The following is a 60,948-nucleotide window of genomic DNA, read 5'->3' as shown; positions in this document are numbered from 1 at the left end:
AGTTTGTTTCCAGGTTTTGGCGGGCCTTTTGTGCTAGGATGGGTATTGATTTGTCTTTTTCTTCGGCGTTCCATCCTCAGACAAATGGTCAAACTGAGCGAACTAATCAAACCTTGGAGACCTATTTGAGATGCTTTGTGTCTGCTGATCAGGATGATTGGGTGACTTTCTTGCTGTTGGCCGAGTTTGCCCTTAATAATCGGGCCAGTTCGGCTACTTTGGTTTCGTCTTTCTTTTGTAATTTTGGTTTCCATCCTTGTTTTTCTTCAGGGCAGGTTGAGCCTTCTGATTGTCCTGGTGTAGATTCTGTGATGGACAGGTTGCAGCAGATTTGGACTCATGTGGTGGACAATTTGACGTTGTCCCAGGAAAAGGCTCAGCGTTTTGCTAACCGCCGTCGGTGTGTTGGTCCTCGGCTTCGTGTGGGGGATTTGGTCTGGTTGTCCTCTCGTCATGTTCCTATGAAGGTTTCTTCCCCTAAGTTCAAGCCTCGGTTTATTGGTCCTTATAAGATTTCTGAAATTATCAATCCTGTGTCTTTTCGTTTGGCCCTTCCAGCCTCTTTTGCCATGCACAATGTTTTTCATAGATCTTTGTTGCGGAGATATGTGGTGCCCGTTGTTCCATCTGTTGATCCTCCTGCCCCGGTGTTGGTTGAGGGGGAGTTGGAATATGTGGTTGAGAAAATTTTGGATTCTCGTTTTTCGAGGCGGAAGCTTCAGTATCTTGTCAAGTGGAAGGGTTATGGCCAGGAGGATAATTCTTGGGTTGTTGCCTCCAATGTTCATGCCGCCGATTTGGTTCGTGCTTTTCATTTGGCTCGTCCTGATCAGCCTGGGGCTCTGGTGAGGGTTCGGTGACCCCTCCTCAAGGGGGGGTACTGTTGTGAATTCCGCTCTTGGGCTCCCTCCGGTGGTTGTAAGTAGCATTTTTGTGAGTTCTGCTCTTGGGCTCCCTCCTGTGGTTTTGAGTGGTATGGCTGCTTCTTGGATTTAGCTTCAGCAGCTGTTTTCACTGATCGTCTTTCTGGCTCGCTATATTAGTCTGGCCTTATCCCTCATTCTATACCAGTTGTCAATTGTTCCTGCCTGGAGTCATTGCTCTTAGGATTTTCCGGACACTCTGACCAGTTCAGCAAAAGCTAAGTCCTTGCTTGTCTTTTTGCAGTTCACTTGTTGTGGACTTTGTTGTTCAGCACTTTCTATGTTTTGTTCATTTGTTCAGCTTATCAGTATGGATCTATTCAGCTAGGCTGGAAGCTTTGGGCAGCAGAGTTTGCCCTCCACACCTTTAGTCAGGTGTGGAGATTTTTGCATTCCTCTGCGGTGGACTTGTTCTAGTTTTTATTACTGACCGCACAGCGTTCTGTCCTGTACTATTTCTATCTAGCTAGAAGTGGCCTCCTGTGCTTAATCTTGTTTCATACTACGTATGTCATTTCCTTCTCCTGTCACAGTCATTACTTGTGGGGGGCTAATCTATCCTTTGGGGATTTTCTCTGAGGCAAGATAGTTTTCCTGCTTCTATCTTTAGGGGTAGTTAGCTCTTAGGCTGTGACGAGATGCCTAGGCAGAGTTAGGAGCATTCCACGGCTACTTCTAGTGTTGTGTCGAGCTTAGGGACTGCGGTCAGTATAGTTACCACCTGCTCAGAGCTAGTCGCATGTCGCTCCTTAATCACCAGACCATAACAGGGACCATATAGTGGTAGATACCAGTCCTTGAGAGTCGTTCACTTTTTGCATCTTTTCCATCTGTCCCAGACCGACATGACCACTTCTCCATCCATGACTCCGTTGCAGAGATTATAACAAAGACAGATATGACTGACTCACATTTCAGGCATCAAGCCCATCTATCCACAACCTGCACAAACTCCTTATCCTGCTGATACCCTGCCTCTGTATGTGTCCCTAATACTGCAGCTACTGTGTGGCACTGTGTACTCTCTAATTTTCCCACTGCTGAAGCCCTAGATCCCTTTTTCATTGCACTAATAATGTATGATATCAATAAAAATGCCCACAAACACTGTAAGATTCTTCCACAGTACCCTCCACACACATAGTATGATGAACCTATTGTACCCACTCCTCAACTCTCCAGGAAAAGTATAATCCCCCAACTGTGACCCCTATACAGCCTTCCATGCAGTATAATGGGCATACATGCAGTATATTGGTCCCACACTTCTCCACACTGTATAATAGCCCTCATAACACCCTCCATACAGTATGATGGACCCCATAAAAACCTTCACACTGTATAATTGCTTGCATACAGTATAATGCACTCCACAGTCCTCCGTATAGTATACGGCACCCCATAGTCCTCTGTATAGTATAATGCACTCCATAGTCCCTACATCATAATGCACTCCATAGTATATACAGCATAATGCATGCCATAGTCCTCTGTATAGTATAATGCACGCCATAGCCCATACAGTATAATGCATCCCATAGTCCATACAGTATAATGCAGCCCATAGTCCTCTGTATAGTATAATTCACCCCATAGTCCTCAGTATACTATAATGCATCTCATAGTCCTTACAGCATAGCATAATGCATCCCATAGTCCTCTGTATTGTATAATACGCCCCATAGTCCATATAGTATAATGTATCCCATAGTCATCTGTATAGTATAATGCACCCCATAGTCCATGCAGCATAATGCAGCCCACAGTCCTCTGTATAGTATAATGCAGCACATAGCCCTCTGTGAAATATAATGCACCTCATATTCATTTGTATAGTATAATGCACCCCATAGTTGATACAGCATAATGCACCCCATAGTCCTCTGTATAATATAATTCACCCCATAATCCATACAGTATAATGCACTCCATAGTTCATACAGCATAATACACAACATAGTCCTCTGTATAGTATAATGTACCCCACAGTCTATACAGTATAATGCACCCTATAGTCCTCTGTACACTATAATGCACCACATTGTCCTCTGTATAGTATAAAGGACCACATAGTCCATACAGTATAATGCATATTATAATCCTCTGTATAGTATAATGCGCCCCATAGTCCATACAGTATAAAGCATCCCATAATCCTCTGTATAGTATAATGCACCCCATAGTCCATACAGCATACTGCATCCCATAGTTCTCTGTATAGTATAATGCTCGCCATAGTCCATACAGTATAATGCATACCATAGTTCTCTGTATAGTATAATGCACCCCATAGTCCATACAGCATAATTCACCCCATAGTCCTCTGTATAGTATAATGCACCCCATAGTCCTCTGTATAGTATAATGCACCCCATAGTCATAATGCACTCCATAGTACATACAGCATAATGCATGCCATAGTCCTCTGTATAGTATAATGCACCCCATAGCCCATATAGTAAAATGCATCCCATAATCCATACAGTATAATGCACTCCATAGTTCATACAACATAATACACAACATAGTCCTCTGTATAGTATAATGTACCCCACAGTCTATACAGTATAATGCACCCTATCGTCCTCTGTACACTATAATGCACCACATAGTCCTCTGTATAGTATAATGCATGCCATAGTCCATACAGTATAATGCATTCCATAGTTCTCTGTATAGTATAATGCACCCCATAGTCCATACAGCATAATGCAGCCCATAGTCCTCTGTATAGCATAATGCACCCCATAGTCCATACAGCATAATTCACCCCATAGTCCTCTGTATAGTATAATGCACCCTATAGTCCATACAGGATAATGCATTCCATAGTCCTCTGTACAGTATAATTCACAGCCCATAGTTCATAAAGCACCACTGTATAGTATGCACAGCACGTAGTCCATGCAAAATAATGCACTCCATAGTCCATACAGCATAATGCATGCCATAACCCTTACATCATAATGCACCCCATAGGTCTCTGTACAGTATAATGCACTCCATAGTCCATACAGCATAATGCACCTCATAGTCCTTACAGCATAATGCATCCCATAGTCCTCTGTATAGTATAATGCACCCCATAGTCCATACAGCAGTGAAAACTCTGAATCACAGCATAGCTGGTGCCATGTAGTGACGTCATTGTGCCTGCTTTGCTGAAATGTCAGATGCTGAGGAAAATTGATGGAGGAGGAAGCGTCAACTGATGCTCCCTCCTTCATCTTTGCTTTCAACTGTAGCGGTATCTAGGATACAGACACAGTTGAAGTTGTGATGACGAGTGGTGGTCCTGATGATGGCACCGAAACCCCCCAGTTGGCTCTTGGGTCCTATAATGGCACTGCAGGGAAACTTTTAATGTATCGATGCGCTACTCATTCCAATGCAGTTAAAAGTAAAGTAGCTCCGAGTGGGCCCCTAAGAGCGCAAGGCATATACCATCAATCCCTCCCCAGTTATGCTACTGCTGAAACCAGATAGAAAGGGGGAAGTTGACTCAATCTTTGCATTGTGTGTCTGTGTGTGCCACACTAAGCATGGAGAATAGAAAGAGAAGAGAACTGTGACTGCAGAGACCCAAAGAAACTATACTCCCACAAAGTGACGCCACACCCGAATATTTCAAATATGACTTCTTTTATTAAACTTTATAAATAACTTGCTTAAAGTCAACTTCAATTTGTCAATTTTCTCTTTTGGCTTAATAATTAAGGTCGCAGCTTATAACCCGGCAACATTTTGCCAACCAAGCGGGTGTAGGGAGATTTACTGCCCTCCGGACTCCCGGCGCAGGTATCTTCACCAACCTCATAACCACCCATTCCGCTGCTGCGACTGAAAGAAGAAACAAAAACATAACTACTCAAACAAAAGGGAGGGAGGGAGGGAGACAGGTCCGGGTGCAAGTGAGGGGATCCGGAAGGGCAGGAAGCAAAGCGCCGCCTCTTTTGAAAAGGGCCCCGCCCCAAACCAAGCCCGGCCCCCCGGAGCTCGGCGACGTCACCCCGTGGGAGACCCGGTGAGAGCCATGCCGAGGCCCCGCAGTCAGGGGACATCGGCGATAGCCGTAGTGTCCCGCAGACTGCAGAGACCCAAAGAAACTATACTCCCACAAAGTGACACCACACCCGAATATTTCAAATATGACTTCTTTTATTAAACTTTATAAATAACTTGCTTAAAGTCAACTTCAATTTGTCAATTTTCTCTTTTGGCTTAATAATTAAGGTCGCAGCTTATAACCCGGCAACATTTTGCCAACCAAGCGGGTGTAGGGAGATTTACTGCCCTCCGGACTCCCGGCACAGGTATCTTCACCAACCTCATAACCACCCATTCCGCCATGGAGTAGCCCGTGACACGAGCTACGACCCACCCAACGAATGGAGCGCCTGAACTACGCCCTCTCTAAGCCCATCCAGGAAGATGTCCAGACCCGCATCATTGAGATGCACCCCATCTGGCAAGAGAAAACCGGAGTTATCTCCTTCTAACCGGTGGTGTCTCACCACCACACCGCTCTTGAATCTGATGAAGCGAGAAATTCTCTGGTTAAGCGTGCATCTGGATCTTTCCATGGCTCCCAGTTCCCTGGCACCTCGCCAAACCAATCTAGGGATCATCTCGGACCACACCAAATGCATTACAGGAAAGAAGCCTGGAAGTTTGTCCAGATCGGCTCTCATCAGGGTCAACAGCTCAGCGAGAGGAAAAGAGGCCAAATCATTCCCACCGGCGTGGATAACCACCACTGTAGGCGAGGATGCTACTCTTGCGATTCGCACAATCTCCGGCAGGACTTGTGACCATGTTAAACCTCTTGTTCCGCGCCAGATGACGTCCATTCCTGTAAGGCCAAGCGAACGACCTCCTGGGCATAATTCCGCACGCCGTGCTGCCCAGTATATATAAGAATGGCCCACCAGCCATATGCTGGGTCTCATACCATCTGAAACCAGAGACAAACAGTTGTTAGTAAATAAAAAACTCGAAACGGAAAGGACAAGAGGGAGATCAACAATAGGGAAGACACCTACGAAAAAGAAAAGCAACCTACTAGCGCAATCTAAGCAAAACTTATTGCAACACTAATTCCGGCCTGATATATCTAGTGAAACAGCGAGATCTCCATCTACCCACTCTCTGTATATCTGATTCAAACAGACCAGCCCTGGAGGCTTCTGTTGCTGCACCGATCCTAAATGAATGAGTACCGAATTCCGTTGCGGGCAAACTGAGAAACGTCAATGCCTGTCTAAGGATCGCTAGGAACTGACACGCAAACAGAGGGGAGCCGTTCTCATGGATGAATAATTGCAACCCGCTGCCCCTAATTTGCATGTAACTTCTAACCAATGATAGCGGGCAAATCGATCCCTTGATGGCAAAAAGGGGGAACCATACACCCCTGCCTTCCTGGTCGGTTTTGGATCTGCGCACCCTTACCCTCAGCCCGTCGTCACAGATCACCAGGTCTTCCAGCTGCAGGCCGCCTGCCCTGCAGCGGGACGAGGGGAGGATCTCGCTAACCCGCATAGCCCCGAAGAAAGCCAGGCTGAAAGCCGCTGAAATCAACGTAGCCTCGTAAGTGGAGTCGCAAACCGAGACCGATACCCTAACCAAATTGGACAGGAGAGTAAAAGAAATGGGCCTCCTTTGATCGCTGCGCGCACTGGCCCGCCGCCAGCCTTTTAAAACCTGTGTAATTAAAAAATGTTTGGTAGAATCCGGCCAACCGCGCAGCTTAAAATGAAACGCCACCCCCGCAATGCGATTGCGAGCCGCTGTTCCCGACACCCCCGAAGCCTGCAAGCGCGCCAAAAAGGCCAATGTAACCTGGAGTCTCAAACTATCAGAGCTACCTACCGGTTTTTCAGCTGCCACCAAACACCACTCATCCCATGCCTTACCGTATGCTTTCCATGTGGCAGGAGCTATGGAAGACCTTAACAATGGAATCAGCTCTCCAGGGCATCCCAAACTGAAAGCAGGCATCCCCGCATTTGCTGCTGTTCCCACGGCTGCTGACCATACCGCATCTGTGAATCAGAACAAAGTTTAACATCCATAAAACCGACCTTTTCCACACTGTGAGCGATCGCCTTTAACCATGTGTTGCTCTCCAAACATTTTAATACTGTGAACCCGATGACCTTTATGACCGGCAACGAGGATGATGATAGGAAATTAAGGGCATGCGTGGCCTTGTTCGATTTCAGCCTGAAACACACACGTTTGTTGGCCAAAAACTGGCCCCAAAGCTCCATGGCAACCGCTAGGGGAAGCAGTTCCAGGAGCACCAAATCCTGGGTCCAGGCTCTGGTTACCCACGATTCGGGCCATGTGTCCGCGCACGTCTGTTCCCTAAAACTGACGCTGAAACCCACCGCATCCACTTTACCGAGCCTGAGCCCTAAGCTATCACTGTCACATTCATTTTCCTGAAAGCATGTTCTCCCGTTGTAGGAAAAGAGAAAACGCTGCCATATAATCAGATCGCTGCGCAATTGCGCCGTGATCCTGATCCTGTGGTGGGGTTGTTTCGCACCTTTCGTAGCCAAAATTAACCTGCGAGAGAAGATTCTGCCCATTGGCATTACCTTACAGGCAAAATTCAGGGATCCCAGGAGGGATTGCATTTGCACTAGTGTAACCTTACCGACCGATAGACATCCCGCAATTAGTTCTTGCAGTTTTGATATCTTGTCTTGGGGCAACCTAAATTCCATAGCAACCGAGTCAATTTCGATTCCTAGGAACGTGATGACAGAGACGGGGCCGATGGTTTTCTCTGACGACAAGGGGACTCCAAAACAGGACATAACGTCCTTAAATTGGACCAGGGCATCGTGACACACCTCCGAATTAGCCGGACCTACAAATAAAAAGTCATCAAGGTAGTGCGTAATAGATGGCAAACGCGTAACCTTGCGAGCTACCCACTCTAGAAATGTACTAAACATTTCAAAGTAATGGCAAGAAATTGAGCATCCCATAGGCAGGCATGTATCGAAGTAGTACTTGTCCTCGAACATGGCTCCTAACAGGTGATAGCAGTCCGGGTGAACCGGAAGCAGCCGGAATGCAGACTCAATATCTGATTTGGCCATGAGGGCGCCTGGTCCTGCTTTTCTAACCATTTCCACAGCTCTGTCGAAAGGTATGTATGTTACCGTGGTGTCATCTTCGGGAATACCATCGTTCACCGATCTGCCTTTTGGGTATGACAGATGGTGAATAAGACGGTACTTACCCGACTCCTTCTTAGGGACAATGCCCAAAGGGGAAACCCGTAGGTTAAAAAAGGGGAGAGAATCAAACGGGCCTTGAAAGCGGCCTGCTCTAATCTCTTTATTCAACTTGTCGTGTAAAATGGCCGGGAGTTCCCTGGCCGATTTTAAGTTCTTTGACAACTGGGGTTTTCTTGAAAAAATAAAAGGAATGAAAAAACCGAACAAAAAACCAAAACTTAGCTGAGCTGCAGCCGGTTTATTGGGGTATCTGGACAACCATGGTTCCATGCTTTTTACGCTCACCGGTGTCAGATGGCTCACCCCCCGCGGATGACTTGTTACTGATCGATTTTTGAGGGGTTTTTGAGCATTTTGATGCAGAGTGAGGTCCCCCACAAGCAGAACATTCGTGCTTATACTTGCACAATCCGTAAAATTTGCAGTGGCCCTCGTTGAAGAGCCAAGAAGTGCCTGGCCTGCGTACGACTGCCGACCCAGCATTGCTGGCACTGCCGGCGGATGCCCCGGGAAAGGGCTGCATAGTCTTCTGGGCCATCATCAGCCGCAGCCATGAATCGGTGGCTTTTACCCCCCACCCCAAATGTGGATTGACAGCTAGCCTGCGGCGGAAATCCTCATCGTATTTCCACCAGGCTGAGCCACCATGGGACTTATATGAACTGTATATGCTGTCCATATAAGTGAAAAGCTCGGAGCATCGTTCTGGGTGTTTCTCTCCCATCACGCATCCTAGAACTGCGAAAGCCTGCAGCCAATTGTTGATAGTTTTGGCTACCTTCGGTTTTCTGTCATACACTCTCTCGCCTACTCGTCTCTCCTTATCCACCGAGTGTTGCTCTGTGGATACAAGGGACCAAATGTCTATGAATTCGTTCGCCCAAATTTGTTCCTTTACGGCAATATCTAGGTGTGACCCCAGGGGTGGGACGCCGCAAAAAAGGCCATCCTTGTAAATATCGGGGCGTGTGGGAGGTATTGTCTTAGGCTGCGTGGCGGGTTGCAACAGCTTGGGGTTTACGAAAATCCTGCCGCAGCCTGCGCTAAACGGGGCCGCATCTGCCATATTACCCGTAATTCCCCTATCAGCTCCCCAAGCACCAGTAAAGGCGTACTCACCGGGTTGTATACTGGGTTCTGAGCGACTCTGCTCCTGAGGTGCGTGGATAGTAGCACCTCGCTGCCCGATCCGTGAAGTGGACCTGCGTTCCGACGCATCGTGATGACGAGAACGACCAGATGAACTGCCCGAAGAGGATGGAGAGCGCCACCTTGACGCTCTAGACCGCCTGCTGCGACGGCTGGAACGGGACCTGTGGGAGCGTCTCCTGTATCATAACGTTCCCTGCGCCTTTTTCTATGACGGTGGCCATGCCCGGATGACGACGACGATGACGCGCTGCGCGCGGAGCGGTTACTCGCGCTCTGAACGCCGACCAAAGCCGAGGTGCCAGCACCCTGTATGGGGAGTCCCACACCGGTTGCCATCGGCGATATGCCTGCCGAGGCGTTCAGATGTTCCCCCACCCCAGACGCTAAGTGAGCTTGGGCTGTTTGACACCCAGCAGTAAGTTGGTGAGGTGTTGAAAAAATTACCGGGAATGACGGGAAAGGGGACTCAATTCTCACCCCTGTGTGTCCAAACCCTGTCTGCTGTCCCATTATGGGGGCAGAATGCTCCTGATGCTGGGCCGCTGCACCTAGCTCCTGTCCCTTCCCAGTATTATTCCCACTCCCCCCCAAAGGCTGTAGAGTAGGAGAGAACAAATCCTGTGACTCCCCCATCCCCTCGTTCTCCTGTGATGATGCAGACGCCGCTGAGCCCTGAAACCCCCCCATGCTAACAACTGCCCGAGACTCCTGTGCAGCTGGGGTGACTAAGTGCTGCTGCTGCTGAGCGTTCCCTCCCCAGGGGGTTAGTACCGACGTATGAGCGGAGCTGATCAACCCTTGTGTTCCCCCCTCCTGCCTCTGCCCGACCGCCGCCGTCGCGCTGTGCTGTCTGCCCACGTGAGAGGATGCGCGCGCGCTTGAGCCGCGCGCGCTCCTCTTTGAAATTACTGGCGGGCTCAGATGTGCCGGAGGCCGGGAGGCTCTGCCAGATCGCCGCCCGACCGACGGCACCGCCTGGCTCGCTGCAGGGAGGGAGCCGCTCGCGGCCAGTAGCGCCGCTAGCCAACCGCTACCCTCCCTGCCAATCTTCTCCCTCACCGCTTCCTGGAGCGGGTCCATTTTCCGGCAGCCCCAAGACAGGTCCGGGTGCAAGTGAGGGGATCCGGAAGGGCAGGAAGCAAAGCGCCGCCTCTTTTGAAAAGGGCCCCACCCCAAACCAAGCCCGGCCCCCCGGAGCTCGGCGACGTCACCCCGTGGGAGACCCGGTGAGAGCCATGCCGAGGCCCCGCAGTCAGGGGACATCGGCGATAGCCGTAGTGTCCCGCACATGGGTGGAAGGAGGGGCACTACAGCAGAGCTGACAGCACTGTGAAAAGTGAGTGTCTCCGTTTACAACAACAGAGAGGAGCCAGAAGACTGCAGCTTCGGATTTCTCCTACTCTTGCAATGTTTAGAAGCACTTCACTTTCATATTAAATGGTGTAAATTTCTTTTAGCAGTGCATGGGTTTATCTGCTCAGTTGAAAGCTCCTGGAAGCTTTCTTGCATTAAGGCTCTTAGCTGTGCACTGTTAGCCACTCCCATCTCCAATATAATCTGGGTTCAGCTAGCACTCATTGTCAGATATAGCTTATGCTGCATGGCTGGAGGTTGTTGGTTGCTATTGGTGAAGGCATTTGGTGGATTTATCTGCGACTGTTGCTATGTTTTGAGTGTTTGATATTTCCCGTTCTTCTCCTACTTTGGTTTAACCCACTCCCTGGTGTTTACCTTTGTTGTTTGTGTGTACCTTGTTAGTTTGGTTGCTGTATTACGGTACACTACTACTCCCCTCTTCTCTTCTTTGGGGAAGGGTACAGACTGAAGGTAGATTGAGGAGACAAGGCAAGGTATGTGGCCCCAGCGTCTTCACCATCAGAAGTAATCCAGGGACCAGGGTGAGCTAGGGTACCCGTAGTGTTGGAGACAAGGAAAGAGCCTCTGGTCCCGGGACACCCAACAACAGAGTCATGACATTAGCTCTGACCGAAACCATTTTTTTTATCCATTATGGATCCTATCACTGCTCTGACAGGGTAACTGCAGCAGCTCAGCCTGGAGGTGGCAGATCTACACACTGTAATTTTACAGCACCCTAACTCATCCGGTGTGAGGATCATGACTCCCAGGCAACCCTTAGTGGAGCCCAAGATTGCTTTGCCTGATAGGTTTTCTGGGGGGCTAGACAAGTTTGTTGTTTTCAGGGAGGCCTGTAAACTATACTTCAGGTTATGTCCTTGCATAACCGATGAGCAATGGGTGGGGATAATAATCTCTGTCCTTCATGGTGACCCCCAAGCATGAGCATTCTCTCTCCCGTCTGACTCCCAGTCGGTGGAGGAATTTTTTCTGGCGCTGGGTCATATATACAAAAATCCCAATCGCATCTCCCTGGCTGAGTCGACACTACATCCGCTTCAGCAGAGAGACTGGCTGGCGGAAGAATATAGCTCTGAGTTTCAGAGGTGGTCCACTGAGGCTAAGTGGAACGACCACTATGCTCCGTAGCCAGTTCTGTGAAGAGCTATCAGTAAAAGAGATGCCTTAGTCCTGTATGAAACTCCAGTGTCCCTTGAGGCGGCCATGTCTCTGGGTATCCAGGTGGATTGGCATCTTCACCAGAGACATAAAGAGACACCCGAATGTGTGGGAGGTCCAGGACCAACGGAAAGATGGTCTGAGTCATCTGAGGAACCTATGCAGTTGGGCGGGGCAACTCATTCTGGAAAGCAGAAGGTTGTTCGGCGCAAAGGGGAGTATGTTTTTACTGTGGTAGAAAGGGCCATTTCATGATCACATGTCCTTCCCTATATCACTGTAAACAGCCTGTGTTGCGGGGAGGTCACCAACCCGGATGTACATATCTGCCTGCTGAAATTCCTCTGGGCAAAAAAAGGTGGTTGTTTTGGCCTTTCTGGACAGTGGGGCGGGATTTAACTTGACTGACACTAGGTTCATCCAGGACCTGGGCCTCAAACCACATACACTGTTAAGACTTATACCCATAGTTTCCATTGACTTTGCACCCTTGAGACAGGGGTATTTTATTCAAGTCATCTGAGGCAGGAGCCATGCACGCAGAAGGTATTGACTGTTATGTGCTAGAGGGTCTGCCCTCTCCTGTGGTTCTTTGACTTCCTTCGCTCACTCTGCACAACCCTGTGGTAGATTGGCAGACTCTGGACATTGTAAAGATTAGTGAGTATTGTCAAGGACACTGCTTTGTCACCTGGCTTACAAGGGTGAATACCCAGTCTGTGAGTCTGTGCCTAAATACCTGTCTGACTTTGGGGATATGTTTTCGTAGCAGGGGTGACAAGAACTTCCGTCCCATCTGCCAAACAGCAGACTATATAATATTTCTGGTTCAGAGAGGCAGGCCATGAAGGACTATATCTCGGAGAGTTTGCCAAAGGGTCATATTAGACCATAATCAGGTTCCTCGCATCATGTTTTTCATATGCTTTAAGTATTTAATAGCCCTCTGTATCTGTACTGTTACATACTTAGGCTGATAACCGGTTCATGCAGCATTACATGATAACCCGATCCTTACACTATGGCTGGTCCGAACAACTAAAGCAATTGTTAGTACCATCCACCTCTTGTGTCTCCCTTTTTTCCTCATAGATTGTAAGTTTGCAAGCAGGGCCCTCACTCCTCTTGGTATCTGTTTTGATCTGTGTTTATTGTTATGCTGTAATGTCTATTGTCTGTACAAATCCCCTCTATAATGTAAAGTGCTGCAGAATATGTTGGTGCTATATAAATAAATGTATTATTATTATCTTCATCCCCCATTGATGCTGGGTTTTTCATTGTAAAGAAGACAGGGGGTTATGCCCATGCCTAGATTTCCGCAAACTCTGTCAGATCACGGTCCGGGATCCGTATCCGCGCCTTCTCATCCCTGACCATTTTAATCAGATTGTAGGAGCCAAATGGTTTTCTAAACTGAATCTCAGTTTGGCATATAATCTCATTTGTATTAAGGAGAGAAATTAGTGGAAAGTAGCTTTCAATATGCCTGAAGGCACTATGAGTACCTTGTGATGCTATTTGGGTTGACTAATGCTTGCCCGGCCTTTCAGCACTTTGTAAATTACATCTTTAGTCACTTGGTAGGCAGATTAGTGGTAATCTATCTTGATGACATATTAATTTATTCACTTGACCTTGGGTTTACAGATACTCAGAGACAAATTATTTGTTAAACCAGAGAAATGTATGTTCTCTGTTGAGGAGATCCCTTTTCTAGGCTGTTTTTTCGTCCACTGGTTTTCACATGGATCCAGCAAAAGTCCGGGCGGTACTGGAGTGGAATCCTCCTGAGAATTTGAAGGTGTTAAAAAGTTTTTGGGGTTTAGCCAACTGCTACCGTAAGTTCATCAAAAACGTTTTGGTAGTGGCCATACTTCTGACAGATATGACCAGGAAAGGGACAGACTTTTCCAAGCGGTCCAGTCCAGGCAGTGAGGAACTTGATACATTGAAGGAGTATTTTGCATCTGTGCCGATTCTCATACCGCCCAATGTCACACAGCCTTTTATTTTATTGTAGAAGCTGATGTGTCTGAAGTGGGGGTGGGGGCTGTATTGTGTCAGTTTGCGTCTCCTGGTAAATGGCGTCCATGTGCATACTTTTCTAAAAAACAACTGTCATCTGCGGAGAGAAATTATGACATTGCTAATAGAGAACTCTTGGCAATCAAGTGGGTCTTTGAAGAATGGCATAATTTTTTGGAGGGGGGGCAGCTCATCCAGTTATGGTAATCCCGGACCATAAGAAGTTCCTATATCTAGAGTCTGCAAAATATAGAATGCCTTGACAGGCAAGATGGTTATTGTTCTTCACCAGTTTTAACTTTTTTGTTACATTTAAGCCGGGGAACAAGAATATTAAGGTGAGGAACAAAAACATTATCTAGCTGTTTTCCTGGAGGTGGAGATAATTGTGAATTAGTACAACAAAAAAGAGTGGTTATTGCATTTATATGCTCAGATCTTGAGAAAGAGAATGTTGAGACTCAGGGAGATGCCCCTGCTGCCTGTCTGATAGGGAAACTGACTGTGCCTGTGAATCTCCGTCTGAGAGTTCTTAGTGAACATCATGATTCTGTCTTAGGGTACCGTCACACAGTGCCATTTCGATCGCTACGACGGTACGATTCGTGACGTTCCAGCGATATCGTTACGATATCGCTGTGTCTGACACGCAGCAGCGATCAGGGATCCTGCTGAGAATCGTACGTCGTAGCAGATCGTTTGGAACTTTCTTTCATCGCTGGATCTCCCGCTGTCATCGCTAGATCGGTGTGTGTGACACCGATCTAGCGATGCGATCTAGCGATGCGTTCGCTTGTAACCAGGGTAAACATCGGGTTACTAAGCGCAGGGCCGCGCTTAGTAACCCGATGTTTACCCTGGTTACCAGCGTAAATGTAAAAAAAAACAAACAGTACATACTTACATTCCGGTGTCCGTCAGGTCCCTTGCCGTCTGCTTCCCGCACTCACTGACTGCCGGCCGTAAAGTGAAAGCAGAGCACAGCGGTGACGTCACCGCTGTGCTGTGCTTTCACTTTACGGCCGGCAGTCAGTGAGTGCGGGAAGCAGACGGCAAGGGACAGACACCGGAATGTAAGTATGTGCTGTTTGTTTTTTTTTACGCTGGTAACCAGGGTAAACATCGGGTTACTAAGCGCGGTCCTGCGCTTAGTAACCCGATGTTTACCCTGGTTACCCGGGGACCTCGGCATCGTTGGTCGCTGGAGAGCTGTCTGTGTGACAGCTCCCCAGCGACCACACTACGATTTACCTACGATCACGGCCAGGTCGTATCGCTGGTTGTGATCGTAGGTAAATCGTATAGTGTGACGGTACCCTTAGTCGGACATCCCGGTAATAAAGTTACCACAAATTTTCTTACTCTTTGGTTTTGGTGGTCAGGGGTACATCAGGTTGTTCGGGAGTATGTAGCCCCCTGTAGTGTCTGTGCGCGTTCTAAAAACCTCTCCTATTCGTCCATCTGGATCTCTCCAACCATTGGTGATTCCTAGTAGACCTTGGACTCATTTATCTTGTGATTTCATCACTGATCTACCCAAGTCGACAGGTACTACTGTCATTTTGGTGGTGGCGGACAGATTCAGTAAAATGTCACATTTTATTGCAGTACCCGCTTTACCTAACGCCAAGACCTTGGCCCAAATTTTCATCAGTGAGATTGTAAAATTACATGGAATCCCTACCGATATTGTTTCTGACCAGGGGGTGCAGTTTATTTCCAAATTTTGCAGGACATTTTGCACTCATTTGATGATCCACCTGTCGTTCTCTTCAGCATTTCATATGACATGACAGCATTTCACATTCACAAAACATGACACCCACAGACCACTCCATCAAAATCTGATTTCCAAAACATCACTACTTCTTTTCTAAGCCCTGTAATGCACCGAAACAGTAGTGTACCCCACATATAAGGTATCTGTGTACTCAGGAGAAATTGCAAAAATAAACTGAGTTCCATTTTCTCCTGTTACCCTTGCAAAAATTCAAAATTTCAAGCTAAGTGAACATTTTGTGGGAAAAATGTGATTTTTTTTTATTGCCACAGGTCTATGTCATAAATTTCTGAAAAGCACCAGTGGATTTCAAGGTGCTCACCATACATCTGGATACATTCCTTGAGGGGTCTAGGTTCCAAAATGGGGTCACATGTTAGGTCTTTCCACTGTTTAGACACATCAAGGGCTCTCCAAACGCAACATGGTGTCTGTTAATTATTCCAGCAAATTTAACATTCAAAAGTCAAATAGCTCTCCTTCCCTTTCGAGCCCTGCCCAAACAGCGGTTTGCACTTCCAGTAGTCCTTCATGCAGAACAATGCACTCCATAGTCCATATTCCTCCATACAGTATAATGCAAGTCCCATATAGTATAATGCACTGCCCATAGTCCAATAGAGTATATTGCAGCCACCCCAGAGAGCATAATTTAGCCTCCTCATAAAATATAATGCATCCCCCCATAAAATATAATGTAGCCACCCGTAGAATATAATTCACATCCCCTAGAATATAATGTAGCCCCCTCATAGGGTATAATGCAGTACCCTCATATAGCATAATGCAGGCCCCATAGAATATAATGTAGCCCCCTCATAGGGTACAATGCAGGCCACTCATAGGTTACAGTGCAGCCCCTCATGGGATATAATGCAGCCCACCCCATAGAATATAATGCAACCCCCATAGAATATAATGTAGCCCCCTCATAGGGTATAATGTAGCCCCCTCATAGGGTATAATATAGCCCCCTCATAGGGTATAATGTAGCCCCTCCATAGAATATAATGTAGCCCCCATAGAATATTATGCAGCCCCTTCATATAGCATAATGCAGCCCCATAGAAAATAATGTAGTCCCCTCATAAAACATAATGCAATCCTCCACAGAATATAATGCAGCCCCTTCATAGGGTACAATGTAGCTCCCTCATAGGATACAATGTAGCCCCCTCATAGGGTACAGTGCAGCCCCCCCTATAAGGTATAATGCAGCCCACTCATTGGATATAATGTAGCCCCCTTATAGGGTATAATGTAGCCCCCTCATAGGGTATAATGTATCCCCCAAAGAAAATAATAATCGGGGTGCTGGGGTTAGTGTTATGGTTAGGGTTGGGATTAGGGTTAGAGGTGTGTTGGGGTCAAGTTCCTTAGGAGGTCTAATTTCCAAAATGGTGTCACTTGTGGGGGGTTTCCACTGTTTAGGTACATCAGGGGGTCTCCAAAAGCGACATGACATCACCATTGGTTCCAGAAAATTTTGCGTTCAAAAAGTCAAACAGTGCTCCCTCCCTTCTGAGCCCTGCCATGCACCCAAACAGTGGCTTTCCCCCACATACGGGGTATCGGCATACTCAAGAAATTGCACAACAAATTTTGTAGTCCATTTTTCTCCTGATACCCTTGTGAAAATAAAAAAAATTGTTCCAAAGTAAATTTTTTGTAAAAAAAGTAAAATGTTCATTTTTTCCTTCCACATTGCTTTAGCTCTCGTGAAGCACCTGACGGGTTAATAAACTTCTTGAATTTGGTTTTGTGCACCTTGAGGGGTCGAGTTTTTGGAATGGTGTAACTTTTGGGTATTTTCTGTTATATTGACCCCCAAAGTTACTTCAAATGTGAAGGGGTCCCTAAAGAAAATGGTTTTGTAAATTTTGTTGGAAAAATGAGAAATCGTTGGTCAATTTTTGACCCTTATAATGTCTTAACAAAAAAAAATTATGTTTCCAAAATTGTGCTGATGTAAAGTAGACATGTAGGAAATGTTATTTATTCACTATTTTGTGTGACACCACTCTCTAACTTAGGCTTCTTTTACACTTACCGGGTTTTTTGCGGCCCATTATTGCAGGCCTTTTTTGCAGGCCATATCGCTGCAATTTTCACGGTCTGTCACAATAACGGACTGCAAAAACTTGCAGATGGCTGTTTTTCTGGTTTCCAATGCTATGGAAAAAGTATTGTAAAAAAAATGGTGTTCTGTACAACCGGAAGTCACGGTACACAGCAAAACAAGCTTTCTTTGTTTTTGTGGCCCCGTTGATGGGGTCCGCATCCATAAGCCGTGAAAAAGATCAAGCAGGCTACAGAGTACGGCGCTCCGTGGAATTATTGCAGCCCAGTTTTGCAGGCCCCATAGGAATCTATTGGGGCCACAAAAACGGGACGCAAAACCACAGTAAGTGTAAAAGAAGCCTTAAAGGCACAAAAAATGAAAAGTTTTCAAAATTTTTGCCAAATTTCCATTATTTTCAGAAATAAACGCAAGTTAATTCGAAGAAATTTTACCACTAACATGAAGTACAATATGTCATGAAAAAACATTCTCAGAATCAGTCGGATACGTTTAAGCATTCTAGAGCTAAAGCTTCATAAAGTGACAGTGGTCAGAATTGCAAAAATTGGCTTGGTCATTAAGTACCAAATTGGCTCTGTCACTAAGGGGTTAAAGCTGTATCCAAATCTTAGTGGTAAAAACTTGGCAATACAGGGCCCCATAGTGGTGTAGTGGTGTACCGCTATTAGCAGCATGCCACTAGCTGGGTCCCCTGGGAAAGTGGGGGTCCTAGGCAGCTGTTTTCTCCTCACATACAGAGGAGAAGTGTCAGCAGCTGAGGAGCAGGGACTGACACGTACTAATGGTGCCCTGTGTAGACGTCTCTGGATGCCTCATTTCTTTAGGAATAAGGGGTCTCCAAATCTGTCCTGCACTCCAGCAAGTAGTATGTGAATTAGACAGGTGACCTCTGTGTCTGTGCTCGCTCCACTGTAGTTTATGGGAGTTATTAAATTTTGAAAATAACATGCAAAAAATCAGAACTAAAGGAGCTTTTTCCTTTAAAATCAATTGGAAACGTATTCAAAGATTATTTGATGCATTTTTTTATTGTGGATTTAGGAGCAAAATGTATTTCAAAATCTTCATCAAAACAATCGGTGTGAACGTACCAATCGGGTGATGATTCTTGGAGGTGAGAGTCCTGTAAGCAGAATTTGTGCCTTTCAGACATTTCTAGTATATACTTTCAATTTGCCATAAATGTCATAGGTTATACCCTGTTAAATTTTAGTGCGGCCCCCAATTGGTTCAGTATGACCAAGAAAGGTTGTACACCCCTGCTCTAAAAGATTAACCCTGCAAGTTGCAACATCTGCTATTTGCTCAAGTCAGGTTTCAGCATAAGCCTGCAGCTATTGTATATGCCAACAGTTTATCTTAAGGCACAAAGCAAAGGTGTATTTAGTTTTCCGTCAATGTGATTAAAAGTGTGAGAGACATGTGAACATGTGAAAAAAGAGGGATTTTCTTCCTCTGTTTGTTGACTTGTGACTGAGCATCAAGCGTCCTGGTCTAATGAGCATACACTGAAGCTGGAGCTATGGTCTCTGTTCCTTGGCTGAGGTCCTGCTGCCTGGACTCACAGACCCTTGTATATATCTTGCTCTTTGGACTACTGGCGATTGTAATCTATACAAAGCTAAGAGACAAAGATGTATTCTTCAATCCTCAGGGAAGAGCGGTGCTCATCACAGGCTGTGACTCGGGCTTTGGAAACCTGCTGGCTCTCCGGCTGCTCGATATGGGATTTATGGTCTTTGCTACTTGTCTTTTTCCAGATGGAGACGGAGCTCAGGCTCTGATAAACCATTCATCCCCTGGGCAGGTGAAAGTCATCAGGCTAGATGTGACCAGTGATGAAGAGGTGGAGAAGGTGAAACAATACGTGAAGGAAAATCTCCCTGACAAAGGTAAGAAGGTTATTAGTAAATATTTATTAAAGAAATATATAAAGTAAAAAGCTGGGTTTTTCGTAGTACTTGTGGGGCTGCTATTTGCAGATTAAATGTGCTCTCTGACACATCTGTTTTTGCTCATCTACTGTTACTCTGTGAATCCTTTTAAAAAAAACGATAAAAGCTGTACTTTTAAAACATTTTGAAACTTTTTTTTTCATTTTTCATGTCATTGTGTTAAAGTAATGTCAGAAATCTTGAAGTTTCCTCTTGCCACTTAACCTCCCAGTTGTGTAGTTCAGCAATTATTAAGCAGGAGATTTGACATTCTTTGTAATCATATTAACAATGTGGAGTTATACTCTTACATTGATTACAGCAAATTGCTACAGATTTGTGATGTGGTTTTTGGGATGACTGTATTATGGTCTTCGCTCCATGCCACCCTGTGCACCCAGCTTATCAGAGCTGCCACCAGGAATTTCAGGGCCCCATGCTGGCAACATTTTAGGGCCCCCTTGAGACCCCACCTAGGCTCCACCTCTGCTCTGCCTCCACCTCTCAAACCTTCCTCAGTCCCACCGCCCACTCTTGGAAAAACTCCACTTCTGAACCACATCATCACCAATCACACATTAAAAGTTTCCATCGAACACCATGCCACATACATAGCCAGCAGCTTCTGTTTTGGCCAAAATATTTTATAAGCCACCACCACGACAAGGTAGACTCTTTTGGCAGGGTCCTACTCTAACCTATTAAACCTTTGTTAAAATATCCAATACTCTTTTTAGGTATATTTTTACTTATGTTTCTTTAAGAGAATGTGTCACATACATTTTTTTTTAAATGAACAATAATACCACATGCAAGGGACAAACACCGTCACACCTGTTCTGAAAGGCAATTCAGTATCACAATGGACATGGAGGTCAGAGCACATACAGTGATCTGACAATAACCCAAAATAATAGAACGAGCTCTGAGACGTGGGAACTCTGCAGACCGCAATCCCTGATCCTCTCCAAACACAACTAGAGGCAGCCGTGGATTGCGCCTAACGCTACCTATGCAACTCGGCACAGCCTGAGAAACTAACTAGCCTGAAGATAGAAAAAATAAGCCTACCTTGCCTCAGAGAAATACCCCAAAGGAAAAGGCAGCCCCCCACATATAATGACTGTGAGTAAGATGAAAAGACAAACGTAGGGATGAAATAGATTCAGCAAAGTGAGGCCCGATATTCTAGACAGAACGAGGATAGGAAAGATTACTTTGCGGTCTACACAAAACCCTAAAGAAAACCACGCAAAGGTTCAAAAAGACCCTCCGTACCGAACTAACGGCACGGAGGTACACCCTTTGCGTCCCAGAGCTTCCAGCAAAACAAATAGACAAGCTGGACAGAAAAAATAGCAACAAAAAGCAAAGAAGCACTTAGCTATGCAGAGCAGCAGGCCACAGGAATGATCCAGAGAAACACAAGTCCAACACTGGAACATTGACAGGAAGCATGAATCAAAGCATTAGGTGGGGTTAAGTAGAGAAGCACCTAACGACCTCACCAGATCACCTGAGGGAGGAAACTCAGAAGCAGCAGTACCAGTTTCCTCCACAAACGGAAGCTCCCAGAGAGAATCAGCCGAAGTACCACTTGTGACCACAGGAGGGAGCTCTGCCACAGAATTCACAACAGTACCCCCCCTTGAGGAGGGGTCACCGAACCCTCACCAGAGCCCCCAGGCCGACCAGGATGAGCCACATGAAAGGCACGAACAAGATCGGGAGCATGGACATCAGAGGCAAAAACCCAGGAATTATCCTCCTGAGCATAACCCTTCCATTTAACCAGATACTGGAGTTTCCGTCTTGAAATACGAGAATCCAAAATCTTCTCCACAATATACTCCAATTCCCCCTCCACCAAAACCGGGGAAGGAGGGTCAACAGATGGAACCATAGGTGCCACGTATATCCGCAACAATGACCTATGGAAGACGTTATGTATGAAAAAAGAATCTGGGAGGGTCAGACGAAAAGACACAGGATTAATAACCTCAGAAATCCTATAAGGACCAATGAAACGAGGTTTAAACTTCGGAGAGGAAACCTTCATAGGAATATGACGAGAAGATAACCAAACCAGATCCCCAACACGAAGTCGGGGACCCACACGGCGTCTGCGATTAGCGAAACGTTGAGCCTTCTCCTGGGTCAAGGTCAAATTGTCCACTACATGAGTCCAAATCTGCTGCAACCTGTCCACCACAGTATCCACACCAGGACAGTCCGAAGACTCAACCTGTCCTGAAGAGAAACGAGGATGGAACCCAGAATTGCAGAAAAATGGCGAAACCAAGGTAGCCGAGCTGGCCCGATTATTAAGGGCGAACTCAGCCAAAGGCAAAAAGGACACCCAGTCATCATGATCGGCAGAAACAAAGCATCTCAGATAGGTTTCCAAGGTCTGATTGGTTCGTTCGGTCTGGCCATTAGTCTGAGGATGAAAAGCCGAGGAAAAAGACAAGTCAATGCCCATCCTACCACAAAAGGCTCGCCAAAACCTCGAAACAAACTGGGAACCTCTGTCAGAAACGATATTCTCTGGAATGCCATGCAAACGAACCACATGCTGGAAGAACAATGGCACCAAATCAGAGGAGGAAGGCAACTTGGACAAGGGTACCAGATGGACCATCTTAGAAAAGCGATCACAGACCACCCAAATGACTGACATCTTTTGAGAGACGGGAAGATCTGAAATAAAATCCATAGAGATATGTGTCCAAGGTCTCTTCGGGACCGGCAAGGGCAAAATCAACCCACTGGCACGAGAACAGCAGGGCTTAGCCCGAGCACAAATCCCACAGGACTGCACAAAAGAACGCACATCCCGCGACAGAGACGGCCACCAAAAGGATCTAGCCACTAACTCTCTGGTACCAAAGATTCCAGGATGACCAGCCAACACCGAACAATGAACCTCAGAGATCACTTTATTTGTCCACCTATCCGGGACAAACAGTTTCTCTGCTGGACAACGATCAGGTTTATTAGCCTGAAATTTTTGCAGCACCCACCGCAAATCAGGGGAGATGGCAGACACAATTACTCCTTCCTTGAGGATACCCGCCGGCTCAGATAAACCCGGAGAGTCGGGCACAAAACTCCTAGACAGAGCATCCGCCTTCACATTTTTAGAGCCCGGAAGGTACGAAATCACAAAGTCAAAACGGGCGAAAAACAGCGACCAACGAACCTGTCTAGGATTCAAACGCTTAGCAGACTCGAGATAAGTCAGGTTCTTATGATCAGTCAATACCACCACGCGATGCTTAGCTCCTTCAAGCCAATGACGCCACTCCTCGAATGCCCACTTCATGGCCAGCAACTCTCGGTTGCCCACATCATAATTCTGCTCAGCAGGCGAAAACTTCCTGGAAAAAAAAGCGCATGGTTTCATCACTGAACAATCAGAACCTCTCTGCGACAAAACAGCCCCTGCTCCAATCTCAGAAGCATCAACCTCGACCTGGAACGGAAGAGAAACATCAGGTTGACACAACACAGGGGCAGAAGAAAAACGACGCTTCAACTCTTAAAAAGCTTCCACAGCAGCAGAAGACCAATTGACCAAATCAGCACCCTTCTTGGTCAAATCGGTCAATGGTTTGGCAATACTAGAAAAATTGCAGATGAAGCGACGATAAAAATTAGCAAAGCCCAGGAATTTTTGCAGACTTTTCAGAGATGTCGGCTGAGTCCAATCATGGATGGCTTGGACCTTAACAGGATCCATCTCGATAGTAGAAGGGGAAAAGATGAACCCCAAAAATGAAACCTTCTGCACACCAAAGAGACACTTTGATCCCTTCACAATCAAAGAGTTAGCACGCAGGACCTGAAAAACCGTTCTGACCTGTTTCACATGAGACTCCCAATCATCCGAGAAGATCAAAATGTCATCCAAGTACACAATCAGGAATTTATCCAGGTACTCTCGGAAGATGTCATGCATAAAGGACTGAAACACTGATGGAGCATTGGCAAGTCCGAATGGCATCACTAGATACTCAAAATGACCCTCGGGCGTATTAAATGCAGTTTTCCATTCATCGCCTCGCCTGATTCGCACCAGATTATACGCACCACGAAGATCAATCTTGGTGAACCAACTAGCCCCCTTAATCCGAGCAAACAAATCAGATAACAAAGGCAAGGGGTACTGAAATTTAACAGTGATCTTATTAAGAAGGCGATAATCTATACAAGGTCTCAGCGAACCATCCTTTTTGGCTACAAAAAAGAACCCTGCTCCTAATGGCGACGATGACGGGCGAATATGCCCCTTCTCCAGGGATTCCTTCACATAACTGTGCATAGCGGTGTGCTCAGGCACGGATAAATTAAACAGTCGACCTTTTGGGAATTTACCACCAGGAATCAAATTGATAGCACAATCACAATCCCTATGCGGAGGTAGGGCATCGGACTTGGGCTCATCAAATACATCCCGGTAATCAGACAAGAACTCTGGAACCTCAGAAGGGGTGGATGACGAAATTGACAAAAATGGAACATCACCATGTACCCCCTGACAACCCCAGCTGGACACCGACATGGATTTCCAATCCAATACCGGATTATGGGCTGGTAGCCATGGCAACCCCAACACGACCACATCATGCAGATTATGCAACACCAGAAAGCGAATATCCTCCTGATGTGCAGGAGCCATGCACATGGTCAGCTGGGTCCAGTATTGAGGCTTATTCTTGGCCAAAGGCATAGCATCAATACCTCTCAATGGAATAGGACACTGCAAGGGCTCCAAGAAAAACCCACAACGCTTATCATATTCCAAGTCCATCAAATTCAGAGCAGCGCCTGAATCCACAAACGCCATGACAGAATATGATGACAAAGAGCAGATCAAGGTAACGGACAGAAGAAATTTTGACTGTACCGTACCAATGGTGGCAGACCTAGCGAACCGCTTAGTGCGCTTAGGACAATCAGAGATAGCATGAGTGGAATCACCACAGTAGAAACACAGCCCATTCAGACGTCTGTGTTCTTGCCGTTCAACTCTGGTCAAAGTCCTATCGCACTGCATAGGCTCAGGTTTAAGCTCAGGTAATACCGCCAAATGGTGCACAGATTTACGCTCACGCAAGCGTCGACCGATCTGAATAGCCAAAGACATAGACTCATTCAAACCAGCAGGCATAGGAAATCCCACCATGACATCCTTAAGGGCTTCAGAGAGACCCTTTCTGAACAAAGCTGCCAGCGCAGATTCATTCCATTGAGTGAGCACTGACCATTTTCTAAATTTCTGGCAATATACCTCTATCTCATCCTGACCCTGACCAAGAGCCAGCAAATTCTTTTCTGCCTGATCCACTGAATTAGGCTCATCATACAGCAATCCGAGCGCCAGGAAAAACGCATTGATATTACTCAATGCAGGATCTCCTGGCGCAAGAGAAAATGCCCAGTCCTGAGGGTCGCCGCGCAAAAAAGAAATAATAATCAAAACCTGTTGAACTGGATCCCCAGAGGAACGAGGTTTCAAGGCCAGAAATAACTTCCAATTATTTTTGAAACTCAGAAACTTAGTTCTATCTCCAAAAAACAAATCAGGAATAGGAATTCTTGGTTCTAACATAGATTTCTGATCAATAGTGTCTTGAATCTTTTGTACTCTTGCCGAGAGCTGATCCACAAATGAAGACAGACTTCTAATGTCCATCGCTACACCTGTGTACTGAACCACCCAAATGTCTAGGGGAAAAAAAAGACAAAACACAAAGCCAAGAAAAAAAAATGGTCTCAGAACTTCTTTTTTCCCTCTATTGAGAATCATTAGTACTTTTGGCTTCCTGTACTGTTCTGAAAGGCAATTCAGTATCCCAATGGACATGGAGGTCAGAGCACATACAGTGATCTGACAATAACCCAAAATAATAGAACGAGCTCTGAGACGTGGGAACTCTGCAGACCGCAATCCCTGATCCTCTCCAAACACAACTAGAGGCAGCCGTGGATTGCGCCTAACGCTACCTATGCAACTCGGCACAGCCTGAGAAACTAACTAGCCTGAAGATGGAAAAAATAAGCCTACCTTGCCTCAGAGAAATACCCCAAAGGAAAAGGCAGCCCCCCACATATAATGACTGTGAGTAAGATGAAAAGACAAACGTAGGGATGAAATAGATTCAGCAAAGTGAGGCCCGATATTCTAGACAGAACGAGGATAGGAAAGATTACTTTGCGGTCTACACAAAACCCTAAAGAAAACCACGCAAAGGGGCAAAAAGACCCTCCGTACCGAACTAACGGCACGGAGGTACACCCTTTGCGTCCCAGAGCTTCCAGCAAAACAAATAGACAAGCTGGACAGAAAAAATAGCAACAAAAAGCAAAGAAGCACTTAGCTATGCAGAGCAGCAGGCCACAGGAATGATCCAGAGAAACACAAGTCCAACACTGGAACATTGACAGGAAGCATGAATCAAAGCATTAGGTGGGGTTAAGTAGAGAAGCACCTAACGACCTCACCAGATCACCTGAGGGAGGAAACTCAGAAGCAGCAGTACCAGTTTCCTCCACAAACGGAAGCTCCCAGAGAGAATCAGCCGAAGTACCACTTGTGACCACAGGAGGGAGCTCTGCCACAGAATTCACAACACACACCATGGCCAGACAACATATTACCAAAACATAGTGACTGAATAATATCACATACAAGGAATAATTACCACCACAACATGTGCAGAGCACATATTACCACCACAAAGTGACTAATTGATACTATATACAAGGAACAAATACAGCCACACCATGACCAGAACACATATTACCATCACATAGTGACCAAATAATACCACATACAAGGAACAAATACTGCAACTCCATGACCAGTGACATTATACACAGGAGCTCTTTATAAAATATACAGTGTATACTGTCAGTGTACAGGTAACACACTAACTCACTGGTGACGTCTCTAGTTGAAGTCCTTAATCTTCATTCAGCATAGACCACCATCACTTCTTCCAGCCAGGACTCATCACTCCAGAAAATAGCACAGTTATCTACAGCACATTCCCCAACTTCTACACTACGCCAGATGAAGAAAAAAGTGACCGTGTTGCCCTGCACGGTAACGGGACCTCTACTCCCCCACACTGAAAACAGTATTGTCAAAAATAAAATACGTCACAGCAGTAATAATATCCCTTAATCAGCCCCTACAATAACAATGTTCCATATCCTGCTCCGGTATCTACTCCATTCTGGGTCCCACATGTCTCATTCCTGGCCCCTTGTTTCCTCCCATTGTACCCCCCACGTATTCTCCTATCCTGCCCCATGTCTCCCCATCCTGCCCCAATGTCTTTCCATACTGCCCTGTGTCTCTCCATACTGCCCCGTGTCTCTCCATACTACCCCAGTGTCTCTCCATACTGCCTCATTGCCTCTCCATACTGCCCCAGTGTTTCTAAATACTGCCCCCATGTCTCTCCATACTTCCCCAGGGTGTCTCCATACTGCCCCCATGTTTCCCTATTTTGCTGCTATAGTGCAGCTTTGCAAAAAAAAAAGTATCTCCTTACCTGGCCGAAGTCCAGTGGTGTCCTCTCCCCTAGTCATCTGGCGTGGATGCGCCGGCGTATGGCAGTGACATCATACGCCGGCGATGTGCATGCTGACGTTGGCTGCAGGCCTGTGATTGGCTGGCAGCTGTTAACTGATGCTGTGTTGGAATCACTTCCAGCACGGCAATATAGATTTTAACTGAATGTGCGTCCGAGGATTAACATTCAGTCCTTGAACCGGCAGTTCAGGGCCTGTTGAGCAGAAGAGAGGGGCCCCCTCTGCTCACCGGGCCCCATACGCCAGGGCAGTAATTTTCTAGGTAAATTTGCACACTGTTGTTGAAGTAACTCGGCAGGTTGTTCCAAATATCTTGGAGAACTAAAAACAGATCTTCTGTGGATGTCACCTCTGCAAATCCTCTGTATCTTCATGTAATACCAAAGAGACTCGATGATGCTTTGGGCATCACATTTTTAAAAAAGATAGAAAAACTGAAGCAAATTCAGTGAAGAGCTACCAGGATGGTGCAAAGTATGTCCTACAAGGAACGGTTAAAGGATCTGGGAATGTTTAGCTTGCAAAAAAAGAAGGCTACGAGGAGACTTAATAGCTGTTTACAAATATCTGAAGGGTTGTCACAGAGTAGAGGGATCATCATTATTCTCATCTGCACATGGAAACGCGAGAAGCAACGGAACAAAACTGAAAGGGAGAAGATAGAGATTAGACATCAGAAAAAACTTTTTGACAATGAGGATGGTCAATGAGTAGAACAGGCTGCCACGAGAGGTGGTGAGTTCTCCTTCAACGGAAGTCTTCAAACAGAGGCTGGGCAGACATCTGATTGAAAGGGTTTAGTGAATATTGCACTAAGCAGGGGGTTGGACACGATGACCCAGGAGGTCCCTTCCAACTCTACCATTGTATGATTCTATGCTGGGATCTGTGGTTGCCATATCATTACTTCCAGGACTCTTATTTTTTCTCTATGCTGAAGATAGTTCTTAATGGCATTGGTTGTATGTTTGGTGTTGTCCTACTGCAGAATAAATTTGAAGCCAATCAGACGCCTCCCTGGTGGTATTGCTTCATTGCTGCCCGCAGACACTCATTAATGTACCACTCTCCTGATCTTCAGTGAACAAACTGTCGTCTGTTGCAGATATTCAAAATTTTTACTCATCAGTCCAGAGCACCAGCTGCCTTGCGTCTATATCAAAAGTGTGGGTTCGTGGATGCAATTTTTCCTCTAAACAGTAGACTGGTGTAGTTGGCTTCCACTAGTTGTTACCAATTCTAAACTACTGACACTGCTGGACATCTGATTTCAAAGTGAAGTAAGCATGATGTGTCTTCCATCTGCTGAACTAAGTTTACTTGGGTGATAAACAGCATTTATGGCCCTCAACGTGTCCCATCTCTCAGTGCTTCTTCAAAAGAGCTTGAATAGCGCATCTTGAAACCATAGTCTGATTTGACCTCATTGCCTGGAAAAGACTTTGCTGATGCAGTATAATTACCTTGTGTGTGTGTGCTGTGTTCAGTCTTGCCATGGTTTTATAATCTGTGACATTAAAAGTAGAACAAACATTTGGAAGTAATGATATGGCCCCACAGAGCCCTGAACACAACATCGAGTCTGTCTGGGATTATACAAAGAGACAGAAGGATTTGCACAACCTACATCCAAGGAAGATCTGTGGTTAGTTCAACTAGATGTTTGGAACAAACTTCCCTGACGAATTTATTCAAAAAAATTCTGCAAGAGTAACTAGTAGAATTGATGGACGGTCACACAATATTGATTTGATATAAGATTTTTCTTTTGTTCATTCACTTTGCATTTTGTGAATTGCTACAAATAAACTATTGCATGGAGTCTGTCTGCAGGTTTTTGCTATATAATCTGAGAACAGTATGAAGCAGTGATTAAAACACTAAATTCCGTGATATGTTACTTATTAGGCTGTGTTCCCGTTATGGCATACTGCACATTTCTGCTGCAGATCTCCAGCAGTGGAATTGCAGCAGCTATAAATACTGCTGCAGATTTAGTTGTGGATGTGGTATGCTTATCCTCGTATTTCCCCTCATGCATTACAAGGGGTGCATGGTGTTGCAGAATTGTCATTCAGTTGATAAAGACGCAAATTTTAAAGGTTACAAGCTAAAAAAAAATGTGTTTCTCCTGTAAATACAGTTATCCATTACACTGATTTCAAATCTGCAAAGCTGGTAAATTTATCCTGCATATATTCTCTCCAGCAAACTCCTGGCTCGTCCAGACCCCTGAGTAACCTTGTTGTTCAGGTAAGCCCCCAAACCCATGGGGCTTGCATCTGTGGTAACTACTTGGGATACTTTGGTCACCCAAGGGACCCATTTAGTTAGATTGCTCATCTCTTTCTGTCAACTCATGGAATGAATAGTTGCCGAAGATAGAGTCATACGACCTTCCAAGTGACCCCTAAGAGAGACTTGGTTTTTTAAAATGTCCCACTGGAGGCCCCTGGTGTGTATATGGGCCCACTGAACTGCTGGCAGACAAGAGGTTAGGGAACGTAACAGGGACATGACCTTTCTTAAAGTCATGGATGGGTATTGTGATGGCCTCAACACCTGGCTCGCAATTTTTCACCTTTTTTCTCTGGGAGGGGACACTTTTGTTTCTGGGAATCCAATGTAAGTCCTAGGAACTCCTGCGTAGTCTTTGGCTCAATCCTTGATTTTTTTTAGGTTCAATAGGCAGCCTAGGTTTACCAAAGAATTCATTTCCCTGTCTAGTTGTGTTTTGCAATGTTGGACCTGTCCAAGTAAGGGACGATCAAAATGTCCTGTTCCCTCAGGTGAGCCATTGCCTCTACCACCAATTTGGTAAACACCCAAGGGGCTACTGACAAGCCGAAGGGAAGGGCCTTGTCTTGAAAGAATTTTGTTTCCCCTTTTATGGAGAACGCTACTCTGAGGAACCTTTGAGAGTGTTTGTGATTAGGAACATGGTAATATACATCGCTGAGGTCCAAAACCATCATCAAGCAGTTGGGAAACAATATTTTGATGTCTGACTTTATTGATTCCATCTTGAACGTTTGTGTTGTTACATACTCGTTCAATTTTTTTTGAGCATAGTTTTAACTTATTTTTCAGGTCTCCTGGCCAGCATTTATGTCAAAGTGCTCTACGGGCTGCATTCGAGAGAGCTGCAAACTTGGCCTCTAGCCTAACCGAGTCGGCTGATGAATCTGCCAAAAAAGCTGCTGCCTCCTATATTAAAGGAATGGACTCGAGCCAATCAAATCATGAGGGATCTAGAGGTCCAGGTTGCTGCTATAGCGGGCCTAAAACTACCACCTGATGTTTCCCATGCGCCTTTAAGAAGGGCATATGCCTTCTTATCTATTATTTTTTTAAGGCTCTCAAGTCCGCAAAGGGGAGGGCAAATTTTTTGGTGGCCTTTGCTCCCGCAACGTCTAGTTTTGGGGCCTTATCCCAGGAGGTCGATGCTAGAACATCGAAGGGATATTTCCTTTTTAATGATGCTATAGAAGATTTTTTTATATCTGGTTTCTCCCATTTTTTTAAAATCAGGGCTTGTATGTTTTCGTTCAGAGGAAATGATCTCCGTTTTCTCTGCGCCAATCCTCCAAACATTATATCCTGTACCGTTTTTTTCTGGAGGAAGGTCTATCCCCCCCCCCATAGGGGATCTCACCGCCTTAACCAGGCTTTCTACCTCTTCCAAATGGAAACAGTGGCACCCCTCCTACTTTGCTGTTTGAGGATGAGGAAGCATCTGAAGAATCCAAATTTTTCTCCTTGGAGCTAGAGGATTCAGATTGGGGGTGCTTGCTGGCCTTCTGTTCCCTGACTGTATCCTCTTGTGTGAGGGATCTAAGGGATCTACTTTCAACCTCCGACTTAATCATTGTTCTCAATTCGGAGGCGAAGTCTGAGGTTTCCTCACTTAACACCTGTTCTACAGGTAACTCTTCGTTACACATAGGGCAGTTTCTGTGTTTGGTTTTTACCACACTCTGTCCTCCCTGAATAATAAAAAAAAAAATGGGATGAAAAGGTGGATAGAAGTCCAAAGGGATATTCAGATGAAAAAGTGGCTTTATTCAACGCGTTTCGGAGTACTATGACTACTTCATCAGGAAATGACAAAAGTATATATAACGAGTTGAATAAAGCCACTTTTTCATCTGAATATCCATTTGGATTTCTATCTTTCAAACAGTGCGGAGTTAATCCAACTTTTTATCGCTTTTTTTTTTTTACTCTGGCTGGTCACTAAGAAACCGGTGGATCTGCAGCAGCTAATATTTCTATGAGCCTGTGTTTGGACTCTATCTGGTGAGTAAAATCTGACTAGAGGTATCTCTTAATGCCCAGATAAGACCCTATTGTGCTTTTACTTTCCATCCAGCTTTTTATTGCTCCCTGAATAATGAAATAGAAAAGGTGACCCCAATTATAAGGTGAACTTTCACGAAGATCACTCACCAATCAGACGCAGCTGCGGGTACCAGTTTTAGAGGATAGAGGAGCAATAGGGTCTATTGAAGGGCTTTTTGAGGACGGAGACTTGTCCACTGTGCCGGATCTTCTGTTGTGCTGAGTGGAATGGCTGCTGGAGCATCCACTCCGCTTGCTTGCAGAATGATGTTGTCTGTTCTTAGGCTGGTGCTGTTGCCTCTGGTGCTGTTGCTCCGGTGGCTTCTGCTGCGGTTCGCTATCCTCCATTCTACCGGGGACTGCTGGCTGCAGGGAGCATCTCACCCCAATCCCTCTATACTACTTCCCGTTTCACCCTAGTTCCTCCTTGTCATGTGACCTCCCCAGCCACGTCATCAGAGGATGACTTTTGGCATGTCCCCGTGCATGTGCAGCGCCCCAGAGATCTGGTCGTTGCAGTATGACACTCTGCCACTAAGGGGAGTGATGGTACGTCTGATGGCACTGAAGGAATTCTACTGACCAGGTATCACCAGCACACATTACACTTCACACTCCGGCCACTAGGGGGAGAAAAAGGCTTTATTTATTGCCCCACTCCTCACACTGGTAAAACTAGGGGTTGGATAGGAAGTTAGTCAGAAGCTGACTGGGTTGGATTCAGGCAACATCCCGTGGCAGGGGGTGCTGCAGGGAGAAGACACAGGGGGGGTCCCTGTCAGGCGTGGGAACCTGGCAGGTGCCTAGCGAATAGAGCAGAACGTTACGGAACCGCGCCTGCACACCCCGCGGCGGTATCCTAAGAGAGAGACACGAAGAGAAGGATATTGTGGAACAGTGAGAAACGAGATCAAGCACAAAGGAAAACCAGTAGGAGTCGTGCCGTGAGACTGAGGCAACATCCTACTGAGGCGCGTAGCTGGTGGCCGGAACACCGCGGGAGTAACTGACTCTAGGCCTTACTTCGAACTCCGCAGGACAGTTAATTATAGGTTGGCTGTCTACCTTAAATTTCCTACGAAGACATAGGGGGCAACACGTGGAGAGGGGCATCTCTAGGGTCCCGGAAGAGCTCCGAGCCTTCCCGTCATACGGGTGCGTCCTAGCCATAACATACCTGGGGGACGAGAAACTAGTAACATCTGGAACAAGAGAGAGAGAATTAGAAAGAACGAACAAGAACAGCAGTTGTGAGGACTATTCCGAATGCTCAGCAGGGTAGCACTACAACACACAGGCGCTAGTGGTAGGCAACGATTTCCACCTGCAAAGGGAACTCTGGATGTGCCCATCGGACCGGCCGGTCTCAGAAAGCCCTGTTAATCGTGGATTGAGGATCCTGAAGTCTTCAGTAAAGAGGAAAAGAGACTGCAACCCTGTGTCGTTATTGACTGCACCTCACACCATCACCATCCACCACACTGAGAAGCCCTGGTGACATACTTCACCTGTGGGAAGCTATACCATCCAGCTGCCATTCCATCACCCCAGCGGACCCCACAGCAGCGTCGGTCACCCTGACCGAACACCACAGGTGGCGTCACGAATCCCTGATAGACTGTACCACCTTTATTGGATGCCCCTTAGCAGGGTCGTGGACCGGGTCTAGCCACCGAACCAGAGAGGCCCGGTACCGAGAACTCGTGGCCCTGGGCCTGGGGGCGATCCACATGCGCTGACCGGATGCCCTGCACTGGAGTATGGTGCGGCGGCCGCGGTTCCCCCCTCCCCCACTCACCCTGCAAGACCTCTCAGACCCAGCAGTGGTGGCTTCAGGACACTGCACCATCCGCGGCAGGGGCCTCCCCTGCTGCCTGTACCGGTCTGGCCGGACCTGGACCATCTTCATCCTGAATCTTCATATGTTCAGGTACGCTATACTGAAGGTTACCGTCAGGGACAGGAAAACAACTGATTCAAGGGAGAGGTACTGTGCTTTTCATCTGTTGGTTTCCTGTCCCTGAAGGGTGGATCCCCTCTCTCCATGGTGCTGTCATGGGGGAAGGAGAAAATGTGTGTGAGGATGCTCCATGTTCTAAAAGAAACGTTTGTGAAGTTATGCACACTCTGTCTATTGTTCATAGTTCCCTCCAAGTTACTGTTCAGTAAAAAACTGTTTATAGTTGGCTGATGGTCTCCTTCATTGAATCTTTCAACACATGGTCCTGGCCAGCTGAAGTCACTGACATCAATAGGCCTGCAAGGGTGTAGACCCCCATAGACTAAGCCCACACACTCAGCCAGGACCCCCATCTTTATGTAGCATGCTGGTATGCAACATGAATATGGGGATGAAAGACAAGTACCTTACCCATGGCTGCTGCCCCGCTCCACGTTGCACTACTTTAATAACAGACAGATTTTTTTCTTTTCTTCCAGGCCTGTGGGGACTTGTGAACAATGCTGGTATAGCCACATACGGAATGGTTGAATGGCAAACAATAGATATATTCCAGAACGTTCTTGATGTCAACCTTTTGGGAAGTATTAGGACAACCCTGGCTTTTGCTCCACTTATCAGGAAAAGCAAAGGTGAGATCTGTACTATAAGATATCATAATGGATAGTGATTAGCATTTCTTATTACACCTAATCCTTACCCAGATCTTGCAACAGGGATGTGGTTGTAGCCAGAGGCCTTTAGTTGCTGAGCGTTTAGCTTCTCTGTGAATAGTCTACAAGTAAAGGTACCGTCACATTAAGCGATGCTGCAGCGATACAGACAACGATGCCGATTGCTGCAGCGTCGCTGTTTCGTCGTTGTGTGGTCGCTGGAGAGCTGTCACACAGACAGCTCTCCAGCGACCAACGATGCCGAAGTCCCAGGGTAACCAGGGTAAACATCGGGTTACTAAGCGCGGTGACGTCACCTCTGTGCTCTGCTTTACGGCCGGCCGGCGCTGACACAGTGCAGGGAAGCTGACGCCGGGGACGCGACAGACACCGGAATGTAAGTATGTAGTGTTTTTTTTTTTACATTTACAATGGTAACCAGGGTAAACATCGGGTTACTAAGCGCGGCCCTGCGCTTTGTAACCCGATGTTTACCCTGGTTACAAGTGAAGACATCGCTGGATCGGCGTCACACACGCCGATTCAGCGATGTCAGCGGGTGATCCAGCGACGAAATAAGGTGCTGGCCTTCTAGCTCCGACCAGCGATGTCACAGCAGGATCCTGATCGCTGCTGCGTGTCAAACACAACGATATCGCTATCCAGGACGCTGCAACGTCACGGATCGCTATCGTTATCGTTGTTAAGTTGTTCAGTGTGAAGGTACCTTAAAGAGTTGCACGTGTCTGTTTGTTCAGTGGGACATTCAAATACCCATAGTACGTCACAGTCAATGAAATAACGAATGACTATCTTTGCAGTGTATGTTATATTTCACCCACATAGTTATTATGACATACGTGGACTTTTGTCTTTTGTCACTTTCAAGTTATTTCAGTGATCATATGGGACTTTCTTTCTTTAAGGCCACGTTCACACGTTCAGTATATTACATCAGTATTTTTTTTTTGTTTCTTTTATTTAGTCCATGACGTTTATTATTTAGATTTAGATGTTTTCATTTTTAAAATTTATTTTCTGGTTATTTTCTAGTGAGTATTATCTTGCTATACCATGGTGCACATAGTGTAGGAGTCTGGAGGGGCCTTACACGGCCATCCAGTTGGTGCTTATGCTTAGCCTTCTTTGGCCTTTTAATTGTTTTTAAATGTGTTTTACTTTTTTTGTCTTGCTTATTTTGTATGTTAATAAAAATTTTTTTGCTTATTAATTTCAGGTGATCCTAGCCTGTTTACACACTTCTTTTCCTTCTTTTCTTTGATAGCATTTCTCAAGTGTGTGGCCAGTGATCCCAATTATACATTGTTTAGTTGTGCCCTCGGTCATTTTCCATTTATATCAATATTTGTAAAACAAAATCAGGAGTGGGTGATAAATCCAGAAGTGGTGACGTGTTTCTATTATACCGTACTTTTCCTAAGATTGTTCCACTCCTGGTTTTGGCTTATAAATACTAATGTGAAATGCTGATCAAATACTCAACGTGTGAACAACGTGGCCTAACAGAAATGTGCCATCAGTTTTGTCCATCTGTATGTAACAAGGTGGCATGGGGTGGTAGTTATGGGCGAGTTCATTAAGCAACAGTTAGTGAGCCCCCCGGCTCAATGATAAATAAAGTCCTGGTACTAATATACAGCTGGTTATCTCAGTTCCACGTTCACTTCTCCTTCCCAGGGCGGTGAAGAGACAGACAATGACACGTCCAATGCTTTTTATGACGAAAACATTTACGTGCAGAATGTAGGTCTTCAGGCACAGGTTACAAGAAGGTTTAGCAGTATCAGTATCTTCAGGCACAGGTTATAAAGGTACCGTCACACTAGACGATATCGCTAGCGATCCGTGACGTTGCAGCGTCCTGGCTAGCGATATCGTCCAGTGTGACACGCAGCAGCGATCAGGCCTCTGCTGTGATGTCGCTGGTCGGGGAAGAAAGGCCAGAACTTTATTTCGTCGCTGGCTCTCCCGCTGACATCGCTGAATCGGTGTGTGTGACACCGATTCAGCGATGTCTTTGCTGGTAACCAGGGTAAACATCGGGTTACTAAGCGCAGGGCCGCGCTTAGTAACCCGATGTTTATCCTGGTTACCATCGTTAAAGTAAAAAAACAACCACTACATACTTACCTACCGCTGTCTGTCCTCGGCGCTGTGTTTCTCTGCTCTGGCTGTGAGCGCCGGGCAGCCGGAAAGCAGAGCGGTGACGTCACCGCTCTGCTTTCCGGCCGCTGTGCTCACAGCCAGAGCAGAGAAGTGGAGCGCCGAGGACAGACAGCGGAAGGTAAGTATGTAGTGGTTGTTTTTTTACTTTAACGATGGTAACCAGGGTAAACATCGGGTTACTAAGCGCGGCCCTGCGCTTAGTAACCCGATGTTTACCTTGGCTACCAGCATCGTTGGTCGCTGGAGAGCTGTCTGTGTGACAGCTCTCCAGCGACCAAACAGCGACGCTGCAGCGATCCGGATCGTTGTCGGTATCGCTGCAGCGTCGCTTAGTGTGACGGTACCTTAAGCAGGAGGCAGTTGTTCACATTCAGCACACACTCTGTCCTAGTTGCTGAACCTCTAGTCTTGTCCTAGGAAGCTGTGCTGCACAGATATGAATTCTATCCCTTCTCCACAGCCTCTATTCAGTCCTCAACCTCAGCTGCTGACTCTCTGCTTATGCACCAGTCCGCGGACATTCTTGACCCTGTCTTGGTCTCAGGTTGCCGGACTCTCTTCTAGTTACCTAGCCTGTGCACCGTCTTGACCCTGTCCTGGTCTCAGGCTGCTGGACTCTTGTACTCACATGGACCCTTGACTTAACACGTATATTGACCATCACTGGTCCACGCTGTTTCTGTAGTGTTGCTTTTCCTCTACGGCGCGTAGAAGGTGAGTATATCACTATTTTTTATTTTAATTACTTTTTTTTTTTTTTTTTTTAACAGTGATATGGTGCCCAGTCCGTGGAGGAGAGTCTCCTCTCCTCCACAATGGTTACCACCCGCACATGATCCGCTTACTTCCCGCATGGTGGGCATAGCCCAATGCGGGAAGTAAGCGGATCAATGCATTCCTATGTGTGCGGAATCCCCGCGATTCCGCAAATTAATGAACATGCAGCGGAAAAAAACGCAGCATGTGCATAGAAAATGCAGATTGCATGGCCTAACAAGGCCCATTCATACCATAAATAAATACTCCAGACAATGTTTGGAAGAAATGGCCGTGTCATTTATTTTTGAGTTACTTAAAATCCATATACACCAAATTCTTTAAATTACTTTTAAATAACCATCAGTTTAAACACCATAGAACCAATCCACCCAATAAGGGTGACTTTCCCACAAAAAAAATGATCACGACAGGGAAGAATACATAAATAAGGGAGGGAGGGCGGGGACTTCAGTTTCTTCAGAAACCACCGCTGAGTGAGGTAACTCAGCGCAAACAGGGCTTTTTATATTCAAATAAAAGCCCGCCAAACACTTAACCAGCCAATGAACAGCCGTTATTTCAGGCGCCAAAGGACTGGATAAAACCGGTTCCAGCTGCTTGTGGAGTAAAAACACCACAGCTTACTTTACCTCAAAAATACACCACAGACCCTTCACAATAATAAATAATGGTTCCTTCAGGGCCTGTGAGGCCATGAGACCCCCCCTATAATGCTTTTATTATTTGCGGGGGAGGGCCGACATGGCCTAACAAGGCCCATTCATACCATAAATAAATACTCCAGACAATGTTTGGAAGAAATGGCCGTGTCATTTATTTTTGAGTTACTTAAAATCCATATACACCAAATTCTTTAAATTACTTTTAAATAACCATCAGTTTAAACACCATAGAACCAATCCACCCAACAAGGGTGACTTTCCAACCGCCAAGGCTCACAGAGCCGTGGCCCCCCCATTGAACCACAGCCATCTCTCCACCATTGTCTGAAGATTCAAATTGAATATATCCAAACCAATATCTGATAGATGAATTAGATCATTCCTGTAAAAATCGGGTAAGAATCCTTCTAAATCCTCGTGCCTGAATGAAAAACTATTCAGCATAGGGAGAAATTTAGACATCTCCCTGTTAACCCTCTTGCGTATTTTCTCCAAAAAGGAAAGATTACCTTGTTTCCAAAGTAATCTGGGGATGATCTCCGAAAAAACAAAAGAAACGCATGGAAAAGACTGCTTTAAGTGAATAAAGTCGGATCTAAGGATAGCCAATAAATCCAGAGTTTTGATTTTCCCGAGATCATTTCCCGCTAAATGAAAGATAACTAAATCCGGAAAAGGCAGATTAATAACACATCTTTTGAACTCCAGAACTAAATTAAACCAAGACATTCCTCTAATACTGTGCCAAAAAACTTGTACGACTTCCTGGCTAAACGAAAGGTTTTCAGAATATGAGCGTTGACTGGCTCTCTTCTGCGCCCAAAACACATAGGAGTGTCCCATGATCCACACAACTTTGGGACCTAGAAACAAATTCAGAGTTAATTAACATATAAATCGTGACGAACATAAATTTTAAATCTACCCGATTCCCATCTGTCCAATTGCATTATCTGAGAGTCCTGAAGACCCGATCTTGACGCCTCAGTTGCTGCACCTATCCTGAAGGAATGCGAGGTAAATCTCAAATGACCTTTCCCAAAAAATTCTAAACACTTTTTCAAAACAGAATTGAACTGAAAAACAGTTGCGGGGGTTCCATCAGCATGAATAAAAAGCGGGCCAGGAAAGCAAGGCCTAGCGCGTAACCAATTCCTGGCATTAGCTAATGGGCAAAAAACCTGTTCCGATGTGGGGTCAATTTTTAATCTAAACCCTCTACCCAGCTGATCGGTCTTGGATTTCCTACAAATAAAATTAAATGGGTATCAAATAAAGTGACATCCGAAACTGACAGTCCCGACGGATCAGACTTCTTAATTGATACTAACTCGCCTATCCGCAATGCCCCAAAGAAGGCTAACGAAAAAGCTGAAGCGAACAAAAGCGCCTCAAACGAATTGATACATACTTCTCGAAGAGCTAGGCATAAGTCTTTTAAAAGTGGAAGGGAAATAGGGCGCCTAGAATCTGGTGTAAAATTAACTCTCTTGAATCCCTTCAAAAATTGCTTGATTGGGAATAAACTCGTTAGGGGGGGTTTACCAAATAACTTAAGAAAAAAGGAAACGCCCGCAAGGGATTTGGCCACCGCCGAGTAAGATAGCCCCTTGCTGCATAAAAACTCAACAAAACGCAACCCAGAGATAGTACTAGAGATACAGAAATTAAAATTATTCAGATTGCAAAACGCTACCCATTGTTGCCATGCAGCCGAATAATCAGCCCATGTTCGTGCCGACAAAGAATGTTCAATAAAATGAGGAATTATTTCAAAACTATGTCCCAAAGCTCTTGTGGGCAGGGCGTCGCTTCCACATCCGCGTTGGGAACCTGTTGGCGAAAGATTTGCCATTGATGATAACAAAGCGACTCCCTTACTGAGGATAAAGCACTTGACCCCATTTTGGCTTTCAACCATATGTTAAATTTCAAACATAACAAAACTAACTGTCTCAGGATCCTGGTAGCTCATAAATTTTTGGAGGAAAGGGTATTAATAGACATATTAACACCTTTGTCATTGGATAGAATCAATAATCTAGCATCCTTTAATTGCGGACCCCATAGTTTTAAACTGACAAGAATGGCAAAAAGTTCTAATACCATCGCGTTTCCCGTAATATGGTTGGCTACCCATGAATTTGGCCACGGGTGAGCAAACCAATGCGTGGAAAAAAGAATACCAACGCCAAAGCTGCTATCAACGGAAAAAGCGAGTGGCAAGGTGTCTGACAAAACAAAAGAAGATTGCCAACACGATCTGCCATTGAAATCCGAAATGAACGAAAGCCAAATTTTTGCGTCTTCTCTTAAATCTGATGATATTCTGATATGGGACCCAGGAGTTAAAACACCCACAGTTGAATTATAAAGGCGCCGAGAAAACACCCTACCCATGGGGATAACGCGTAAGGCAAAATTAAGGAGGCCTAATAAAGATTGCATTTCCTTTAGCGTCACTTTTTTCTTTGCTATAAATGTCTGCAAGGAATCGCGTAACTTCAAAATTTTGTCCTTAGGCAACCTACATTCCATCTCTCTGGAATCCAGAGTAATGCCCAAAAATTCAATCACGGTCGTCGGGAAGCATGTTTTGTCGTGAGCCAGGGGAACCCCAAAATTGTTGCACATACTAATAAAGCTGTTTAAGGTTGCTAAACAATCACCAGAACCAGGAGGACCAACAAAAAGAAAGTCATCCAGGTAGTGGAGAATGCCTGCTTCATTAGTGCCAGATTCTAAAACCCAATGTAAAAATGACGAGAACGTTTCAAAATAAAGACAGGATAAGGAGAAACCCATAGGTAGACATCTATCGAAAAAAAATTGGTTATCAAAATTAAAACCCAGGGAATTGAAACCTGACGGATGGACCGGAAGTAGCCTAAAAGCGGATTTAATATCAGATTTCGCCATGAGCGCATTTCTGCCAAATTTTCTGAGTAATTCGATAGCCGAATCAAAAGAGGAGTAATAAACTGAACATGCAGATTTATCCACTTCGTCATTTAGGGAGGAACCGGGAGGGTAAGATAAATGATGTATCATACGAAAACTACCCGGCTCCTTCTTAGGAACAATGCCAAGGGGGGAAATACGGAAATTAGCAAAAGGGGGGGAAGAAAAAGGGCCAGCAATCCTACCAAGCTTTAGTTCCTCAGAAATCTTTTTCCTAGCCACCTCCTGATGAAGATTTAAAGAAGATAAATTCTTTACAATTGAACAACCGGGGCCTTTAAATTCAGGAATATCAAAACCCCTGGAAAAGCCATCAAATAGAAGTGAACTAATCTCCTTGTTTGGCAACCTGCTTAGCCACCAAACCATTTCTGCTAGTCTCACCGGAGTCGGAGCTCTTTGGGATAGAATCTCTGGAAGATAATTGAGAGGACTGCTTCCGAAAGCACTTAAACACGGGATGAGAATTTCCGCAGAAGTAGCACTCATGGCGAAACCTACATGAATTATTCCATTTACACACTGATTCATTGTACGCAAAACATACGCCCTTCCTCAAAGAACTGGCGGGCTGTTGTTTGCTACTGAACTGCCTTTGTGGGAGCATAAGGTTTATCCACAATCCCACATCCTTCACACCCCAATTAATATCAGGGTGAACCGCCAACTTTTGTCTAAAAGCTTCATCATAGTGAAGCCAAGCTAGGCCACCAAAATTGCGATAGGCCTCCAGGATAATATCTAAATGCTGGAAAAGTTTACTACATAGGTTGGGAAACTTTTCCCCCAAAACAGCTGAGTAAATTGAAAAAGCCTGGACCCAATTATTAAACGACTTAAAAGAGCCGCGCTTAGAATCCTCACTATCAGGCTTATCATCCCTCTTTTCCAATCTACTCAGGTTGTCTTTGCGGGGAAGTAAAGAAAATAAATCTACATACCCATTGCTCCAAATGAGATCCTTAATCGTGGAGCTCAGATGGAACCCTAGAGGTGAAAGCTCGCATGTTAAAGCCTCCTTAAATGGGTTCTGTATGCAAGGTACACAATCTATTACCGGATTAACTAAAGGAGCTGATGAGGGGGGAACTGATTCCCCCAATGCTTCCATCACAATACTTTTTATAATGTCCCTAAGCTGATTGTGTGGCACAGACAGGGGCACATTTAACATCTCACCCCTTCCTGCCGGTTGTCTCGTGGATTTTCGCTCAGTTGGGCAGCCAGCGCTCCAGCCCTGAAGAGAGGGCGAGCACAGCTGTGACTCTTCCGTCTGAGCAGGGATCTGGCCATCGTCAGACTCCTCTTCCTCCAGGTTGACAGGCGATGCTGCAGAATGGGTCCCAGAAGCTGGCGCTCTACCGGAACATGTCGCCTGGCAGGCCGACGCCGCCGCAGCGCTTTTACGGCCACGGAGGATGGGCGGCCTGCCGGCAACTTCTGATGACGCCGACCGCGTCGCTTGATAGCCGTTCCGACGGTCTCGCGCTGGACTGCGAGACCTTGCTGAAGAAGGGCGGCGGGGCCTATTGCGCACGTCCGGTGCGCGGCAACCGGATCTTGACAGCGAGGACGGCGGTGAATAGGACTTCCGGGGCGTCTTCCTCCTCCCCCGGCTGGAACACTCCGTCGCTGTAGAGGCTTCTTGACCCGGCGTCTGGACCGGGAAGCACGGCTCAGAAGTAGGGGGGACGGAGTCAGAAACTGCCGGCAGAGGTTTTATAGCTAGACAGCTCTTAATCCAGTCCGCCCCATCCTCCTGGCCGGCCCTCGACAACAGCTGCTGCAAAAGGTTCTCTATCCAGGTCAGTCGACTTCAGTTTCTTCAGAAACCACCGCTGAGTGAGGTAACTCAGCGCAAACAGGGCTTTTTATATTCAAATAAAAGCCCGCCATTCACTTAACCAGCCAATGAACAGCCGTTATTTCAGGCGCCAAAGGACTGGATAAAACCGGTTCCAGCTGCTCGTGGAGTAAAAACACCACAGCTTACTTTACCTCAAAAATACACCACAGACCCTTCACAATAATAAATAATGGTTCCTTCAGGGCCTGTGAGGCCATGAGACCCCCCCTATAATGCTTTTATTATTTGCGGGGGAGGGCCGACATTCTATTAATAGGATTTTTCCGCAGTTTTATCGCGTTTTTATAGCGAAAAAACGCGAAAAATGCGGAACGTGTACAAACAGTCTAAAGGGACGACCTTCATAAATTATTTTTACAAGGTCAAGCCAAATGGATTTTATTAACAAAGGCAATAAGTAAACTTGGTTTTAAAGGGCTATTAAAAAATAATACCGGTAATAAAAAAAAAAAAACCCTAAAAACATGGAATAGGAGATAACTTGCTGTCACTGGGTATCTGACCACTGGAGCTTTCAGAGATCCTGAGATCAGGGCTTTAGAATCCTGAGAATGGGGCTCAGCAGAGCCCTGTCTTGAATTATTATTTATTTATTATGCTTGCTTATACAATGCTATCATATCCTGCAGCACTTTATGGACATCAATATCACTGTCCCATTGGGACTCGCAATCCAGATTCCCTCTCTGTGTGCTCTTGGAGTGTGTGAGGTACCCCACGCCAACATGGGGAGAACATATAAACTCCTTCCAGATGTTGTCCTTGGTGGGATTTCAACCCAGAACCCCAGCACTGCAAGGCTACAGTGTTAACCACTGAGCAGTCATGCTGCCCAATGAAGTGAAGGTGCCCATGCTTGGTCTCCACTCAGTCCGTTGTCTATGGGACTAACGAGTACATTGCTTGGCTTTCTCCAGCAGTGACACAGACAATAAATGGAGCAGAGGTCGAGCATGGGCACTTTTACTCCATTCAAAACATTCTCGGGAGTTCCAGAGCCCCAATTTTGAGATCGAGGTCCCAGCAGTCAGACTTTCTGTCATCAGCAAGTTATTCCCTAGCCTAAAGATAGGGGATAACTTTTTTTTTTTTATTAATCCTTTGTTTTTATTCTTAATCTAAGTGTCTTTTATAAACGAGTTACAATGTAAACTGTTTTTATATATATTCAGCAATATTAAATTTTTTACATTGTTTAAATATGTAGTCAAGAGGTTTCCTAGAAGTAAAAATGTAAGTGAATAGGCGATTTATGGTTAATCTGTCAACAGTGCACTTACAGTGCACTTACAGGGTAACTATTAGAGAAAAAAGATTTGCCCCTTTCTGACAGCCACTTCAGAAGAATTTGGTTCAGGCACCCAGTTGAATTTGCATCATATTTCTATCAAAACATTGATTTTTATTTTTATAATTGCAGGACGCATGGTGTTTTTATCGAGCACAACTGCATACATAAGTAAGCTCTCTAGCATCTATTCAATGAGCAAAGCTGGGCTGGAGAAATTCTGTGATTGCCTCCGACTAGAAATGAAGCAATTTGGGGTGCAGGTAAGACTCTTGTATTTCTGCTTTTTTATTATTTAGGAGCAGATGTGAATAAAATGCAACATACACCCATGTATAGGATACTGCCTGAGGTATGCTTCGCAAAGCCCACAAGAATCCAGTTCCATAGGGCCCGATTCCTTAAGGCATTTTTTATGTCAGTTCCGGGCCGGACCACCAAAGGGGGCAGGGCTGGATCAGGACAGAGCAACGTGAAATCACCTAGCAAATTTTCAACATTTTACAACATTTTTAGTGGTGTAAATTGTGCCAGAAATTTACTGCAGTCCCTGACTGGAGTGTCTTCCTGAGGAACATATCAGTTGGAAGATTCACAAGCTGTAAAAACGTCAGTTTTACTAAATCCGACCTATAGCCCAACAATAAACACATTACCAGTAGTGATGATGAGCAAACAAGCTCTGATAATGTCTTAGCTGAACAGGCTCGGTGTTATCTGAGCATCTGCCAGTGCTCATATATTATGTTCGAGCCCTGCGGCTGAATGATTTGCGGCTGTTAGACAGCCTGAACACATATGGGGATTCCCTAACAAACAGGCAATCCCCACACGTGTTGAGGCTGACTAGCAGCCGCAAATCATTCAGCAGTGGGGATTCGAACATAATATATGAGCACTGGCAGATGCTTGGATAACACCTGAGCATGTTCGGAAAAGACATTATCCGAGCATGTTCGCTCATCATTATTTTACAGATATTGTCGCTCCATTTCTATAGGGCACTTCGGCCCTGATCTTGGCCTTGGTTGGAGGTCCTAATGATATCACCCCAGCAAACAGCGAGTTATCTTCTGTTCTGTGGATAACTTGGTAAGTTGGGACAATGACAACCTCCTGAGGACCTTTTCACTGCACCAAAATAAAAGGTACCTAAACGCAGCGTTTCCTGAACGTGGAAACATACCCTAAGATGTTCACTGAAGTTAGTCAAATAATAACCAGCAGTGGACAGCAGGCTTTTAGGAGCTTAAATAGTTTGCTGCCCCACCCAAACCTAAACAGGAGGAAGCAAACACTAACAAAAGTTAACTCTTGATCTCCCAGCACAGATGGAACTACAAATCCTAGAGAACACAGAACTGGAGTTGTAGCCTTGTGCCACCTGCAACGAGAGTGTGGCACCACCTGGCAACACAGAGACAAGAAAGGCAGCCACTGATACTGATGTCACTGAAAATACCAAAATGTGTCTGTGACAGGGACAATGGAAAAAAAAACAGTGGAAAATGAATCCACTTGTGACAATTTGGGTATGTGCACACATAGAAAGGAGCTCTGCGGATTTTTCCGCAGCGAATTTTAGAAATCCGCAGGTAAAAGGCACTGCGTTTTACCTGCGGATTTACCACAGATTTACCGCGGATTTTGTGTGGATTCCACCTGCGGTTTTACACCTGCGTATTCCTATTGTGGAGCAGGTGTAAACCGCTGCGGAATCCGCACAAAGAATTGACATGCTGCGGAATATAACCTGCAGCGTTTCCGCACGTTTTTTTCTGCAGCATGGGCACTGCGGATTGCGTTTTCCATAGGTTTACATTGTACTGTAAACGCATGGAAAGCAGCTGCGGACCGGCAGATGCAGATCTGCTGCGGATCCGCAGCAAAATCTGCAACGTGTGCACATAGCCTTTATGGTTTTATACAGCTTCATTCATTAAAGTGTCTAAATGGAAAAATGGTCTTGCTGCCCACAGCATTTGGACAACAGATTTAAAGGGAGTCTGTTGCCCAATAACTCCAATTGAACCATTTAGACATATCATACCTCATACAAAAATCATACTTGTACTGTAGATTTTTTATTATTATTTAAAAACAGTATTATTAGATCTATAAATGAGGGAGCGTCGGTGCACCCTTGGCATAGGCTAAGATCTCAGTTCACCATTCCATCCCCTCAATTACAATTCTATGCATCTAATCTTTCAGAGATTGACAGGCCTCCTGATCCAATTTTCCAGCTCTACCCACACTGACACTAAAAGGACTAAGAGCGCACACTGTCAGTGAACGGGTGTGTTCCCATCCCTCTCCTGTGTGTTCTCATCCCTCTCTTGTTTGTAGCGCCGCTTGATGCACAGAGAATCACACCTCACCAGGCGACTGATGCTGACATGAGAGTGAGATGAGAACATGTCCACAGTTTGTGCGCTTTCTCTTCTCACTCTCCTACCCACATCAGCCACCCACTGCTCTGTGATAATTTATGCAGGATAATCACATTGACCTATAACAGAATAACGTTAACATGTCAAATATACCACACTAGATGGTGGCCCGATTCTAATGTATCCGGTATTCTAGAATATGTATTTATTTATGTATGTATATAGCAGCCACATAGTATATAGCACAGGCCACATAGTATATAGGAGCCATGTAGTATATAGCAGACAAATACACCGTGGCCTGTGCTATATACTATGTGGCTGCTATATACATACATATTGTAGAATACCCAATGCGCTAATACAGGCCACGCAATATATAACAGTGGCCACGCAGTATATAACACAGCCACGTACTATATAACACAGCCCACGCAGTATATAGCAGCCACCCAGTATAAGACAGGCGACGTAGTATATAACACAGGCCACGCAGTATATAACACTGGCCACGTAATATATAGCACTGCCCACGCAGTATATAGCAGCCACGTAGTATATAACAGTGGCCACGTAATATAAAGCACAGCTCACGCAGTACATAACACAGCCCACATAGCATATAACAGTGCCTATGTAGTATATAACGCAGCCACATACTATATAACACAGCCCATGCAGTATATAGAAGCCACACAGTATATAACACTGGCCACGTAATATATAACACAGCCCACTGTCACGATTCACACCGTGACCGTCACCCTATCGGGGTGACTTTAGGCCAACAGACGGCTATCACATGTGCAGGAGGGCTTATCTTAGTTATCCCTCCACTCCACAATGTGATGAAAAAACACACACAAGGCTATTGACCTCTTAATTTACAGCAGGGGCTTATTTTAGGTATCCCACTGCTCTTCAATATACCACGAACTGCAGGGATTTATGTATATCCCGCTTACAGTCCCACTTAAAACTTGCAGCTCTCTGGCGCCCCCCTTTCTCTCAGGTCAGATTAGGTACTGCACCTGGGGTAATTAGTCGCCAGAAAGGCTGCCTGCTATGTACTGGCTATTGGGCACGCGGCAGCGACGTGATAAACTACTCCCGCTCAGGCAGGAACAATAATTATCAACGCCGCAGTCGCTACAACAACAGCCAGAGGCCTGCACACGGTAAGCTGCCACCAGCTTCGATTAAACGGGTCCGAAGCTAACCCAAAACAGTAGCGTAATTCCCTTCAGGAGACAGGGTACATTTTAGAGCATGAAGAACGACTCTAGTATTAAATATTATACTCCGTCAAAAGTTTCAGGCAGTGTTTATAAAATAAGTCATATAAAGATGTTACAATATGAGACAATTGAAAAAAATATATACAAGGTAATTATAAAATAAACAGGGATTAAATAGGAAAAGGTACAACTCACATGTTCTCAGTTCATATCAGTTCAGGCAACCAGGCTAGTGGGGTTTTCCATCTGTCCCAGTGCATTAGGTACAGCTCTTCAGGTCAGACTCACATGGCTTCCAGCAGACAGACTCCCTGCTGGAGTCTGGGCAAAAAACTTATAGCTGCAGCCTGTGACATCACAGAAAGGGGTTGGATTATTCGTCCCTCCTACCTCTTCAGTTTAACTAACTTTAACCTAAATTTGTCTAAATTTGTATCTCCGCTACAGAACACGTCATAGTCATAACAAACCCAGCATTCATCTCATCTTAACATTGGCATTCTAATGAGATCAAATATGTCATATGTGTGATGATAATTACAGAGAAATCCCTACTTTTTTACCTGATGGAGTTAGTAGCTCATGTTTACAGCGGTTGACAGCTCTGCCGAGGGATGTTAAGAATAGGTATTTTCCTTTTTTCTAGTCTAAATCGTTCGCCCAATATCTTACAAGAATGAAACAAAGGACTTCCATGGATTTTGGAGCCATTTTTACCAGTTCCAGCTAGTGCAGTCGGGAGGGGGCGAGTGACTTTCATCGAGCCTGGAATTTATGGCCGGCAATAAAACCCCCTTCCACCATACATTCCAACACAAAGAGACAAAGAGAGCCAGGGAGAGAAGGGGAGTTTAGCCCCCAGCGTGAGCTGAAAGACAAAGCTGCAACATCATTTTATACTTCATACAATATCGTGACACCCACGCAGTATATTGCAGCCACGTAGTATATAACACTGCCCACGCAGTATATAGCAGCCACGTAGTATATAACACTGCCCACGCAGTATATAACAGTGGGCATGTAATATATAGCACAGCCTATGCAGTTTATAGCAGCCACGCGGTATCTAACACAGCCCACGTAGTATACAGCAGTGTGGGCACCATACCTTTGTTAAAAAAAATAATTAAAATAAAAAATAGCTACCGGTATATACTCACCCCCTGGGATCCACCGAAGCTCCAGCGATACGCTCGCGGCTGCCGCCATCTTCCGTTTCCAGGATGCATTGCGAAATTACCCAGATGACTTAGCGGTCTGGCGAGACCGCTAAGTCTTCTGGGTAATTTCGCAATGCATCACCGGGAACGGAAGATGGCGGCAGGTGTGAGCGCATCGTCAGACGACGGAGGGTGAGAATAGCAGGTTTTTGTTTTTTTTATTATTTTTAACATTTCATCTTTTTTTATTATTGATGCCGCATAGGCAGCATCAATAGTAAAAAGTTGGGGACACACAAGGTTAATAGCAGCGGTTACGGAGTGCGTTACCCACGGGATAATGCGGTCTGTTACCGCCAGCATTAACCCTGTGTGAGCGGTGACTGGAGGGGAGTATGCGGGTGTCGGGCACTGATTTTGGGGAGTAAGGAGCGGCCATTTTCTTCTGGACTGTGCCCGTCGCTGATTGCTCGTGGCTGTTTTGCCGCGACCAATCAGCGACTTGGATTTTCATGACAGACAGAGGCTGCGACCAATGAATATCCGTGACAGACAGACAGAAGGACAGACAGAAATAGATCGCCCCCACGTAAGGGCAATGGGGTACTCGGTACCGGGTCCTTCAGTTCCCTCAGCGGGGATGTCACGGTGACCCGACCCGGACCGTGGCCCTATGAGGGGCGCCCAATAAAAGGCAGAGTTCCTAGATAACGGTAGTGTTCGTGACGCCACCTGTGGTATTCGGTCAGGGTGACTGACGCTGCTTAGGGGTCCGCTGGGGTGATGGAATGGCAGCTAGATGGTATACCTTCCCACAGGTGAAGTGTATTCCCAGGGCTTCCCAAAAGTGTAGATGGTGATGGTGGATGGTGCAAGGCGCGGTGAATAACGAGGACACAATGGGTGCAGTCTCTTTACCTTTACTGAAGGCTTCAGCATCCACAGTCCAGAGTGCCGGATGACAGGGTAGGCAGGGTCCGGCCAGTCTGATGGCAATTCCAGAGTCCCCTTATCCAGGTGGAAATCAGTAGCCTTCCCCTTGCGCACAGTAACGTAGTAGGTCCCTACTTGCATAAGCTACCATAAGGTCCTCACTCTTGTTACTTCTCTCTCTCTCCCCCAGATGGATAGGACATAACCCGTATGACGGTGGTGGCCTGAGGCTATTTTATAGGGATCCTAGAGACGCCCCTCCTCCGCGTTGCCACCTTGTCTGCTGAGGCTTTTAGGTCGGACAGCCAACTTAGACTCTATGCTTTACTTCAGAGACCGGCAGGGCAATCGATTCCATTACTCCCTCGGTGTTCCGGCCACCGGATCTGCGCTCAGAGGGAGGCAGCCTGCTTCTAGCTGGTCTCCCGCTGTTGTTTTACTCCTGTTGCTATGACTTCTGTGCTCACTCACTACGGCACACTTCCTTTCTTAGGAGGCTGGCGCATGGGTTGCAGGCGCAGCTCCGTGTCCTTCTTTCCCTTTCCTGGGCCGAGCCCAGTCTGCTCCTCTCCTCTCCTCCTCATGGCTCCAACTGTCTCACTTCCTAACCAACCCTCCAGTCTTACCCAAGTGTGAGGAGTGGCCCAATAGATAGAACCTTTTGCTCCCCCTGGTGGCCAGCGTGTGAAGTGTGTGTGTGGCTGTGATACCTGGCAGGGTGAACTCCTTTGGTGCCATCAGACATAACATTGCTCCCCCTGGTGGAAGAACGACATCACTGCAACGACCAGGACTCTGGGGCGCTGCAGAAAGACGGAAGTGACCCTTAGACAATTATATAGTAGATGGTGAGTGTTGTAAAGAATAAAGAATCTGGTCACGTGGGCATGGGGAGTAGTGAATATTCATTTCTCTTTAGCAGCGGACACCGGCTTTAGCCGCAGCAGCCGACCACTGCCTCCTGTCACCCGCTGCTTTCCCACTGCTGCCCCCCTCCGTGCAGTGTTCAACTGTATCAGCATCATAGATGCCGATACAGTTGAAAGCAATAATGAAATAAGGACATCAGATGACGCTCCCTCCCCATCATTTCTCTCTGCCTCTGACAGAGCCGATGACCTCACTTCATCACGTACCCGCTGTGTGTCAAGCAGACTGTAGTGCAGCTGCTGAGACTGGATCAGAGACGGATCAGCGGGAGAGCGAGGAGGAGAGGTGAGTATTGTTTTTTTTTGTATTGCTGTTTTTATATATATATATCAGTGAATCATTACTGGTGGCCATAATACTGTAGGACTGTGGGGCTGGATTATATTCTACAAAGGGGGCTACATTATATTCTATGAGGGGATCTACATTATATTCTATGACAGTGACTACATTAGATACTATGAGGAGGGCTACATTATATTCTATGAGGGGGCTGCATTATACTCTATGAGGGGGCTACATTATTATTATCATTAAGATGTGTACTACCTTATATTTTAGTCATAACAAAAAAAGCCAAATAAAGAAAAAATAACACTTGGCTCATGGAATGCAAATATATATAAATTTTATTAATAATCAAATACACATAAGATCATAACACCTGAGTACCTAAAAAATGCAACAAACACCGTATGGCTAGGGCATAACAATATTAATGTCTAGATGCTGCATCCTACTTAAATTGACCCTATATATATATATTATAGCCTGATACTCAATACAGAAACACCTCTTTTGATAGCATTTACTGAAGACCAATTGGACCATAAGGACCTAAATGGGCAGTATACTAAAGGTGTACCGAACAGCTCAATGCTACTGAATTTAGAGTCAAAAAAGGGGGAAAAAAATCAACAGCATGAAATAAGTAAAAATATATATTACCAGTGGTTGCCCTTTGCCGCGGTGAATTGCCCACCCCGACGCGCGTTTCGCCTGTTCTTCTTCCGGGGGCGTGTATGGTAAGAGAGGTAGGCGGTCTATTTAAGTGCCCGGTGACCAATGAGCATTAAGCTTGATAGGCAACAGTATCCAGGAAATAAGTCCAAACCAATCACCAGTGATGTTTTCTGATGGTAACCATAGATCCCTGGCGTGAGTCACAGCTGCCGGGTCTGACGGCGCATCCGGTTCTTAGTCCGTCTCCAAATAGGAACGTCCGAGCGCCGGTCAGGGTGACGCCGGGTTCCGGAGAGCAAAAAGCCCGACGGAAGTCCAGCGCCGCCCAGATGACCGAAGCAGGACGCTCCGGAGCGGTCCAAGTCGCGCATGCGCACAACCCAGCTGCGTGAAAATCTAACACCTAAGTACAAAAAACATGAATCGTGGAAACGGTGTACAGATATAAGGTATCCGAAGTACCCACAACTATATAGCATACATAGCCTTAAATATAAAGTGCATAGTGCATACATCATTCATAACAATGACAACAAATCCAGTTATACAATAAGTGAACATATTTTAACATAGACTAATTAACCCCTGAAAATTGGGATACATCCCTTATTGGACCAAATACCAAGTATTGGTCTCCATAAGTGTAAATATAAACTAACAATACAGATGCATAAAAACCCATACATATAGAAATTTAAACAAAAACACATAAAAATACCACTACTCAATTATCACATGATCTATAAACTGTACCACCCACTACTTCCATGGATACTATAATAAAACCCACATATATTCTTGTTCTTTCTCTGCTCCTTCACTTGCTCGTCACCTCCCATTTTTTCATCATATTTCTTGCTGTAACGTTTTTTGGAGCTAATAGGGATGTAATAAGATGATGGAACAACATCACCACCGGACACAGATGACCGCAATAGGAACAATTCTAGAAAGATAAAATACTGTGAATACACAAATAACAGAAATACAAAAAATCACCGGTGGTGATGTTGTTCCATCATCTTATTACACCCCTATTAGCTCCAAAAAACGTTACAGCAAGAAATATGATGAAAAAATGGGAGGTGACGAGCAAGTGAAGGAGCAGAGAAAGAACAAGAATATATGTGGGTTTTATTATAGTATCCATGGAAGTAGTGGGTGGTACAGTTTATAGATCATGTGATAATTGAGTAGTGGTATTTTTATGTGCTTTTGTTTAAATTTCTATATGTATGGGTTTTTATGCATCTGTATTGTTAGTTTATATTTACACTTATGGAGACCAATACTTGGTATTTGGTCCAATAAGGGATGTATCCCAATTTTCAGGGGTTAATTAGTCTATGTTAAAATATGTTCACTTATTGTATAACTGGATTTGTTGTCATTGTTATGAATGATGTATGCACTATGCACTTTATATTTAAGGCTATGTATGCTATATAGTTGTGGGTACTTCGGATACCTTATATCTGTACACCGTTTCCACGATTCATGTTTTTTGTACTTAGGTGTTAGATTTTCACGCAGCTGGGTTGTGCGCATGCGCGACTTGGACCGCTCCGGAGCGTCCTGCTTCGGTCATCTGGGCGGCGCTGGACTTCCGTCGGGCTTTTTGCTCTCCGGAACCCGGCGTCACCCTGACCGGCGCTCGGACGTTCCTATTTGGAGACGGACTAAGAACCGGATGCGCCGTCAGACCCGGCAGCTGTGACTCACGCCAGGGATCTATGGTTACCATCAGAAAACATTCCCTGGTGATTGGTTTGGACTTATTTCCTGGATACTGTTGCCTATCAAGCTTAATGCTCATTGGTCACCGGGCACTTAAATAGACCGCCTACCTCTCTTACCATACACGCCCCCGGAAGAAGAACAGGCGAAACGCGCGTCCGGGTGGGCAATTCACCGCGGCAAAGGGCAACCACTGGTAATATATATTTTTACTTATTTCATGCTGTTGATTTTTTTCCCCCTTTTTTGACTCTAAATTCAGTAGCATTGAGCTGTTCGGTACACCTTTAGTATACTGCCCATTTAGGTCCTTATGGTCCAATTGGTCTTCAGTAAATGCTATCAAAAGAGGTGTTTCTGTATTGAGTATCAGGCTATAATATATATATGGGTCAATTTAAGTAGGATGCAGCATCTAGACATTAATATTGTTATGCCCTAGCCATACGGTGTTTGTTGCATTTTTGAGGTACTCAGGTGTTATGATCTTATGTGTATTTGATTATTAATAAAATTTATATATATTTGCATTCCATGAGCCAAGTGTTATTTTTTCTTTATTTGGCTTTTTTTGTTATGACTATTCTACGGGATGTGGCCAAGCCGGTTTTGGCTTTAGGTTCATTGGATTAAAATGTATACATACCTTATATTATACCCTGATATTAGTGTGTCTTAACACACAATTGGTGGTCTTGTATTTATTTCTATGTAACTACATAGTGGGCCCCAAGAATGATTTTCTTTGATGGGCCCAAGATGCTCCAGTCCGTTGATGATGGGCCTCATACATTCTGATCAAAATGTTTAACTAAGAATCTTATGTTCAGTCATATATACAGTGCCTTGCGAAAGTATTCGGCTCCCTGGAACTTTTCAACCTTTTCCCACATATCATGCTTCAAACATAAAGATAATAAATGTAAATTTTTGGTGAAGAATCAACAACAAGTGGAACACAATTGTGAAAATGAATTAAATTTATTGGTTATTTTAATTTTTTTGTGGAAATTCAAAAACTGAAAAGTGGGGTGTGCAATATTATTCGGCCCCTTTAACTTAATACTTTGTTGCGCCACCTTTTGCTGCGATTACAGCTGCAAGTCGCTTGGGGTATGTCTCTATCAGTTTTCTACATCGAGAGACTGAAATTCTTGCCCATTCTTCCTTGTCAAACAGCTCGAGCTCAGTGAGGTTTGATGCAGATTGTTTGTGAACAGCAGTTTTCAGCTCTTTCCACAGATTCTCAATTGGATTGAGGTCTGGACTTTGACTTGGCCATTCTAACACCTGGATACGGTTATTTGTGAACCATTCCATTGTAGATTTTGCTTCATGTTTGGGATCATTGTCTTGTTGGAAGACAAATCTCCGTCCCAGTCTCAGGTCTTTTGCAGACTCCAACAGGTTTTCTTCAAGAATGGTCCTGTATTAGGCTCCATCCATCTTCCCATCAATTTTAACCATCTTCCCTGTCCCTTCTGAAGAAAAGCATGCCACCACCATGTTTGACAGTGGGGATGGTGTGTTCAGGGTGATGAGCTGTGTTGCCTTTACATCGTTTGGTATTGTTGTCAAAACGTTCAATTTTGGTTTCATCTGACCAGAGCACCTTCTTCCACATGTTTGGTGTGTCTCCCAGGTGGCTTGTTGCAAACGACACTTTTTAAGGATATCTTTGAGAAATGGTTTTCTTCTTGCCACTCTTCCATTAAGGCCAGATTTGTGCAGCGTACGACTGATTGTTGTCCTATGGACAGACTGTCCCACCTGAGCTGTAGATCTCTGAAGTTCATTCAGAGTGATCATGGGCCTCTTGGCTGCATCTCTGATCAGTCTTCTCCTTGTTTGAGATGAAAGTTTAAAGGGACGGCCGAGTCTTTGTAGATTTGCAGTGGTATGATACTCCTTCCATTTCAATAAGATTGCTTGCACAGTGCTCCTTGGGATGTTTAAACTTTGTATCCAAATCCGGCTTTAAACTTCTCCACAACAGTATCACGGACCTGTCTGTTTTGTTCCTTGGTCTTCATGATGATCTCTGTGCTTCAAACAGAACCCTGAGACTATCACAGAGCAGGTGCATTTATACGGAGACTTGATTACACACAGGTGGATTATATTTATCATCATTAGGCATTTAGGACAACATTGGATCATTCAGAGATCCACAATGAACTTGTGGAGTGAATTTGCTGCACTGAAAGTAAAGGGGCCGAATAATATTGCACGCCCCACTTTTCAGTTTTTGAATCTTCACAAAAATGTACAATAACCAATAAATTTAATTCAACTTCACAATTTTGTTCCACTTGTTGTTTATTCTTCACCAAAAATTTACATTTGGTATCTTTATGTTTGAAGCATGATATGTGGGAAAAGGTTGAAAAGTTCAAGGGAGCCGAATACGTTCGCAAGGCAATGTATATTTTTGCCTAGCGGGAGTAGATCAATATATAATTTTTGGATGTGCGGTTCATTCTCTAGTTTAGCCCAATTGCAAAAAATGATTCTTAGCCCAATATACATGTGGAACACCCGCCAGAACTTTGGGGTACTCGGTACCAGGTCCGGTACTTACAGGGATGTGTCACAGTGGCGGAGACCCGGTCCGTGGCCCTGGGTGCCCACGTAAAAGGAAAGGTCTTAAAGGGAACCTGTCACTTGAATTTGGCGGGACTGGTTTTGGGTCATATGGGCGGAGTTTTCGGGTGTTTGATTCACCCTTTCCTTACCCGCTGGCTGCATGCTGGCTGCAATATTGGATTGAAGTTCATTCTCTGTCCTCCATAGTACACGCCTGCGCAAAGCAATCTTGCCTTGTGCAGGTGTGTACCATTGAGGACAGAGAATGAACTTCAATCCAATATTGCAGCCAGCGGGTAAGGAAAGGGTGAATCAAACACCCGAAAACTCCGCCCATATGACCCAAAACCAGTCCCGCCAAATTCAGGTGACAGAGTCCCTTTAAAAGGGGTTTGAATAAAGTTTGTTCGTGACGCCACCTGTGGTACTCAGTCAGGAGTGACCGATGCTGCTTAAAGGGGTCCTCTCGGGTGATGTTGTGGCAGCAGGGAAGGTATGGCTTCCCACAGGTGAAGCTGGGTCCCCAGGGCTCCCGGTGTGTTTGGCAAGGATGGTGTGGTGCCTTTTTACAGGATCTCTATCATGACCCGGGCTCTATTTGCTACTCTGTCCTCAAGTGTCAATTGTGGACAGGTAACTTGCAATCTGCTGTGTGCCAGTTTCTGCCGTGGGTCATAGAGTTACCCCACAACCACGGTCTTCCAGCTACCGGTATCTGCGCTCAGCGTGAAGGAAGCTCACTCGCAGCTTCTCTCTCCAGCTCTTCACTCTCCTGTGCCTCTTCTCCTCCTTCATGCTCTCTACAACTTGTTCCATCCTTTCCAGGAGCTGCAGAACTCGGTCTGCACGGCCCCTGCTTTCCTCACAGGAGCTGCAGCACTTCTCGTGGCTGCACGGCCCCTCCTTTCCTGACTCTCTCTGTCACTTTCACAGACTTTCTGACTAACTTCCCATCCAGCCAGAATATATTTGGGGGAGCCACCCACAAGCTGGATCAGAGCTCCCCCTTCTGGCCTGGAGTAAGAACATGTTGCATGTTGGTGAATACCTGATAAAAGGAATCCTTCCTCGCTTCCAAGCATGACATCACTCTCCCCAAGAGGAAAGCAATGCCACTGTAACAACCAGGAACATGGGGTGTTACACATGCATTTAAGTAAAAAAGTTTCCCAAGGTGGCCAACCCTTTAAGTGTATAGGAAAATGTCCTTAATGTGCTTATTCAGCAAATTTTATATATTTTGTGTTATGCATTAGCTACAGTCTGCAGCACCTAACTCAGCAGCCAGATGAAAAAAATGACTTTAATTCCACAGTCATGTGGAAATTGTATCAAACAGATTGTAAAAAAGTGGAAAAAATTGCTCAAAAGTAGATTTTTTGACTAAGGGCCCATTTTTGTAAGGAGTTGTAATAGGACTTCCATTACCTAACACCCCCTCAGACTGCACAGAGATTGTATAGGTCAGGGGTAAGGAAGGCCTATATAGGAGCCCTAGTACTGTGGTGCCACATTTACTATTGAATGGATAAAAGTACCAAAGTGATCTACAGCCTTAGAAACTGAACACTCCCCAAAATTGGAGCTATTATATTTCCATACCTGTTCTCTTCTCTTGCAGGTATGTATTATCGAGCCTGGAAATTATGCTCCAGCCACAAAAATTCAACCATATGTGGATGCAGAAAAAATCTGGGGCTCTCTGTCTGTAGAGGTAAAGGAGGCCTACAGCAAAAAATCCATTGAACGTGCGATAAACTCTATAAAGAAGATATTTAATAGCGGCAACAGAAAGAGCTATGAAGTTGTGGACATCATTGTAGACGCTCTCACATCGCCTTCACCAAAAGCTCGTTATCTGATCGCCAGTTTTGCAGAAAAAGTTATTCTTTACCTATATCTATGGCTTCCAACTTTGCTTTTTGATAAAATTCTACATTATGGCAGCAAAAAAAATAAATAAATCTGATAAATAATGCAATGGTAGGATTGAAGTCTGATTAGGAATAGTTAACCTCTCTGTAGGTGGCTTAAAGATAAATTGTAAAGAAATATATATAATTTTATTGATGTTACACATCCTCGCTGCCGAAGCGCAGTCAGAGTGGTCACAGATTAAAAATACTATTTCTCTCTTTTGTGTTGGGGCTGATTGCTGGGAATAAATGACTGATCAGAAACGGGCCTTCTTCTGGACACTGTTTGTCTTATGTTGGGGGAGGGTAGTAGATTTCTAGATTTGTAGACTATTTTTCTGCTGAATAGGTAACCCCAAAACCTAGAAAAATACATCACTGATTATATTTCTGATTACTTGTAGCAACAGCCCCAGAGTCTTTGTTGTGTTCTATGCTCCAACCCCAGTGTATCCTATGAAGGGGTGGGATTCGGCAATTGTTCAAAATTCGTCTTGTTCACCGAACTGGCAAGAAGTGGTGCCCTGATCTGGTTCTGTGTGCCCACTATTTTCAACTCAATGGGCATCTTCAGAAGCCCATTCAGTTGAAATGTATTGTGGTACAGAAAGCCATTGGCTTCCCACGCCGCAATAGTTAACAGCTGCCAGCCTATCAGAGGCCGGCAGCTGATGTCGGCGCGCACGTCGTCGGTGCATGGCACAGGAAGAGGACACCACTGAACAGCAGACAGGTAAGAAGAAGTTTTTTTTTATTTTGTTAAATAAAAGCAGCAATATGGGGAATGGACATATGGAAGTCAGGATGGGAACGTAAATACAGTATGTGAGCCAGAGTGAGGAACATACGTTATTGGTTTATGAATAAATACAATAAAGTTCACCTGAGGATCCCAAAAATATTGAATGCTAAAAGATAAAATATAAGTTTCTATTATTATTATTATTACTACCAGGTATACTTTAAGAACAAAGTGGAAACCACTCGAATGAAGCCAAAAGAGGAACTATCCCAAACTTAAGGACTGAGATATATATTACCGGACCACAGAAAAATTCAGATAAAAATGCCTTTATTTATACATATGGCAAAGATAGTATTAATATAAAATTAAAAACAAGTGCCTGTGCATGGGTAAAAATCAGGTAAAAAAAAATTAATAATTCTGCAACAATGTGTACTTATGACGGACCGAAAGGTACAAAATGGAAAGTGAATACTGGAGAGTTTAGATACAAGATCCCCAAGAGAATTTTAAAAAATATATTAATTAAAAAATGTGAATAACTATAACACATAAAAAACAATGTGTAACTTGAGATAAATGCTTAATCATCAAAGTGATGATGATCTTATGATGACGTTATAAGTATTACCGCTGGTCAGACATTCACCGTTCCCACCCTGTCAAATGACAGCGTGAGCCCGCATTAGTGATTGAAGGTATAAAGTTTACATCTAGTCACTGGTGTCGGCTAATAATAGTGGGAGCATGAATACTCCCATCAGCCGCTCCTGCACTTTAAGTAAATAAATAATAATTAAAAAAAAATGCGTGGGTTTCCCTGTATTTTTGAAAAACAGCCAGGCAAAGCTCACAGCTGTGGGCTGAAATGCTCAACTGTCAGCGTTAGCAAGGCAGGTTATCTAGAATAGAGGGGTCCCCACGCTTTTTTTTACATTATTTAAACAAATAATTTTAAAAAAACGGCGTGGGTTTCCCCGATTTTTCATAACCAGCCAAGCTAAAGCAGACAGCCGGAGGCTGGTATTCTCAGGCTGGTAAGGCTATGTTTCCACGTGGCGTACAGTCCAAAGTGCATGAACACATGCGGAATCACCACATCCTATACATAGAAAGGTGCATCTCCGCAAGATAAATAGACATGCTGCGGTCTATAAAGACACGCCACATGTGCGTAAATGCAGGTTTGCCACCTGCGTTTTTCTACTCATAGTGGTTATGGGATTTCATAAATTCCCCTCCACTATGCTGTAACATCTGGCAGCAGCGCATTGGATGCTGTGGCTGTACGCAGCATCCAATTCATAGAAAATATGCCAAGTGGAAACATACCCTTAGGAGCCATGGATAGCCTAAAAATAGCCCGACTCTTCCACTTGCCCTATGGCAGTAGCAAGTGGGTTCATATTTGTGGGGTTGGTGTCACCTTTGTAGTGTCTGGTGACATCAAGCCCACGGAATGGAGAGCCATCTATAAGACAACTATCCATTACTAATCCTATATTTATGTGGTAAATAAACACACAGCAAGTTTAACCCCTTAGTGACAGAGCCAATTTGGTACTTAATGACCGAGTCAATTTTTACAATTCTGACCACTGTCACTTTATGAGGTTATAACTCTGGAACGCTTTAACGGATCCTGCTGATTCTGAGAATGTTTTTTCGTGACATATTGTACTTCATGTTAGTGGTAATATTTCTTTGATATTACTTGCGATTATTTATGAAAAAATGGAAATATGGCAAAAAATTTTAAAATTTAGCAATTTTCAAACTTTGTATTTTTTTGCCCTTATCAGAGAGATATATCATGAAAAATAGTTAATAAATAACATTTCCCACATGTCTACTTTACATCAGCACAATTTTGGAAACAATTTTTTTTTTGTTAGGGAGTTATAAGGGTTAAAAGTTGACCAGCAATTTCTCATTTTTACAACACTATTTTTTTAGGGACCACATCACATTTGAAGTCATTTTGAGGGGTCTATATGATAGAAAATAATCATTTGTGACACCATTCTAAAAACTGGACCCCTCAAGGTGCTCAAAACCACATTCAAGAAGTTATTAACCCTTTACATGCTTCACAGGAACTGAAACAATGTGGAAGGAAAAAATTAACATTTAACTTTTTTTTGTAAACATTTTACTTCAGAACCATTTTTTTTTATTTTCACAAGTGTAAAAACAGAAATTTAGCCATAAATTTAGTTGTCAATTTCTCCTGAATGCGCCGATACCCCATATGTGGGGGTAAATCACTGTTTGGGCGCACCGCAGAGCTTGGAAGAAAAGGAGCGCCGTTTGACTTTTTCAATGCAGAATTGGCTAGAATTGAGA

The 60,948-nt window shown here is 45.0% G+C and overlaps 1 protein-coding gene across 1 annotated transcript; it reads left to right on the top strand.

Moving 5' to 3' along the window:
• The first annotated feature begins 19,212 nt into the window (after positions 1-19,212).
• On the top strand, positions 19,213-58,076 carry LOC138681357 (retinol dehydrogenase 7-like). The gene is made up of 4 exons (XM_069768799.1): positions 19,213-19,652; positions 34,080-34,232; positions 44,131-44,261; positions 57,563-58,076. The coding sequence occupies exons 1-4, from the start codon at positions 19,283-19,285 to the stop codon at positions 57,902-57,904; spliced, it is 996 nt and encodes a 331-aa protein (XP_069624900.1). The 5' UTR covers positions 19,213-19,282; the 3' UTR covers positions 57,905-58,076.
• Positions 58,077-60,948: the final 2,872 nt, after the last annotated feature.

The sequence above is a fragment of the Ranitomeya imitator genome, chromosome 5 (genome assembly GCF_032444005.1).
Source record: "Ranitomeya imitator isolate aRanImi1 chromosome 5, aRanImi1.pri, whole genome shotgun sequence".
Lineage (NCBI taxonomy): Eukaryota > Metazoa > Chordata > Amphibia > Anura > Dendrobatidae > Ranitomeya > Ranitomeya imitator.
Note: the sequence above shows the minus strand (reverse complement) of the source record. Positions and strands in the feature narration are given on the sequence as shown.

Coding starts and splice junctions, on each gene's coding strand:
- LOC138681357 (XM_069768799.1), top strand. CDS start 19,283: ATGGTCTCTGTTCCTTGGCTGAGGTCCTGCTGCCTGGACTCACAGACC. Junction 19,653..34,079: donor GGAAAATCTCCCTGACAAAG/GTAAGAAGGTTA, acceptor CTTTTCTTCCAG/GCCTGTGGGGACTTGTGAAC. Junction 34,233..44,130: donor ACTTATCAGGAAAAGCAAAG/GTGAGATCTGTA, acceptor TTATAATTGCAG/GACGCATGGTGTTTTTATCG.